This window comes from Benincasa hispida, chromosome 10 (assembly GCF_027475165.1).
Source record: "Benincasa hispida cultivar pf3 chromosome 10, pf3_genome.v1.1, whole genome shotgun sequence".
NCBI classification, from domain to species: Eukaryota; Viridiplantae; Streptophyta; class Magnoliopsida; order Cucurbitales; family Cucurbitaceae; genus Benincasa; species Benincasa hispida.
This window is the reverse complement of record NC_143487.1, coordinates 52,427,232-52,499,320: the sequence shown is the minus strand read 5'-3', so window position 1 is coordinate 52,499,320 and position 72,089 is coordinate 52,427,232. Positions and strand designations below refer to the sequence as shown.

The 72,089-nt window shown below is 33.9% G+C and overlaps 1 protein-coding gene across 3 annotated transcripts; it reads left to right on the top strand.

Moving 5' to 3' along the window:
- Window positions 1-19,850: 19,850 nt before the first annotated feature.
- LOC120088524 (uncharacterized) lies at window positions 19,851-39,383 on the top strand. Of its 3 annotated transcripts, XR_016523937.1 has the most exons (16): window positions 19,851-20,509; window positions 20,951-25,916; window positions 26,006-26,194; window positions 27,158-27,272; window positions 28,451-29,507; window positions 30,646-31,093; window positions 31,885-31,938; window positions 32,024-34,720; window positions 34,797-34,895; window positions 35,279-35,392; window positions 35,583-35,713; window positions 36,404-36,496; window positions 36,691-36,960; window positions 37,061-37,706; window positions 38,410-38,485; window positions 38,556-39,383. XR_016523937.1 is itself a non-coding variant. In XM_039045901.2 (15 exons), exons 1-15 carry the CDS (start codon window positions 20,259-20,261, stop codon window positions 38,653-38,655), a joined length of 11,382 nt encoding a protein of 3,793 aa, XP_038901829.1. In that variant the 5' UTR covers window positions 19,851-20,258; the 3' UTR covers window positions 38,656-39,383. The 3 variants fall into 3 exon arrangements, 1 of the variants encoding a protein (XP_038901829.1); XM_039045901.2 differs by having other exon boundaries at window positions 32,024-34,895; XR_016523936.1 differs by lacking the exons at window positions 38,410-38,485; window positions 38,556-39,383 and adding an exon at window positions 35,793-35,877 and having other exon boundaries at window positions 32,024-34,895; window positions 37,061-37,373.
- Window positions 39,384-72,089: the final 32,706 nt, after the last annotated feature.

Below are 72,089 nucleotides of genomic sequence, written 5' to 3'. Positions count from 1 at the left end.
TGGTGTTTCTGGAACTTGAACAAAGAGCCTTATCCTTTCATTGGCTCGAATGGGGTTTCTATTTAATGGTTGGACTATAAACAGGTTGTTCATTAGAGGAGTACTAGTAAAGATACAGAGGTAACCTATGGGTAAATTGGTAATTTGATCCAGCTGGTGTATAAACACTTGTAAAGGGCTAACTTATTGTTATTGGTCTATATCTATGGATACAAAAATATATCTGTAGTGAGAAGAGTGCAGTTGTGGTTCTTTAGTGGAGTGTACCCACAGTTAACGAATATTGATTAATGTGGTTAATGAATTTAACCAATTAATCTCACATCGTTGGAACTTCTGATTTGTAGGTCCACGAGGCCTCTTTCCTAGCTCGTAAAGAGAATTAAGACAATTGTTCAAATTCACTTAAGGAGATATTATAATGTATAATTATACATTATAATATAAAGTTTATATTTTAATTAAACTTTATAATATAAATTTAATTTTGGATATGATTCAAAATTAATTTAGGGACAACTAAATATTTGAAAGGATTCAAATATTAATTTAATATGAATTAGATTCATATTAAACTATAGATTAAAATTAATGTATATTTGATGCACATTAATGTTGGATTGTATGTCCTAAAACTCACAGTTTGTAAACATTAAACATATTCTATTTTGCAATAAAGATGTTATTGAGGTATATTAAGTAAAGTTGTTATTGAATATGTAAATTATAGTTGTTAAAGCCTAAATCTAATAAACTGACGAGCCCTTGGCTATATCATGAATACTTGAACTTTATGTGGAGACATAAAAATGGATCAAGTTCGAGTATATAGCTAAAACAGTCTATAAGTATAGGGATAGGGTTGGGTACCTTGTCCTGGAAATACTATGTATGTGACCCACTTTGTATTTAAGACAATTGATGTGATCCTGAATCACTCATGTAGAGACATGCAAGTGGAGGCATCCTATGTAAAAGATGCATGAGATCGGACGATGAAATAGTCACATTTATTTACAATGTCGTTTACGGTTAAAATTGACTGTTTCATTTCGGTGACCTAAGGTAACTCGATCTTAATCCTAAGCTAACTATGAACTCCTAGTTATTCGGGATTATCCTTTAATCTGCATGGGTGAGAGTGGCTCAACATCATCGCTCAATAAGTCTCCCATTTTAGGGGTAAGACCAGATAGATAGCTAGGGACATAGTCCTACAAGTTGGAACAACATGATGAAGAAGCCACAAAGAAAGGTGTTCCATTAAGTACTGACTCCTAGTCTTGAACAAGGGGCCCCACCCTCTCTATGACTGAGACGGATTTGGTTTATTAGTAAGACCATAAACCAATTGTTTATTAGTGGATCAGTGGAGACTTAAGGAGAAAAATGTATTATAAAGATAAAATGGTAATTTTGACCCAACTATAAATACGAACAACCTGTGAAGTATCAACTTACTGATCATGGTTAAATCAATGGACAGAAATATATCTCTAGTGAATAGAGTGCAACTATTAGGCTTTAGTGGAGTGTCCTAGTAGTTAACAAATGTTGGTTAATTCAGTTAAAAGAGTTTAGCCAATTAATCTCGGATCATTGGAGCTCATGACTTGTAGGTCCATTTGGTCCCCCTGCTAGCTCATATCGAAATAAACCTTAGAACAGTATGACGAGTGAGTTTAAAGTATTTATATTTGAATTAGGGAATAAACATTAAATATATGCGATATATTTAACGGCATATCATTCAATTGGGAATTGAATGATAAAGAGAGAGTTGAAGATATTTAAATAAGATTTAAATATCAAAACTATGAATAAGGATTCATCGAGATTAGTGTTAAATCTAATAATTGAATAATAAATTAAATTACTTAAATTGTTTAATGAATTATTTAATATAAATTTAATTTAAAATTAATTATTTGAATTAACTGGAATTAATCAAAGTTGGTCAAAGTCAAATGTTGATTTCACCAAGTTTTAAAGGTCAAAGTTCCAAGTTGACTTCACTAAGTAGGAAATTCCAAAATTAGTTTTAAATTAATTTTGAATTAAGATTGTATTTAATTAAAATTTGTCTAAAGTCAAATGTTGACTTTAAAATAATCAAAAGTCAAAATATTGACTTCACTTAGTGGAAAGATCCAACTTTTAGTGAATTAGTGAGTAATTCATTTTGTAAAGTGTTGATTCCACAAAATGCCACTTATCCCACTAAATTGAGTGCATTTTAAAGTGTAAAAATTTGGTTAACTCATGTAATTGCTCTATAAATAGGATACTTTGATAATGATTAAACTTCGGCCATTTAGTGATTTTCAAGTTAGTTGAAAAATAAATCCTTCTTGGCAACCTAGAGATTCTAAAAGAGTTTTAGAATTTAAGACCTCAACTTTCTCTCAATTTCAATTATAAATTCATCCCTAATTTAGTCACTCACCAGATCCCACTATCCTGTTCTAAGGCCAGAGAATAGTCAGGAAGACCTTCATGGTGGTTCACAGTCGGTTCATGAGAAGATTGAAGCAGAGTTGGTGGTCAATTTGGAGCTACAAAGATTGTAACTCAAACCCTAATTTCAAAGTTAATTGCATGCATGTTTTATCTTTCAAATTAATATAATTTAGAGTGCTTAAGATCCAAATTGTTTTCGCATGCACGTTGTTTATTCTTACAATTAAAACTATAGGTTATGAGAGAAACACAGTTGAATATAATTAGGTTACATTAAATATTTGATATTTAATTTGGTAATTAATTAATTGGAGAATTAATTAATTATTAATTTAATTTAATTTAATTAAGTGTATTAAAACTAAAGGTTATGTGAGAGATGTTTCATTTAAATATGATTTAAATGAAATAATTAATTAAATAAGATTTAATTAATTACTAAATTAAGTAAATTAGATTATTTGATATTAAAATAAAATTTAACTCCCATGTTAGGAGTTAACAGAAATATGGGATGGTTCCCATGTTTCTCTCTCTCCTTTGATCAAATACCTATAAAACGTCTGCAGGAGAGGATGTTGTTGCAAGTGTGATCTTCATAGAAGGGTTCTGCACACAATTCTCTCTAAAAAATTCTCTCATCCTTTCCCCAATTTTGAATTTTTGGTTCCCACAAAACACATACCTCAATTCTTAGAGAATAAAGAGGTATTCTATTGGTGGTATTCGTGAAATCCCAATTGGAGAATTGAATCATCATTCGGTTCTACAAAAGTAAGATTTCTTTCCCTTTTCTTTGTAAATTTTAAACCATGCTTAACCTAGGAATAATACAGTAGGCTGTATTTATTTTTGGGTCTCTGTAATTTTCTGAATTTCCCAGTGTACTAGTATTTCAGAATATCTAAATTAATTTCGGGTAATGGTCCTATTTTTTCTTCCATTGCATTAGGGTTTTCATCCTTACAATTGATATCAGAGTTATCTCGTAGAATTATTTTAGATTTCTGAAATTTACACTAGTTTTTTATGGGATTAATTGCATTGTGAATGTAATTTTGCGAACGAATATTTATGGTAGTTCATGACCATAGAATTTCATGCTTTTGATTCGATTAAATTGTAAAGGCCCTTGCATTTTTGGACATTTAATCGTGTAATTTGAGTCTCTATAAGTCCGTGTCTAGAATTAGGACTATAATCAATGAAGATCGAGACCATTTTTAGCCAAAAACAAAAAAACAATCAAAGAAACTGCCCAGAATCGTATTCTGGTGTCTCAACATTGCAACACTGCTCATGGCGTTGCAACACTACGACAACGCGATGCTAAGGTTGTGTTGTGCGCGATTCAGCTGTAATCCAGGGTAGTTCGGTCTGGTTCTGTTGGTTTGAAATAGTTTGGTTTGATTTTGCACCGGGTTGGCTCGATTCGTGGTTTTGGGGGTACGATTCGAGTTGGTCTGGTCCGATTATGGAGCAACAGAGGCATTTTTAGGAAAAAAAATTAGCATAGAGCGGAAATACCACTTGATCAGGGAGATTATGCATCGCGGTGATGTGATAGTCACGAAGATCGTGTCAGAGCACAATATTGCCAATCCCTTTACAAAGGCTCTCACGGCTAAAGTGTTTGAAGATCATCTAGAGAGTTTGGTCTGCGAGACATGCGACATCTTGTCTAGGACAACTGGGTGATGATACTGGGGTATGCCCTAGTTTATTGTATATTGTACATGTTTTATATTGTATTGTACATTAGTCTCTCGAGGCATTAGGACAAGTGGGAGATTTTTGGGATTGATATCCTAATTCTCCCAGAGTCTTGTTGTTCGTCATTATACACATTGTTTTATGAATAAAATAACTGTTATTTCATTATGGCATTTACTCATATCCAATAAACAAAGCTCTATGGTTATCTTATGTAAACTAAGCATGTATATGTGATATACAAGTGAATCATGCCTTAAGTGATAACCTAAATAGGTATGTAGTATAAGGATTAAGGTGAGATACCTAATCCTTGTGACACTACGGTTACGGCCTGCTTTGTAGAGGTTTGCAAGTGTTGTAAACTACTACAAATGGTAGATCTTAACCATTCATGTGGAGACATGCGAGAAGGGGTGTCCCATACAAAGAGTTTGTATAAGATCGGATCACAAGATGACTAGATTATGTATATAACGTTGTTGATACTGAAGACTTACATCTCACCTAAACGACCATAGGTGACACGACTTCAATCCTGAATGTTTTAGGAACTCCTGCTTTTGAGGGCGGTCCTTTGATTAGTATGAGTGAGAGTGGCCAGATTGCCAACTCAACATGCCTACCTTTTTGGAGACTTGTCTAATTTGGGAGCTGGGAACTCAATTACACAAGTTGGAATTCACTTATTCCCTAAAGTAGGGGTAAGTAGATAGATTGCTCCCTTAAGGGCTGATTCCGAGCTTGAACATAGTGGCCACAGCTTCTTTTTGGAAGAGAAGACTCAGTCATAGTAGAACTATGACTTATGTTCATTAGAGGGATCAATGGTACTTAAGGAGTTAGATGTAACTACAGGGGTATAACGGTTATTGGCCAAGCTGTACTTACGAGCGATCTGTGAGGGTTGTCACATTGTTGATTGGTTAAGATAGACACATAATATATTTGTAGTAAGAAGAGTTCAGCTGTCAGTCTTTAGTGGAGTGTTTGACAGTTAACAGATGGTGGATCCCGTGACTAAAGAGTTTAGTCAGTTATGCACGTACCGTTGGAGCTTCAAGCTACAAGTCCATAATGTCCCCTTGGTAGCTCAATGAATTCAAGTTAAGGATCAGTTATTAGTGTTGATTTAAAATGTTCAAATTGACAAAAGGTATTTCGATTATATATGATATGATCGGTGTGGTATATGAGATACATCAAGTGGAGGATTAATGTAAATGAGATTTACATTACGAGTCATGGAATAGAAAAGGAGCTATGGTTTGTATGTTTCATGAGATGAAATTTTAAAACTATAGGTTATAAATATATTATATATGGTAAGTTAGTTATTATTTATATTTATAATAATATTAATTATTGGATAAATATATCTTTTTCTCTAATAACCAATTGAGTGGGAGGTTATCGGTGGTTTCATGGTAATCGTGAAATAAAAAGAAAAATGTTTTCCTAATTTTAGTAAGAAAAAGAAAAAAGGTTGATTTGAGATTTTCAATCTCGGAAATTAATCACGAAGAAGTTGTCAAGTAAATCAGATTTACTAAGCGACAACTTGGAGTTAGCTAAACGATCGTGGAGTGTTCTTACACGATAGACACCCAGTTAGACGATGAGCTAAATAATCGCATAGATTTTGCTAGACGATCGCATAGTTTTTCCTAAACGATTGGGCATCGACCTATACGATAGGTTATTCCATCTCCCACTTGCTCAATCGTTTACACTATTGTGGTTCCTCCGATTTACTGCCTCAAACCATGTCCACACAGATCCCACCCTCTGGATTCTCACACCGAGAATACCAAGGTAACCTTTTTGGTGGTGTCATACTCAACTCGACACTGTTTAGGTTCTGTGGAGGCTATTCGCAGTGTTTGGGGTGTTTATGACCTTGGCAATTGCTTAGTTCGAGTGTGTGGTGTTCGTGCAGTGTAACGATCGTGTTGGACGAACGTTCGTGTGTTGTTGTGTTGCTGTGGTCGAGCGTTCGTGATCAAGGAACTAGAAGATGAGTCTATAAAGGTTTGTTGATTCTTCCCTTGATCTGTAATAAAGCATGCTGTAATTTCTATTTTATTCATAACTGCATGTTTCCATTTGTGATTATAATTGTAAAGTTTATATACGATTGAAATTTGGAAAGATCCTTTCGCTGCTCATGGAAATCCTCGTGTTCGATTTCCTTCAATATAAATATCTTATATTTATATATATACATCTCTCTATGAATCCAATTCATAAAGATCTAATATTTGAACCTTATCCAAATATATTTCTCTTACATAATTTGTATTATAGATCATATCTTTAATTAACTATTATATATTAATCTCATTAATACGAAATTCTCTCATTTGATTTGAACAATTTAAATCATTCCTCATTACTACAAGGGACCTTATAGACCTACAAAAGCTCTAGTAATATGAGATTAATTGATTACAAAAATGCTCATAAGTACAATTAGGTTAAAATACAATTTCACCCAAGTTCCATCTAACTCCTAAAGTATCACGAATAAACAATCCAATGAGGCCTCATTGTTCAAGACCCATCTATTAATTGAGCAATTTATCTACTTTCCCAAGGAACGAGAATGAGTGAATTGTGTTCTCAATTCCTAATCAAGAATTGTGTTCTCAATTCCTAATCAAATAAATCCTCGTAGGCTTATTGAATTGACTATCATGGCTACTATTATCCATACGGATCAAAGGACTGTCATCATCCTATGGTCATCCTAGTGAAAAATTAGTTTGTTATAAAAGAGAAATTAATTATTTGTGATATGGTCTATGTATAAACTCCTTTGTACATGATATCCTCACTCACATGTTTTTACCGTTCATATTGTTATTGTATATGTAATGTTACTAAGGCACGAAACTTCATCCATTTACAACCCAAATTCCAAAGTTGACTCGAAAGTTGATTCGAAAACTGCTGGACAACAGCTCCAAATGTCCCATAATACCAACCTAACATACAAAATAATGTGGGTATCAACGGAGTGGAACTAATATTTAGTGGATATTCAGAAATCCTCAAGAAACTCAACTAAATCAATTAGATCTTATCCCAAAACCAAGATCCAGTGAGATCGACGATGGTAACGAGTCTGAAGAGACATCGACGATGGCGGCTGGGCATGACATTTGGAACGCAGGTTGGGTTGCAACGGCGGTGCGACTGAAGAGAACCTCGTGGACGAGTGGTAGCTGGGAGTTTTTTGAGCTTTGGAGAGGCAACGTAGCTGGAAGTCGATCTGAAGGGTTCTCTAGTGCAGCGTCGACGAGGGTTTCACGCGAAGAAGAAGACCCTTCTTCTTTCCTCTTTTTTCTTTCAATCACGCTTTACGAGGTTTCTTTATATATATATATCCTAATTCCTTTTATAAATATATATACATGTATAATTCTTTTTTTTTTCTTTTCCTAAATATGCATTTTCCCATTTCCTTCTCAAAATAGAAAATCCCATCATTTCAAAATCCTCCCTATACCTTAATTCTTTTCGCTTTAAATCTTCAAAATTCTCAACAAATCTTTTACTATTTACTTTTATACTTCCAGATCTTCTTCAATACCTGAAATCCATATCAAACTACCTTAACACCACAACTCAAATATTTCCTTAAAATCCAAAATACAACTTGAACAATTCAAGATAATAAATTATAAATTACCTGAAAATTTAGGGTGTTACATGCTCAATTCTAGTGGGATTCCTATGGTTCAAAGCAAAAATCTCATTGGATGAAGTGGAAGAATCTTTGTTTTAGCAAAGATAAGAGAAGTTTGGGCTACTGCTGAAGGAAATCGTGCACGAGGATTTCCACAAGCAACAGAAAGATCATTCCAAATTACAATCATATATGAACTTTATAATTACAGTCATAAACAAAAACATACGGTTATGCATTTATTACAGAAATTACAGCATGAAACTACAAATGATCAAAGAGAAATGCTACACACATTTGTAGACTCATTGCTAAGCTCCTTGATCACGAACGCTCGAACACAACAACCTCGAACGCTCATCCAATGCAACCGCTACACAGCACGAACACTGTGCATTCGAATTCAGCGATCGCCTCAGTCACGAACACCCCAACAACACGAACGACCTCCAAAGAACCTCGATGGTGTCAAGTTGAGTATGACACCACCAACAAGGCTACCTTGGTATTCTCGATGTGAGAATCCAGAGGGTGGGCTTTGTGTGAACTTGGTTTGAGGAAGAAGAACTGAGGAAACAACAATCGTATAAACAATTAAGCAAGTGGGCGATGGCTGAACCTATCGTATAGGTCGATGCTCAATCGTTTAGAAAAAGCTAAACGATCGTCTAGCAAAAGGTATGCGATCATTTAGCTCATCGCTTAGCTAAGTGTTTGTCACCTACAAACACTACACGATCATTTACCTTAGTCCAAGTTTTCGCTTAGTACATCCTATTTACTTGACAACTTTCGTGAGATTTCGAGGGAGAAAAAACTCAAATTCACAAAAGTTTAACCCTACTAAAATTAGGAAAACAATTTTTCTTTTATCTCACAGTTACCATGAAACCACCAATAATCTCCTACTCAATTAGTTATTAAAGAAAAATAATTAATTATCCAATAATTAATATAAATATAAATGATAACCAACTTATCATACTATATTCATAACCTATAGTTTTAATATTTTGTCTAATGAAACATATAAACCATAGCTCTTTTTCTATTCCATGGTACTTAATGTAAGTCTCATTTACATTAATCATCCACTAGATGTATCTCATATATCATACCGATCATATCATATATAATCAAATTACCTTTTGTCAATATGAACATTTCAAATTAACACCAAGAACTGATCCTCAACTGAATCCATTGAGATATTAAGGGGACCTTATGGACCTGTAGCTCAAAGCTCCAACAATACGTGAATAACCGACTAAATTCTTTAGTCACAGAATCCACCATCGTTAATTGCTAGGCACTCCACTAAAGACCGACAACTGAACTCTCATTATCACAGATATATTATATGTCCATCTTAACCAATCAATAGTGCGACAATCCTTCACAGATCGCTCGTAAGTATAGCTCAGCAATAACTGTTATGCCTCTGTAGTTACATCTAACTCTTTAAGTACCACTGATTCCTCTAATGAAAATAAGTCATAGTCTTACTATGACTGAGTCCTCTCTTCCAAAGAAAAGCTGTGGCCACTATGTTCAAGCCCTGAAATCAACCCTTAAGGGAGCAATCTCTCTACTTATCCCTGTTTCGGGAAAGGAGTGAATTTCATCTTGTGGATTGAGTTCCCAACTCTTAGATCAGACAAGTCCCCAAAAAGGTAGGCATATTGAGTTGACAATCTGGCCACTCTCACCCATACTAATCAAAGTATCGTCCTCAAAAGTAGGAGTTCCCAAAACACTTAGGATTGAGGTCGTGTCACCTATGGTCGTTTAGGTGAGATGTAAGTCTCTAGTATCAACTGCGTTATATACAGAGTCTAATCACCTCGTGGTCCGATCTTATACAAACTCTTTATCTAGGACACCAACGCTCGCACTTCTCTACATGAATAGTCAGGATCTACCATCTGTAGTAGTTTACAACACTTGAAAACCTCTATAAGTGGGTCGTATCCGTAGTGTCACAAGGATCAAGTATCCCACTTTAATCCTTATACTACAGACCTATTTAGGTTATCACTTAAGGTATGATCCACTTGTATATCACATATACGTGCTTAAGTTTACATAAGATAACTAAAGATCTTTGTTTATTAGATATGAGTAAATGCCATAATGAAATAACAATTATTTTATTTATCAAACAATGTGTATTATTACAAACAATGAGACTCCGGGAGAATTAGGACACTAATTCCAAAAACCTTCCACTTGTTCTAAAGCCTCGGAAGACTAATGTACAATACAATATAAAATATGTACAATGTATAATAAACTAGGGCATACCCTAGTATCATCTCCCACTTGCCCTAGACAAGATGTCGCATGTCTCGCATACCCAGACTCTCTAGGTGACACTCGAACACTGTAGCCGTGAGAGCCTTTGTAAAGGAATCAACAACGTTGTGCTCCGATGCGATCTTCATGACTATTACATCACCGCGATGCACAATCTCCCTGATCAGGTGATATTTTCGTTCTATGTACTTACCCCGATGATGACTCTAAGACTCCTTCGAATTTACCACAACCCCGCTGTTATCACAATATAAAGTGAGAGGCAAATCCATATTTGGACACAACTTCTAAATCTGAAAGGAATTTTCTCAGCCAAACAGCTTGCTTAGCTGCTTCACAAGCAGCTACGTATTCGGCTTTCATAGTGGAATCCGCAATGCATCCTTGCTTGATGCTTCGCCAGACTACAACCCCTCCATTCAGAGTGAAAACTGACCCCGATGTCGATTTACGAGAATCTTTATCGGTCTGAAAGTCAGAGTCCGTGTATCCTGTAAGGATCAAATCCTTATCTCCATATACGAGCATATAGTCCCTCGTTCTCCGAAGATACTTGAGGATCGTCTTGACCACCGTCTAGTGATCAAATCCTGGATTTGATTGATACCGACTGGCAATCTCTACTGCATAGCAAATTTCGGGTCTGGTACACAACATTACATACATCAAGCTTCCTACAACAAAAGCATAGGGAATCTGTCTCATCTCCTCAACCTCTTGAGGTGTCTTAGGACATTGATCCTTAGACAAAACGATTCCATGTCTAAAGGGTAATAACCCCCTATTGGAATCCTGCATCCTGTACCTGATTAACATTTGATCGATGTATGATGCCTGAGACAGGGCTAGCCATTTGTCCTTACGATCCCGAATGATCTGGATCCCTAGAACATACTGTGTCTCACCCAAATCTTTCATTTGGAAATGGGCAGCTAGCCATTCCTTAATGTCAGTCAGATACCCTACATCATTCCTAATGAGTAGGATATCATCCACATACAATACCAGGAAAGCTACTGAGTTATTGATGATCTTCTTGTAAACACAAGGCTCATCAACATTCTGATCAAAGCCAAACGACTTGACTTCAGTGTCAAATCTAATGTTCCATGATCTAAATGTTTGTTTCAGCCCATAGATAGACCTATTAAGCTTGCAAGCTTTTTGCTCTTGATCTGGAACTATGAACCCCTCTAGTTGAGTCATATAGATGGTCTCCTCAAGATTATCATTAAGAAATACAGTCTTGACGTCCATTTTCCATATTTCATAATCATAAAATGTGGCTATGGACTGAAGAATCCTGATAGACTTGAGCATGACAACAGGTGAGAAAGTTTTCTCATAGTCATCTCCCTCGATTTAGGTATAACCCTTTTCCACGAATCTAGCCTTAAAGGTTTACACCTTTCCATCTACACCTCTCTTTCACTTATAGATCCACTTACACCCAATAGGTCTTATCCCATCAGGTGGATCAACAAGTTCCCAGACGTTATTGAAGTACATAGACTTCATTTCCTGATTCATGGCTTTAACTCATTCATCTTTGTCAACATCCTCCATTGCTTTCTTAAAAGACAACGGGATCCTCGACCCCATCATTCGAATGATGTTTTTGGCTTCATCAAACTCATGTAACGATCCGGTGGGTTCATAACCCTCCTACTACGTCGAGGCAGTCTCAACTCTTGAGCTGGTTGACTAGACGTACCAATCTCAACAACTCTTGTTGATCTGTCGGCCTGTTCAACAACTTTTGTTCAAACTTTAGCAGTCTCAGTCTCAATAGAGATCTCACGCAAAACGAGCTTACTCCATGGCTTATGATCCCTCATGTGGTCTTCTTATAAAAAGATAGCATTTGTAGAAACAAACACTTTGTTCTCACTCGGATCATAGAAGTATCCACTTCTCGTTTCTTTGGGGTAGCCTACAAAGAGGCAAACCTTCGAACGTGGTTCCAACTTCTTTGGGTTAGTCACTAGCACATGTGCATGATAGTCTTTCCATAACTCAAAAGGTGTTTTAGAAACACTTTTCGAGGGAACATTGTTCAAGATATAGCATGCAGTTTCCACTGCAAAACCCCAAAATGAGTCTAGAAAATGAGCATAAATCATCATAGACCGAACCATGTCCAACAAGGTTCTATTTCTCCTTTCAGATACACTATTTTGCTGAGGTATACCAAGGGTCGAGAGTTAGGACGCAATCCCATATTCTATCATATAGTTCTAGAATTGGAGGTCTATATACTCTCCACCACGATCAGATCGTAGTGTTTTTATCTTCTTACATAACAAGTTTTCAATTTCAGCCTTATACTCCTTGAACTTGTCAAGAGCTTCAGAATTATGTTGCATTAGGTAGAGATACCCGTACCTTGAATAGTCATTTATGAAAGAAATGAAATATTCATACCCATCTCGAGCTCTAACATTCATCGGACCACAGATGTTTGAATGTACAAGCTCCAAGGCTTCCTTGGCTCTGTAACCTTTTCTTCTAAACTCTTTAGAAGTCCACTTTAAACCAACTTCTCAATCATATTGAGTTTGATGTGACCTAATCTAAGATGCCAAAGATGAGCGTTTTTCTTAGGAGAAACCTTTGGTCTTTTAGCTGTTGTTGCCGTACTGAACATTTCAGCGTTAAATAAGGCTTTTATGACTAACCTTAGTACATATCAGTTACTCTCCATTGAACCATAACCAATCTCCATTCCATTCTTGAAAATAAACACTTTATTCTAAGAAAAAAAGACGGTATACCATAGTTCAATGAGACAAGAAACTGAGACTAAGTTCCTCTTAATATAAGGAACTACAAAAACATTATTCTAATAACAAATAATGTTTCTTGTCAACAAATAACTTCATCCTTCCTGCAGCAATAGCCGAAACAACCTCACCAATACCAACTCGTAGAGTCATCTCTCCTTGTGGCAATGTTTACCAGGAATTGAATCCTTGGTAAGAGAAACTGACATGATTGGAAGCACCCAAAACAAGGATTCAGGTAGAATCACCATTTTCTACCAAACACGTCTCCAAGACTAATAAATCAAATTTACTGTCTTTCCTCCTCTTTCAAAGAGTAGTTGGATCAGTGTCAGAACAATTGACACTAATGGTTTTATCATCTGTCCCTGTGTGCTCGAAAAGTAAAAACTATAGTTCAAATAAATCTTGCAGTGAGTCCATGATCTCGCGTGCAATGACCATGTTTTCAACCCTTTTGGCCAGAACATCAGGTATGTTAGCCAAAATGTGAAGTCGAGCCAATGAATTAGCCTTCATTCACACCTCATATGCATTGCGAACACTTCACGATGCATCAAGGGTCGGGACTTGAGGACACTCCTCAACCATGACAAATCCGAGATTGTTTGCCACGAAATACGTTTCACACGATTCTTTATACTGTAAGTAGTCGGTCATATTAAAAACACTAAATAGAAATACTAACGAGTTGCTGAAAAGAAAAACACATTGACCTACGTTATGTTTTAAGCAAATACCCATTGTAAAACAAAACAACATCCAATAAGGTTTTAACAAAACTAATATGAACCCCGTGTGACATTTGGTTTCGCAATGGCGCTTCAAAGGTTTAAGACAAAATTCGCCGAAGGGAGGTTCGTTATCCCTTCTCTAAATTAAGAAGTTCTCAACCAGCCATTAATACCAGAACAACTCTTGCTTCTATAATGACTAGCCATCATTGATTTGGCCAAGAAATCATTAACTTACTTAACAATCTCCCGTAAGTGTGACCCGCTATTTTAGGCCCTAGAGATCCGCCCCAAAAAACCAATCCGAAGGGAAAAAATCCGATTGGGGAAAAACCTAAAGCGACCCTATCCATTTATGGAGTTCACCTTGATCTTGACCAACTGTACAAAACCCATCCGAAGGGGGACGCTCCCAGGGTGCCACGAGGGAGTACAGAATGATCTCACGTTGTGAACCAATGACAGAGACCATAGGACGTGTTGACACACACCCTTCACCTACTTACTATAAACACTCTCTCTGTCCACCTTGATATTGACTCATGCAAATACCATCCGAAGGGGGATGCTCCCAGGGCACCAGAGGCCAAGCATGAATCTCACGGTGTAAACATACAGGAGAAATGTGAGTGGAAACATAGATATATCAAATACATCTCTTCCTCCCACTAAGTATTTTATAACCTAAGGTTTGACTTACTTAGAAAAAACACGGCTATGGATTTTAACTAAGTGACTTTTAGGTTTGCCCAAGAATAACTTTTACCTTGGATAGTTAAACAACTTTTGATCATCATCCATTAAACTCTTTAACGGAATCTTTGACCAAATTGTCGCATGCTTGTTGAAAATCTATCCAATTCACCTTTCCAGGTAGGTTCCTAGGTAGGGGTGTTACGTTTCCATCAACTTAAGAACCCCAGCCTAGCCAGAACCCGCCTTAGACAAAAGGTCCCTTATAGATAGTTTTAAAACAAATTTAATCTTTTTTCCCAAACAATTTAATCATACTAAACCGATTTTCAAAGATTAAACTAGATTATTAAACTCTTTAGAACCATTTGAACTTAGGTCTATCTTAATCAAATTTTAAAACCCTTTTTAAAAACTTGAGTTCACCCTAAGTCTGCATGCAACTCTGAATTATTGATTTTAGGTCTAATTTCCTTTATAATACTTATAAACGGAAACCAACACCACAATGCTAAGTGAACACATGCAAGGCATTCATAACGCTTATAAACAGCCTAAGTGCCATGCTCAATGCATTGCCCATTCATTGCTACTACTTTTATATAACATTTATACAAAACAACAATGAAACAAAAAAAAACATGCTTCCATTCACCCTTAGACTATAACATTTATAATAAAAGGATGATGCATGATAATGCTCACTGGATGCAAAATATAGCTCTTATATTTAATGATGCATGCACATGTTTTCAAGTAATTTCTTCATGGTAGATTATAACATTTATAATACATGATGCATGAATAATTGCACAATCTAAGGTGGGTTTTTAAACTATATGTCAAACACTTTTCCATATAAGCACCACACATCACATGTATAATAAATAAATATTGATGAATCGGGTAAAATTGCCTTAAAAACACAAAATTAAAGCTAACTATTACAAAACCAAGGAATCTCCGGTTCAAATAGGCGAACCAGGTTTTGAACCGCTCGGGCGAAGTAACGCGTCTCCAACCATCATGTACTAAAATCCCCACGATCGTCTAGACGATAAAACAAACGCTTCCTTTTATCGCTTACCAACGCTCCCAGAACTAAACGATCGTTTAACAAATACTACACGATCGTGTACCTTTTACTAAGTGATGAAGCTTGAGGTACGCGATCGCATAGCGCGCTCCGCACAATGCCTACCTTACACGATTGTCTAAACGACTACGATGCGGCAAAGCACCATCGCCTAAACGATCACTTAGCTAACGCCTTCGTATCGTATACGCGCAATCGTCTAGGTAGTAACTAATCGATGAGGCCTGCTAACTACACGATCATTTAACACGCGCCTTTTACTAAACGATGAACATCACATGCTCCCACTACGATCGTCTACCTCCAGTGCCTACGTGATCGGCAACCAACGCTACGTGATAGAATAAACGATTTACCTCATCGCTTAGTATTAGCTAAACGATCATTTAATAAATACTACACGATCGTATAGAAAAATCTACATGATCGCTTAGATAAATCCCAATGATCGTTTACCTTAGACTACACGATACGACCAACGCTTGGTCTTGTTCCTCATTGAGAATCGCATCTCCATACTTCGAAACTTCATCACGAACAACTCGACTAACTCAAACTTTGAATTACAGCCTCGATTGCAAGTTAATTACGCCCAAAAAACACAGGGGTCCTTACAAATTAACACTTTATAGTTAAAGAAAGCTTTAACTAAAGGCAATTAACAATTAAATACAAATGCAGAAACCCACCGAGACTGTGTAAGAAGTTCAAAACAGACTTGTAATTTGGAATATAAAACAACCTGGCTCTGATACCAATTAAAGGAAATCATGCACGAGGATTTCCATGAGCAACAGAAAAATCATTCCAAATTACAATCATATATGAACTTTACAATTACAGTCATAAACAAAAATATATGGTTATGCATTCATTACAGAAATTACAGCACGAAACTATAAATGATCAAAGAGAAATGCTACACACATTTGTAGACTTATCACCAAGCTCTTTGATCATGAACGCTCGAACAGAGAAACCTTGAATGCTCGTCCAACGCGACTGTTACACAACATGAACACCACGACTCGAACTCAGTGATCGCCTCGGTCACGAACACCCGAATAGCACGAACAACCTCCATAGAACCTCGATGGTGTTGAGTTGAGTATGACACCACCAACAAAGCTACCTTGGTATTTTGGTGTGAGAATCCAGAGGGTAGGCTCTGTGTGAACTTGGTTTAAGGAAAAAGAACGGAGGAAACAATAATCGTGTAAACGATTGAACAAATGAGAGATGGGTAAACCTATCGTATAAGTCGATGCCTAATCGTTTAGGAAAAGCTAAGCGACCCTTTAGCAAAAGCTATGTGATCATTTAGCTCATTGCTTAGCTAAGTGTCTGTCGCCTACAAACACTACACGATCGTTTACTTTAGTCCAAGTTGTCGCTTAGTAAATCCTATTTATTTGACAACTTCCGTGAGATTCTGAGAGAAAAAAAACTCAAATTCACAAAATTTTAACCCTACTAAAAGTAGGAAAACAATTTTCCTTTTATCTCATGGTTACCATGAAACCATTAATAACCTCCCACTCAATTGGTTATTAGAGAAAAATAATTAATTATCCAATAATTAATGATAACCAACTTATCATACTATATTCATAACCTATAGTTTTAATATTTCATCTCATGAAACATATAAACCATAGTTTTTTTTCTATTCCATGGTACTTAATGTAAATCTCATTTACATTAATCCTCCACTAGATGTATCTCATACATCATACCGATCATATCATATATAATTGAATTACCTCTTGTCAATTTGAACATTTTAAATCAACACTAAGAACTGATCCTCAACTGAATCCATTAAGCTACCAAGGGGACCTTATGGACCTGTAGCTCGAAGCTCCAACGATACGTGAATAGCTGACTAAACTCTTTAGTCATAGGATCCACCATCCGTTAACTGCCAGGCACTCCACTAAAGACCGATAACTGAACTCTCCTTGCCACAGATATATTATGTGTCCATCTTAACCAATTAGCAATGCGACAACCCTTCACAGATCGCTCGTAAGTGCAACTCAGCCAATAACCGTTATACCCTTGTAGTTACATCTAACTCCTTAAGTACCACTTATTCCTCTAATGAACATAACTCATAGTCCTACTATGACTGAGTCCTCTCTTCTAAAGAGAAGCTGTGACCACTATATTCAAGCCCTGGAATCAGCTCTTAAGGGAGCAATCTCTCTACTTATCCCTGCTTCGGGGAAGAAGTGAATTCCATTTTGTGGATTGAGTTCCCAGCTTCTAGATCAGATAAGTCCCCAAAAAGGTAGGCATGTTGAGTTGACAATCTGGCCACTCTCACCCATACTAATCAAAGTACCGTCCTCAAAAGTAGGAGTTCCCAAAATACTCAGGATTGAGGTCGTGTCATCTATGGTCGTTTAGGTGAGATGTAAGTCTCTAGTATCAACTGTGTTATATACAAAGTCTAGTCATCTCGTGGTCCGATCTTATACAAACTCTTTTTCTAGGACACCCTCACTCGCACGTCTCCACATGAATGGTCAGGATTTACCATCTGTAGTAGTTTACAACACTTGAAAACCTCTACAAAACGGGTCGTATCCATAGTGTCACAGGATCAAGTATCCCACCTTAATTCTTATAGTACAGATCTATTTAGGTTATCACTTAAGGCATGATCCACTTGTATATCACATATACATGCTTAAGTTTACATAAGATAACCAAGGAGCTTTGTATATTGGATATGAGTAAATGCCATAATGAAATAACAATTATTTTATTCATCAAACAATGTGTATTATTACAAACAACGAGATTTCAAGGAGAATTAGGACACCAATCTCAATATATGCGATATTCAGATGTTCAACCAAGCCATGTTGGCTAAACATTGTTGGAGAATTGTGACAAACCCCAACAATCTCCTTACTCAAGTCCTAAAAGTAAAATATTTCAAAGGTGGGGATTTGATTCACGCTTCTTTGAGGATTAATCCACCCCTTTCTTGGAGGAGCATAGCATAGGGAAGAGATCTCTTCTAGAAAAGGTATAGATGGAAGGTGGGTAATAGTGCGAGTGTTTACATCCTCAAAGATCTTGGCTGGCTGAAGAAGGTTAAAAAAATGCCAATGTGCTTGAATATTAGTTTGGAATCGAAAAGAGTTAGGGATCTCATTGACGTGGATGAGTCATGAAATGTTAGGTTAATTAATGGTAACTTCCACCCTAAAGACACTGATTTATTCTAAATATACCTCTAAGAAGATATAGGGGAATGCTGAAAGGGTGCTTTTCGGTAAAGATTATTTATAAGCTTGCGGTTAATCTGGACATAGCATTAAAGCTTCAGTTTTTGATCTCCTTAGACTCAATCCTAAATGGAATTTAGTATGAAAACTCAATGTGATTCCGAGGGGAAACTACTCAATGCGATTTTGAGGGTGAATTTGACTCTTTAGGAAATCATCAATGACATTCTGTTCACTTTGAGCAACATTATCAAAAGAGGAATTGTTACTAATCCCCTTTGTTTTTTCTATAGAAAATACTGTGATACAGTCGAACATGTTTTTTGGGATTGCAAGTTCACTAAAGGTATTTGGTTTTCCCTCTTCCATAACTTATTGGACTTTTTGGATTTGTGCAGCAGATTTTGGAGTTTGATCGATTATTGGGATGGTTTGATGGATCACCTCAAGGATTCAGATTGGGAGATCGTGATCATCCTTTTGTGGGATGTTTGGAATTATAGAAATCATATTAAATCGTGCAGCTTTACTCTTGAGGAAGGCGCCATTATCCACAAAATTTGTTTGCATGTTGAGGATTTTGGTATTGTTGTTGGTCCACCGACTTCCTCGTGTGGGAGGGAGAGTCAACTGATGTAGGTTTCGTGGGCTGTGCCAGTGGATGGCTTCTGGAAGTTTAATGCTGATACGTCCTGGAGTAACAAGGAAGGTGTTGGTATATTAGGTGGGATTGTCCAGACTTTGCTGGGTCTCTTATCCTTGTGTGTTGTGAGAAGGTGATGGTGAAATGGGCTATCAAGAACCTAGGGGCCCTCGTGGTGAATAAGGGCCTATTTGATTTTTTGGTACGAGTTGGTGTTTGATCTTCTCATCCCTTGGTTGTTGAGCCTGACTATGCTGACATTGTTAATGTTGTGAATCACGTGGGTTGTGATCTTTCTTAGCGTTTGGTGGATGGATTGTCTACTTATTCAAGGTTGACCGAATTGTCTTTCGCATGGTGTTCGAGAGGAGTGAATGGGTGACACATTAATATATATATATATATATATATATATATATTTATTTATTTATTTATTTATTTATAACATCAAAAGTTTAGATTAAATTGATAAGGAATGATTTTATTCAAAATTTAGAAATCCTCGGTTTGATAAATCAATAATTGAAAAAAGAAAAAGGATGCAATCAATTTGATTGACATTAGAGTTTCCTCCAAATTCCAACACAATATGAGAATTTGGAGCGCTTACGAAGTTGTTCATCTTCTTCTTCTTCTTCACCAGTGACCAATTTGCGTCTTGATTATGTTTGAACTTTTCACTGTAACCAAGAAACTGCAGCCAGAAATTTTCTCTGGGAATTTGATTTTCAGGAATCCCGCTTGTCGTTTACACAACCTCAAGAACGCGAAAGAATTGCAATGAATTTTCCGTAGCAGAAAGAAATTGAATGATTCTGAATCGTTCCGAGTCTTTTGAGTTTTGAAGGATTTGAAATGAATTCTTTTAGGAAATTCCCTGGAGAAGGATGATGCAGGGACTTCACCACCAACAGCAGCAACTAGCGGCACTTCTCAACGTAGCTTTGCGGAAGGATGATCCTAATGCCACTACCTCAAGTTCCATTACCGCCGGTGCTACTTCCGATGAGGACGACTCTGCTAGAATTGCAGCTATCAATTCAATCCATCGTGCCATTGTTTATCCTCCCAATTTGCTTCTTGTAACTCACTCCGCCACTTTCCTCTCCCAGGGCTTCTCTCAGCTTCTATCTGATAAGTAAGACCTTCTCTTCTGGTTATATCTTGCCGGAGGTTCCTCTCTTGATTTTCCTACCATTTTTCAACAGATATTGTTGTTACTGTTTTTCACTTCGTGGTACGCCGAAAGATTATTTGTTATTTTTGGCTTCGAGCTTAGAGTTCATATACATTTTTTCATTGTTGCCCTTTTCCCATCTGTGTGCATTGCTCATGCTCTCTCTAGGAATGTGCTTAGCGACCAATTGGAATTTTGAGCAAGTTGGGTACTCAATTGAAATTTTTGGTTTGTCTAAGGATAATATTCAATCTCATTTTCCCCAAAATTTCAATACTTTTTCTTAGTATTATAATGGGGGAAGTAGGTTTTTGCTTATTGTTTCTAGTTCTTCTTTTGATCCATCATGTTCTTCACTGAATGTTATTATTGATGCAACTATTACTTGATTCCATATATTAGGTCATATCCAGTGAGACAGGCAGCAGCCATTGCATATGGAGCTCTCTGTGCTGTCTCATGTTCTATTACTGCATCACCAAATGGAAGGCAGAATAGCGTACTACTTGGGACTTTGGTTGATCGATTCATTGGTTGGGCATTGCCATTGCTTAGCCATGTCACTGCAGGTGATGCAACCACCAAGTTGGCATTGGAGGGATTACAAGAGTTCATTAACATTGGAGAAGCTGGTGCTGTGGAGAGATATGCTTTACCAATCCTTAAAGCATGCCAAGTACTTCTTGAGGATGAGAGAACCCCCTTGTCTTTATTACATGGACTCTTAGGAGTTTTAACTTTGATTTCTTTGAAGTTTTCTAGATGCTTCCAACCTCATTTCCTTGATATTGTTGATCTGCTTCTAGGTTGTGCATTAGTTCCAGATCTAACTGATTCAGATAGGCACATCATTATGGACAGTTTCTTACAGTTTCAGAAGCACTGGGTGGGTAATTTGCAGTTTTCTCTGGGGTTATTGTCAAAGTTCTTGGGTGACATGGATGTATTACTTCAAGATGGGAGTCCTGGGACGCCACAACAATTCCGTAGGTTACTTGCATTACTTTCTTGTTTTTCAACAATTCTTCGGTCTACCGCTTCTGGTTTGTTGGAATTGAACCTTCTTGAGCAAATAAGTGAACCTCTTTCGAGAATGCTTCCTCAGTTGTTGGGGTGCTTATCTATGGTTGGACGTAAATTTGGATGGTTGGAGTGGATTGAGAATTTGTGGAAGTGCTTGACTCTTCTGGCAGAAATATTACGTGAACATTTTTCCACCTTTTATCCACTTGCAATCGATATCCTATTCCAAAGTTTGGAAATGACCAGAGCTAACCATGTAGTGAAAGGTCAGAAGATTACATTTCTTCAAGTTCATGGTGTTTTGAAAACTAATCTTCAGTTATTGTCCCTTCAAAAATTTGGGCTGCTGCCATCATCTGTGCACAGAATATTGCAATTTGATGCACCAATATCTCAGCTTAGAATGCATCCAAATCATTTGGTAACAGGTAGTTCTGCTGCAACTTATATATTCTTGCTCCAACATGGGAATAATGAAGTTGTTGAACAAACAGTGACACTATTAATTGAAGAGCTAGAAATGTTTAAGGGCGTGTTAGAAAAAGGTTTAGATCAAAGAGGTATCAATGGTATTCTCAATTCTCAATTTTGTTCGAATATGGATTTGTTTGCCCTAATTAAATTTGATTTGAGAGCCTTATTGACATGTACTATCTCTAGTGGAGCTATTGGTTTGATAGGCCAAGAAAATGTTGCTTTCACATGTCTAACAAGGTCAGAAAGATTGATTTCCTTCATTATGAAAAAACTGAATCCTTTTGACTTTCCACTTCAGGCTTATGTGGAATTGCAAGCTGCTATCCTTGATACATTGGAAAGGTTGACCACAACTGAATTCTTTAGCAAGTGTTCTTTGAAGAATTTGAGGAGTGAGACCCATTTTCTGGATACTGGTGAAAAGATAGATGAAGCCTTTCTAAAGAATGATCATTCAGCTATTATTATTGAGCAACTAACAAAGTACAATGTGCTCTTCTCCAAAGGCCTTCATAAAGCTTCTCCACTAACAGTTAAAATAACAACCCTGGGTTGGATTCAGAGATTCTGTGAGAATATTGTTACTATTTTTAAGAACGATAAGACGTATGCTAACTTTTTTGAAGCATTTGGATATTTTGGTGTCATAGGAAACTTGGTTTTCATGGTAATTGATGCTGCATCTGACAGGGAACCTAAGGTGAGATCTAATGCAGCTTCAGTATTGGAGCTGCTTCTGCAAGCAAAAATTGTTCCATCCATATACTTTTATCCCATCGCTGACATAGTCCTGGAAAAACTTGGTGATCCAGATAATGATATCAAAAACTCATTCGTAAGATTGCTTTCTCATATCTTGCCCACGGCACTATATGCATGTGGTCAATATGACCTTGGATCACATCCTGCTTGTAGGCTCCATCTTTTGAGGTCTGATCATAAATCTAGCCTGCATTGGAAACAAGTGTTTTCCTTGAAGCAGCTTCCTCAACAAATTCATTTTCAACAACTTATTTCCATTTTGAGCTACATATCACAAAGATGGAAAGTTCCTGTTGCATCATGGACCCAGCGGCTCATCCATAGATGTGGGAGATTGAAGGCGATTGATTTGAGTCAAAGTGAAGAGACAAGGAACGTAGGTGCAAATGGTTTATGGTTGGACCTCAGGCTGGATGATGATTTTCTTAATGGGAATTGCTCGGTTAATTGTGTAGCTGGAGTCTGGTGGGCCATCCATGAAGCAGCTAGATATTGTATTACTCTGCGTCTACGGACGAACCTTGGTGGGCCTACACAGACTTTCGCAGCACTAGAACGAATGCTTTTGGACATAGCACACTTGCTACAGCTTGATAATGAACATAGTGATGGGAATTTAACAATGGTTGGGGCTTCTGGAGCCCGTTTATTGCCAATGAGGTTACTATTGGATTTCGTTGAGGCCTTAAAGAAAAATGTTTATAATGCATATGAGGGGTCTGCAGTCTTATCACCTGCTACTCGCCAAAGTTCTTTGTTTTTTCGAGCAAACAAGAAAGTCTGTGAGGAGTGGTTTTCACGTATGTGTGAGCCAATGATGAATGCTGGATTGGCCCTTCAAAGCCAATATGCTGCAATCCAATATTGTACGCTGCGTTTGCAGGAGTTCAAGAATCTTGTTATGTCACATATGAAGGAAAAGTCTAATTCACAGGTCGGTGAAAACATCCACAACACAAATAAACTTACCAGAGATATCTCAAGGGTTTTGAGGCACATGACTTTGGCCCTTTGTAAAAGTCGCGAAGCAGAAGCTTTGATTGGTCTCCAGAAATGGGTTGAAATGACATTCTCTTCCCTGTTTCTGGAGGAAAACCAGAGTCTTGGTAACTTTGCTATACTAGGACCCTTTTCCTGGATTACAGGGCTAGTCTATCAGGCAAGAGGTCAATATGAAAAAGCAGCTGCTCACTTTATCCACTTGTTGCAGACTGAAGAGTCGCTTGCTTTTATGGGTTCTGATGGTGTACAGTTCACCATTGCTCGTATTATTGAGGGATATACAGCTATGGCTGATTGGAAATCTCTGGAATCATGGTTATTGGAGTTGCAATCTCTTCGTTCTAGACATGCTGGGAAGAGCTACTCTGGTGCTCTAACTACAGCTGGCAATGAAATAAATGCAATCCATGCATTGGCACACTTTGACGAAGGAGATTATCAGGCATCATGGGCATGTCTTGGTTTGACACCTAAGAGTAGCAGTGAGCTAACTCTAGATCCCAAGCTGGCTTTGCAAAGGAGTGAGCAGATGCTTTTAGAGGCACTACTTTTTCATAGTGAGGGAAGGATGGAAAATGTGTCCCAAGAAATCCAGAAGGCAAGGGCAATGCTGGAGGAAACATTGTCAGTCTTGCCTCTGGATGGCTTGGAAGAAGCAGCTGCATTTGCTACACAATTGCATAGCATTTCTGCATTTGAAGAAGGTTACAAGCTTACAGGCAGTGCAGACAAACACAAACAGTTAAATTCAATATTGAGTGTTTATGTCCAGTCGGTGCAATCTTCTTTTTGTAGAATTAATCAAGATTGCAACCCATGGTTAAAAATTCTTCGGGTTTATCGAGTGATCTCACCAACTTCTCCGGTCACACTTAAACTCTGTATTAATATGTTGAGTTTGGCTCGTAAACAGGAAAACCTGATGTTGGCGAATAATTTAAACAATTATATTCATGATCATATATCAAATTGTTCTGATGAAAGGCAGTATCAATTTCTCCTCTCAAGTTTGCAGTATGAGAGAATTTTGTTAATGCAAGCTGACAAAAAGTTTGAAGATGCTTTCACAAATATTTGGTCCTTTGTGCATCCTCACATCATTTCTTTCAGCTCAATTGAGTCAAACTTTGATGATGGTATTCTGAAAGCAAAAGCATGCTTAAAACTTTCTCGTTGGTTAAAACAGGATTTAGGAGCTTTGAACTTGGATAATATTATACCTAAGCTGATTGCTGAGTTTAATGTCACTGATAAATCCTCTGGCAGAGGTGAGTTCTCCATCTGTAATGAGAACTTAAACTCTGGACCAAGTATAGAACTTATCATTGAGGAGATTGTGGGTACGATGACTAAATTGTCCACTCGTCTTTGTCCTACACTTGGTAAGGCATGGATTTCTTATGCATCTTGGTGTTTTACTCAAGCTGAAAGTTCTCTCCATGCTTCATGTGGAACTGCTCTCCACTCATGCTTGTTTTCTTCTATACTAGAGCCTGAAGTTCATTATGAGAAATATAGATTAACTAAAGATGAAATTATAAGAGTGGAACGCTTGATTTATGTTCTTGTCCGGAAAGGTCATGAAGCAAAATGTATTAATGATGAGAAAAGAGAATGGAGTTCTGAGACCTCAGAGGATTTGAAACTTGATGGTACTGTCAAGGCCTTGTTGCAGCAAGTAATAAATATCATTGAGGCTGCAGCTGGGTTGTCAAATACTGAAAACTCTGGGAATGAATGCCTAACTGATGTCTTTACTTCCCAGTTAAAGTTATTGTTTCAGCATGCTATTATTGACCTAGATGACACTAGCGCAGTATCCATTATTCAGGACTTGGTAGATGTTTGGAGGTCCTTGAGGAGTAGAAGAGTCTCTCTCTTTGGTCATGCAGCCCATGGCTTTATACAATATCTTTTGCATTCATCTATAAAAGCTTGTGATGGTCAGCTGGCAGGCTATGACTGTCAATCAATGAAACAAAAGACTGGAAAATACACACTGAGGGCCACATTGTATGTCCTACATATTCTTCTAAATTATGGAGCTGAGTTAAAGGATTCTCTTGAACCTGCTCTATCAACAGTCCCACTCTCGCCATGGCAGGTTTGATTTCTGTTTCTGTATTACATCATTTTTGTTCTTCCTTTTAATCCTGTTGTAGTTTAGAACTTATTTTTATTTTATGATTCTAGGAAGTGACACCACAGTTATTTGCTCGCCTGAGTTCTCATCCTGAGAAAATTGTGAGGAAGCAGTTGGAAGGATTGGTGATGATGCTGGCTAAGCAGTCTCCGTGGTCTGTAGTATACCCAACACTTGTTGATGCAAATTCTTATGAAGAGAAGCCTTCGGAGGAGCTTCAGCATATACTTGGTTCTCTGGTAGCATGCCTTCTTTCATTAATTTCTTCAAGCCTTTTCATATTTAGCACATTTTATTTTTATGAGGAGTTTTCCCCTCTTTTTGGATGTCTTTGTTTAAAGCTTCTTTTAGCAATTGGGTGGGAAACTGCTCCTGGCCTTGAAAAAGTTCTTTAACCTATTCTATCTGTTGTCCGATTAACCGTTGAGTGATTCAGTCTTTGAAACTGACAACTATTCAATTTGGGGGTTCTTTAGTCTTAATTCTCTGACCCTCTCTAGTCTGGCGCTCAATTATTCCGTTCACATATTTCCTCCAAAATCATATCACAATTAGTTAAGTCTTTCATATTTGACTTCTTGATGGAGTCTGCTCACTGACTTGTGTTATCTTCATAGGTTTGTTCTTTTTAGCCTTGCTCAATATACCATTGTATGGTTCTCTTCTAGAAAATGAAATTGTCTGTTATAGCTTGAAAAAGAGGGACCATCTCTAAAGAAGTGATAAATTAATTTTGTTGTTACAGCATTTGAATTGATTGTCTGTTGAGGAGTTTTCGTGCTTAAAAGGAGGAATAAGGGAAAAACACACATTTCGCTTCCTTTTATTATGGTATTTATTGGAAAGAAAGAGAAACATAAGGATTTTCAAAGATAAGTTGATGTGATTAATTCATGATCTCGAGTGTCATTTTGGCTTCTTTGAGTTTTAGTGACTTGGCCTTTAAAAAAGTAAAATTACTTCTAGAGTTTTTTTAATAATTTGGTGAATCATGTAGAAAAATATCTCCTTTTAATATTTTTCTGATGATACTGCCTAGCAAAAGGCAAATGTGGGTGCTCGTTTCCATTTTAAATATGAGAAACACTCTACTGCATGATGCTTGATGGTTGGAAATGTTTTTGGTTTGAATCATTAAATTCATGGTAACAGTTGAAAAGCAAGAATGCAAGATTATTGATACATGCTTATGATACCTGCAGAAAGAGCATTATCCAAGATTGATTGAAGATGTTCAGTTGATGATAAAAGAGCTGGAAAATGTAACTGTACTTTGGGAAGAGCTATGGCTCAGCACACTTCAAGATCTTCAGACAGGTGAGAAACATGATTTTAAATGCACATAATGGCACTTTTACCTGACAAATTATTTTATAATGCAGAAAATTGTTCTTGGTTGCCAATTCACCATAATAAATATAACTTCAAGTTTGACCATAATTGTCCTTTCACGTGAAATAGGTGCCAAATTTGACCTGTAGGTGCCGAGACTCAGGGATATCAAACCTGCTCTTGACTTACTAAAGTTTCTGTTATAACCGAATTTCCTGAGCCAAGAAGTTGCCGTGACATATTGTAACTAGCATCTTCACACTGGCATGTTGTAACGTTCAAGAACAATACCAATCTATAAATTACAACATTACTTCTGCCATTTTTTTTTTTTTTTTTTTTTTTTTTTTGGATAAGAAACAACAAAGATATATTCAGAAAAGTGCAACAGCCTAGGGTTGTGGTTGAGACAACCCCCAAAGGGAGCTATACAAGGAGGGTCTTCCAATCACTAATAATCATCAAAAGGCTGTAATTACAGAAGAAATTCTTGTGTAAAGATATCCACCAAGAGGCCTTATTTTGTATGCTATCACAAAAAATTTGAAAGCTAAAAGGTGTAGAAGACTTATCTTCAAAGGTTCTAAGCTAGAGTTTCTTTCCTTCCAAATAAGCCACAAACCACACTAAAGGCGCCACTACCCACCACTTTGGCTTTTTTTTCTTAAGATTCCAAGCAGCAAAGCCTTCCAACATCCAATCGTCAATGTTTTTAGGGAGACAAAACTGTTAACCCAGCTTCCCGGTAAGGTAGTTCCAATCTTAATTAGCGAAATCACAATGCAAAAAGAGGTGCTCAAGGTCTTCTGCCTCTTTCAAACACATTCTGCATCCCGAAGGGGACAAAGATCACCTTCTAAACTTCCTTTGCAGTCTCATTAGTATTCAAATTTCTATAGGGTAAAGACCAAAGGAAAACTTTATTTTCCTTATGGCTGTCATGTTTCCATATAAGCCTAATCAGAGCAGAGTTTATGTTATTGGGCTTTCAAGCAAGGCTCTTAAAGGCAGACTTACAAGAGTTAATGTTACTTGAACACTATATGTTGTACAACTGTCTCCTTGTATTATAAAAAATGCCAATTTGTAAATTATTGAAAATTTTGTTGATTTTTTTTTTCTTATACAAAGTAAAACATTGAGAAATCTGGTCTTATTTGCAGATGTCATGAGACGCATAAATGTACTCAAGGAAGAAGCTGCTCGAATTGCTGCAAATGTCACTCTTAGCCAGAGTGAGAAAGACAAGATAAATGCTGCCAAGTACTCAGCCATGATGGCCCCTATTGTAGTCGCTTTGGAGCGTCGTTTGGCTTCTACATCTCGAAAACCTGAAACACCCCATGAAACCTGGTTTCATGAAGAGTATAAAGAACGGCTGAAATCAGCTATTTTTACCTTCAAGAATCCTCCAGCCTCTGCTGCTGCACTTGTTGATGTATGGCGGCCATTTGAAGATATTGCAGCATCTTTGTCATCTTATCAGAGGAAGTCATCAATTTCTTTAAAAGAAGTTGCACCTAAGTTAACTTTGTTATCATCATCTGACGTACCAATGCCTGGTTTTGAGAAGCATGTTATATATTCAGAAGCTGATAGAAGCATTGGCTCTAATCTTTCAGGAATCGTTACAATTGGTTCTTTCTCAGAGCAAGTTACTATCTTGTCCACAAAGACAAAACCTAAAAAGCTTGTTATACTGGGTTCTGATGGTGAAACCTACACATATCTCTTAAAAGGTAGAGAGGATCTGCGTCTTGATGCTAGAATCATGCAAATGCTGCAAGCTATAAATAGTTTTCTGTATTCATCTCATTCAACTTATGGTCAATCTCTCTCCATTCGCTATTATTCTGTAACTCCAATTAGTGGTAGAGCTGGTCTCATCCAATGGGTGAACAATGTGATGAGTGTATATACTGTATTCAAGTCATGGCAACACCGGGTCCAGGTGGCACAACTCTCAGCAGTTGGTGCTAGCAATTTGAAAAGTTCTGTTCCTCCACAGCTTCCACGTCCGAGCGATATGTTTTATGGTAAAATCATACCGGCACTCAAAGAGAAAGGCATAAGGAGAGTGATTTCACGTAGAGATTGGCCCCATGAAGTCAAACGTAAAGTTCTTTTGGATCTTATGAAGGAGGTCCCGAGACAACTTCTTTATCAGGAACTCTGGTGTGCTAGTGAAGGATTCAAAGCATTCAATTTGAAATTGAAAAGGTATAATTATTTTGCTTTATATTGCCGTTGATTAACTCTCCGTTTGTCACATACAAACAAAGGGCTAATTGGCAAACAGTAGTGTTGCTTATGCCTGCATGAGATATTTTTAGGTTATCAAAGGTATAATTGTCCTTTTCACTTTTCTGCTTCTTTCTTCTCCTTGTTCTTCTATCTTTTCTTTCAGAGGGTCCTTGTCTATCCTATATACTTCTTTTTTTGAACTATTTTTGCATATACCATGGTATGTATTTTTGGCATGATTTTATTTAAGGACGATTGTTAGCCTTGCATGCAGAAATTTTTAGGTTATCAAAGGTATAATTGTCTTTTTTGGCCCTGCTCCTTTCTTCTCATTGCTCTTCTATTTTTTTTTTCCTCGAAGGGTTATTATCTATCTATTTTTCTATAATACTTCTTTTTTGAACTACTTTTCTATATACTACTGTTTGTATTTTCGACATGATTGTTATTTAAGAAAGATTGTTTGCCTTGCAAGTTGTATTATAAAATATATATTCTTCTTTCTTATTCTTCTTTTTACTTGTATTTGCTTAACTTTCTAAAAAAAGTTTCAATTAAAATTTCTTTACAAAAATGATAAAATTGGAGGGCAGGTATGAAAATCAGGTTTAATAACAGACAACCTTAAAATTTTCTGTATAATGAATTCCATTAGTGTTTTCTTGTTTGGTAGAGATATTTTAAAAACATTTCTCTGAATAAAAATCTGTAAAAGTAGTATTTGTTGCAGAAATACGTACAAGGTATTAGGTATGTTTCCTAAGGGGAAAAAAAGAACATGAGAGTAAACACAGAGAATAAGTACAAGGCCTGAAAAAGAGAGAGACAATTTTATTTCGTGATAAAGGTAGATGGTGAAATATGTTTTGGATTAATGAGAGCTGATTCCTGGCTAGGAAAATCCAAAAATAACATTCAGAACTTGTTAATTTAAAATTGGATTTGGTCAAGTTCAGTTTATAATTGGCTGCCAGCCAACTTTTTCGTGAGAAGCTAAATTGATGTTGAGCCATCCTGTGACAGTTTTCCCTCCTTTCTTTCATTTCTTTTTATACGCAATAATCTAGAATCAGATTTCTAGTCTTGCAAGATGTAATTTTTTTTCTCTACTCAGGTATGCTGGAAGTGTTGCAGCAATGAGTATGGTGGGACACATCTTGGGCTTAGGCGATAGACATCTGGATAATATTCTTATGGATTTCTCTACTGGCGACGTTGTACATATTGACTATAATGTTTGTTTTGATAAGGGGCAGAAACTGAAAGTTCCAGAGATTGTTCCCTTTCGTCTGACCCAGACTATGGAAGCAGCTTTAGGACTGACAGGAATAGAAGGGACCTTCAGAGCAAACTGTGAGGCTGTGCTGGAAGTTCTGAGAAAGAACAAAGACATACTCCTAATGCTGCTAGAAGTTTTTGTGTGGGATCCACTTGTGGAATGGACACGTGGTGATTTCCATGATGATGCTGCTATAGGTGGTGAAGAAAGAAGAGGCATGGAGTTGGCTGTTAGCTTGAGTTTATTTGCATCTCGAGTGCAGGAAATTCGTGTCCCTTTGCAGGTTCTAATATTTTCCATTGAATGATAATTGTTTTATTTCTGTTTTCCTCTCTTTGATTATTTTGTCTTTTCTTCTAGTATTTCTGGTTCATTTATGCTTATAAGCCACCAATCAAGTTTACCTATAAAATGTGTGGGAAGAAGAGGATCAATCAGCCAGATGCTGTTGAGCCAATCATTTGATTGGGGGATAATGTTGGCTAGTTTCAATGGAGATAAAAGGGTCCTTGGAAGCAGTAGTTTGTTATTGCTGTTAGTATTAAGTTGACATGGAGAGAGGTATTAGTATGGGGAGAAAAAGAGAGAGAGAGAATGAGAAGGGGAAGACCGCAAGAATATTGATTATGCTGGGAGGGATTCAGGACCATCTCACTTTCTTAAGAACTAATAATATTGATTTGTAAGCCATGTCTATGACATATTGACATGCTTCAAGTAAATTAAGTTATTTGATGTGTGCTATAATATATGTATACCCGTTTCCTGACTTCAAAGATGGAATTATCTCAATCACACCTTGAAAGTTCTTACTTTTTCAAACTCATTTCTAATTGTTCAGAAAATTTTCATTCCATGTTGGTAAATTCTCTACTCACTTGGAAATCAGTGATCACAAAACTTAATTTGGATTCACTACTGTACAATAGATGAGTTATTGAATTGTGGAATCTAATACTAACCTAGGTTCCATTATAACTCTCTTTAAATTTAGAAGAATTAAAATATTTTGAGTTTATGCTTAATAGATTTTGCGTGTGCAAACTCATTAAAACTCTGTCTAACATTTTGCAGGAGCATCATGATCTTTTATTGGCTGCCCTACCTGCTGCTGAGTCTTCTCTTGAGGTATCACTTGACACTTGTATCTTGTTTATAACTTCCTGAGCTTCTACCTTCTATGAATTTCTCTCAACCAAAAAATCCATACCAGGGGTTTGCAAATATCCTCAATCACTATGAGCTTGCCTCTACGCTCTTTTATCAAGCTGAACAAGAAAGATCAAACATAGTTTTGCGTGAAACATCAGCTAAGTCAGTTGTTGCCGATGCAACATCTAATGCAGAGAAAGTTCGTACACTATTTGAAATGCAGGCTCGAGAGCTTGCTCAAGGTAAGGCTATTGTTTCTGAGAAAGCTCAAGAGGCATCAACCTGGATTGAGCAACATGGAAGAATCCTTGATAATTTGAGGAGCAATATGATTCCCGAAGTAGACACTTGTTTGAATCTGAGAGCAATTGGGGAAGCTTTGTCACTTATATCTGCTGTTACGGTGGCTGGAGTTCCAGTGACAGTTGTTCCTGAGCCCACACAAGTGCAATGCCATGATATAGATAGGGAGATTTCTCAGCTTATAGCTGCATTAAACGATGGACTTTCTTCTGCTATAACTACTATTCAAGTTTATTCTGTTTCTTTGCAGAGATTTCTTCCCCTAAACTATGTAACAACTAGTGTAGTTCATGACTGGGCTCAGGCTTTACAATTATCTAAAAATGCCCTCTCCTCCGATATTATTTCACTGGCTAGAAGACAGGCTACTGAACTTATGATGAAAGTAAACGATAATAATAATGATTCTGTACAAGTCAGTCATGACAATATGTGTGTTCAAGTGGAGAAGTACGCAAAGGAAATTGCAAAAGTTGAAGAAGAGTGTACTGAGTTCGTGACCTCTATTGGTCCAGAAACTGAATTGAAAGCTAAGGATCGCCTTCTATCAACTTTTATGAAATATATGGCGTCTGCTGGCCTCGTAAGGAGAGAAGCTAGTCCATCTCTCCAGATGAGACGACTTACACATGATGGGAAAAAGGACATCAACATGCAGGTGGAGCTTGTGGCAGAAAAGGAGAAAAGGGAAAAGCTATTATCTAGTATTAATGTTGCTCTGGATATTCTATATTGCGAGGCAAGGGGAAAATTACTGGACATTTTTAATGATATGAGTGATGGGAGACTAGTGAATAAAACTTCGTCTCATGATTTTAATGTTCTTTTCTCCAATCTAGAAGAGCAAGTGGAGAAATGTGTGCTTTTGTCAGAGTTTCATACTGAATTACTGGACTCGATTGATGATAAGGTGCTGAGCATTGAAAATAAAAATAAAAATTGGCATAGGAATCATTCTCATAGAAATTGGACTTCCACTTTTACTGTCATGTTGTCTTCTTTCAAAGACCTGATAGAGAAAATGACTGAGGCTGTTTTGCCTGATATAATTAGATCTGCGATTTCGGTGAATTCAGAAGTTATGGATGCATTTGGACTAGTCTCACAGATTCGGGGATCAATTGATACAGCACTAGAACAGTTTCTGGAGGTTCAATTAGAGAAGGCTTCGTTAATTGAATTGGAAAAAAATTATTTTGTCAATGTTGGGCTCATTACAGAGCAGCAGTTGGCTCTTGAGGAAGCTGCTGTTAAGGGCAGGGATCATCTCTCTTGGGAAGAGGCCGAGGAGCTTGCTTCAGAGGAGGAAGCTTGCAGGGCAGAATTGCATCAACTCCATCAAACATGGAACCAGAGGGATGTACGTAGCTCGTCTCTTGCAAAGAGGGAGGCTAATTTAGTGCATGCATTGGCTTCGTCAGAATGCCAATTTCAATCTCTTATCAGTGCTGCAGTCGAGAAGGAGGCTTTTACGAAAGGCAACACATTATTGGCCAAATTAGTTAAACCATTCTCTGAACTGGAATCTATTGATGAACTCTGGTCTTCCTCTGGAATTTCCTTTGCATCTATCTCAAATGGGATTCCTACATTGTCAGATGTGGTGAGTTCTGGGTACCCAATATCTGAATATATTTGGAGGTTTGGTGGCCAGTTGAGCAGTCATTCTTTCTTTATTTGGAAAATTTGTGTTGTGGATTCTTTCTTTGACTCATGCATACATGAAATTGCTTCAGCCGTGGATCAAAATTTTGGATTTGATCAGCTCTTTAATGTTATGAAGAAAAAACTCGAGCTTCAGCTTCAAGAATATATTTTTAGGTACCTTAAAGAACGAGGTGTTCCTGCATTGTTGGCTTGGCTAGATAAAGAAAGGGAACATTTAAAACCACTGGAGGCAAGAAAAGACGATTTCCATGAAGACCATGATGAACAAATTAAAAATTTTGAATTTATTGAGAGAATCCGATGCATGCTTCAGGAACATTGTAATGTGCATGAAACTGCCAGAGCAGCAAGGTCTAGAGCTTCACTTATGAGAAGGCAGGTGAATGAGCTCAAAGAAACTCTTCAGAAGACTAGTCTGGAAATTATTCAAATGGAGTGGTTACATGACATCAGTTTGACTCCATCACAATTTAATAGGGCCACCTTGCAAAAATTTCTCTCTGTCGAGGATAGGTTATACCCTATTATTCTAGACCTTAGCCGATCTGAGTTGCTGGGAAATTTGCGATCGGCTACTTCAAAGATAGCCAAGTCAATTGAAGGCCTAGAAGCTTGTGAACGAGGCTCTCTTACAGCTGAAGCACAGCTGGAGAGAGCAATGGGGTGGGCTTGTGGTGGCCCAAATACTGGTCCGATGATAAATAATTCTAAAGCTTCAGGGATTCCTCCTCAATTCCATGACCATATCTTGAGGCGGAGGCAGTTGTTATGGGAAACTAGAGAAAAGGTATCAGATATTATTAAAATTTGCATGTCTATATTGGAATTTGAAGCATCAAGAGATGGCATACTTCAATTTCCAGGAGATCATGCTTTTAGTACAGACAGTGATAGCAGGGCATGGCAGCAAGCTTACTTGAATGCAATAACAAGACTGGATGTTTCTTATCACTCCTTCGCCCGTGAGCAAGCTTTTCTCTTTTATGTTGATGTTGTCTCATTGCACTGTTTAAGTCCTTTTGGTTCTAGAGAAAAATTGTTTATATATTTTAAAATTTCCTGAAATCCAGAATAGTATAATGATTATCGTTAAAATATTGAGGTTCTGAAGGTATTTGTGGTTCATTATAAAGCTTTAGATAGTTACAATGTGAAAGTTTGTTACTTAGACGAAAGATATATTTTTGTTTTTAGGATTGTCCACCAACGTTTTATTTTTAGATTTAATGCTGCATTTTTTTTGGGGTAGAATTTGTTTCTTTAAACAATGATACTTGTGCCACGATAAGGAAATCCATATCTTTCATGTTAAATAATGTTCCTTATTCTTTGCATCCTGTATCAGGTACTGAACAAGAATGGAAGCTTGCAGAAAGAAGCATGGAGGCTGCCTCAAACGAATTATATTCTGCAACCAATAATCTTCGCATTGCCTCTCTTAAAGTGAAATCCGCTTCAGGTCATGCATCTTTCTGTTATTTAAGCTGAGCAAGCATATCAGTATATACACAAGCATTACGCATTTTCCTCATTTGAAATTTGACAAGCACAAGTTTTTATCTGTATGGTTCATGTACTAAGAATAACCTTGTATACATTATTTTCAATACCTTTTACTAATTGCTTGAACATATTGGTCGTCTTTGTAGGTGACTTACAAAGCACTCTTCTCAGTATGAGAGATTGCGCATATGAAACAAGTGTTTCACTCTCAGCATTTGGTAGTGTCTCAAGGAACCACACAGCTTTGACCTCTGAGTGTGGTTCCATGCTTGAAGAGGTAACTCAATATATCTATGAAGCTTTGGATTTGATTTGATGTGATTGTGTCGCAGAAATATTTCTGGATTTGTTGTCAGGATGTCCTTCAAAAGGGAATCAGCAAGTCCTAAAAGGCACCTGCAGGCTTCAATTTCACTAATCTGTTTTACAGAAGATGATAAAGTATGGTTAACATGGGGGCATGGGGCCAACCTGAACATAGCTCAGTTGATTTGAATAAACTTTGATCATATCTCTGATTTCCATCAATTCATCTAATATTAAATCGAGACATTATTCTTTGCATAATGCATCAAAAAAATATCTTTGTAGGCTTAAATTTCGATAATCTCTGTATGGAAGATGATAACTATGATTAACATGAAACCAATGTGAACATAACTCAATTGGTTTAAGCATATACTTTCGATTCGAGAGGTCAAAGTTTGAATCAGTCAACTAACATGTTGTTAAACTGGAAAAAAAAGTATGGTCAATATAGGAAGCAAAAAGAAATAGTTAAAGATGCTCTATGCTTCATAGACCATTTTTAGATTTCCTCTCATAGGCATCTTTTCCTTTCTTCAAATACCTGTTTATATGGTTTTTGATTTGTTTGCACGTAAGGTTGTTTGATCTCTTTTGATCAAGCAGATGACAAACTGCTTTTTGTATTCAAATGCAGCTAATATTTCTACATTTCCTGTAGGTACTAGCAATAACTGAAGATCTGCATGATGTTCATAATTTGGGAAAGGAGGCTGCTGTAATTCACCATCAACTTATTGAAGACATTGCAAAGGTATTTTGATCTCTCATTTTACGTCATTAAATCCCAGTCTATTTAATTTAGACAATCATGATGCAAGAGCATGATAGAGTATTCTGCTCCCAAATGTAGTCACCTGATAGCATTCCCCATGAATTGATACTGGTCAAGGTATTTCCCATACCATGCCACCTATATGTATGCTTATTGTTTCACTTCTTAAGCAGGCAAATTCAGTCCTCCTTCCCCTCGAGGCAATGTTGTCGAAGGATGTTGCTGCCATGATTGATGCTATGGCAAGAGAAAGAGAGATCAAGATGGAAATATCACCTATACATGGACAAGCTATATATCAGTCCTATTGTTTGAGAATTAGGGAGGCCTGTCAGATGTTCAAGCCTTTGGTTCCTTCTCTTACATTGTCTGTGAAGGGTCTGTATTCCATGTTTACCAAGCTTGCACGAACCGCAAGTCTCCATGCTGGAAATCTTCATAAAGTATGAATGAATCTATAGTTCAGCTTGTTGATTTCATGAATTATCTTACAATACTCTGACGTCACTGAATTTCCACCAAATGTGAAATCTATTTTTTCAGGCTCTTGAAGGACTAGGAGAAAACCAGGAAATAAAGTCAGAGGGGATTCACATAACTAGGTCTCAGTTCAATAGTGAAGTAGATGCGGTTGACTTTGAAAAGGAGAGAGAAAGCCTCTCCTTGTCTGATAGTGGGAGTAGCAGAGATATACCTGATATTACCAGACTTTCTTTGCAAGATAAAGAATGGTTATCTCCACCTGATAGCTTCTGCAGCAGCAACTCTGAGTCTGACTTCACCACTGGTAGCTTTCCAGATAGCTCCAACGACCTAACAGAGGATATGGGTCAACATTATAATGGGTGTAGTGACAGAGAAGCTAGAGTTTATCCAAAAATTACCTCATTTTCTCAGACCGACGTCGGAAAATTTTTACGGTTAGAGGAGTCAGAATCAAAGTCCACAGATGGCAGCGAAACCTGTTTTAGAAAGTTATCAACCAATGAGTTGAATGGAGGAACAAAAATTGTGTCAACACCACCTGATGAATCTATTGAAGTTCCTGCTATTGCATCACATTCATTGACTGAGACTGTTGAAAGGCTGGGGGAGGAAAGTGGTGTAACCTCATCAGATAAGAGATTAGAAGATGAAAATCAAGATGCTCCCCCAGCTCAGAAGGCTGCTTGGAGTCGTGCAAGCAGGGGTAAGTAATGTACCTTCACTCAGGTCTACATATCTAGTATCCCTAATTCCCAACTTTGAGTTTCCACTGCTGCATTAGGTCATATTTATGATGAACTGTTTTATTTATTGATCGATGTTCTTAATGTTTTTATTATTTTAAATTATATATATTTGGATAGGGGAATTAGCTATTTTAGAAAGGAAAACTATCACAAAGAATACAAGTGTAAGGAATCTCCACAAGAGTCGCAATATATTATCACGATCTCGAAATTCAAAGTTCACACCAGTTCGAGAGGGTGGATATCTCCTTGCTGTATCATCTAATACAAAAGATAACACCCCAATTACAATGACTAACGCAAATATAAGCAGCCAACAACACTAACTACGAGGGGGAGAATTACCACTTCTACTCCTAGCATAAGTATTAATAATTGGGCCTAACAAAAAACTAAACCCACTAAAAATATTATGTTGTTTTGTTTCTATTGTAAGGCTAGTAGTGTGGCTATTCTATTTCTAATGCATATTAAATCATTCATAACTAGTGTTCTTTATTGCATACAGTAAATTTTGCTTTTGATTATTGGAAAGTCGGCATAATTTTCTTGTATATGAGCTTCTTCGCATTTGGAGGGAAAACTGAATCGTCCCATTTGATGTGGCATTGCATTTTTCATTCCAAAAGTTGTTAAAAACTTGTGTTATGGTCTTCTCAGGTAGAAATGCATACGCAATGTCTGTTTTACAGCGTGTAGAGATGAAACTCAATGGACGAGACAATGTCGATAACAGGTACCTACTCTTAACTTGGAACTATTGACAATCCCTATGTTGGATTTCTAACTATCTTTCTAACTGACAGAGAACTTAGCATTACTGAGCAAGTGGATTATCTACTTAAGCAAGCAACGAGTGTAGACAACCTGTGCAACATGTATGAAGGTTGGACTCCATGGATTTGAAATTTAAAGACCAAGAAATCTTGGATACCTGTACTGATGGATGGTTAAGAGATGTTCTTCAAGATTGACTGGCACCAGATTCATTAAGTCATAACTTGGAAGGACATCCTGGGGTGCGTTTAAAATCACCAACATGCGGGACCTCTCGTTTGCTGCATTGGTACGCCCTACAGCTGGATCATTTCATCATATGGATTCTTCAGTCACAGTGCGAAAGAAACCGATAGCGACTGCTCAAAAAGCTGGTTGAAGATCCTTCTTGCCTTTTCCATCTTTGAGCTGTGCACGTGGACTATCAAGGAAGTTTCCGAGAGTGTTCAATATTCTTCATGTTCCAGTATGCTGCCCTACGCAAGGCCGAGGGCAGGTAATATGGGAGACGAAGTTATATTTAAAAATGGAACCAAGCTTTACTCCATCTGGCATCTGAGACTTATTTGGGAATATTGCAACGTCGATGCTGAGGAGCTCTGGGTTCTTGGTACTGAGCTATTTACAAGGTTGATATTCCGAAGGAGGTAAGAATGTTACTTCCTCAGATGAGAAAATTGAATAATGTAATGAATTATTGTATCATTTAGAAAAATGATTATTTTGCCATTCAAATAGGTTGTATACTCTTATCACTTCCTGTGCAAATTGGAATGTAAATGTGGACTGCTACCTGTTATGTAAATGTCATATGATAGTTCATTACACTTTGTGAGAATCGATTTGGTTCAGTTTGATTTTTCGGTTTTTTGGTTTTCTGTGTACCCCTACGATTTGTGTTCTATTATATTAGTTACTTACAAGATTAGTTTGACTTCGTGTCGAGGTATGGTAATATTCATTTTGGTTCAAATTGTGCTTCAAATTTCATTCCTCATCGTGATACTTATGTTGGATGTTATGTGATATTATTAAAGCCTGAAGGCAAATTCTTGATTATTTTCAAAGAAATACCCATTCGAATGATTGTTTCTACTATTGTTAAGCAAACTAACATAGAACCAAACAGCTATATAGCCGAGGAGTTATCGCTTTTCCCCTACATCCTAATATCTCTAAAAATATCCTCTCCTGTCCTTTTTTTGTTCGACTTCTATGTAGGTCAAGTGTCACAGGGCGAACTGCCCTGTGACATCGACTTACTTGTAAATTAAGCCATAAGACACTTGTAAATTAAGCCATATTATAGGTTAAAATATTATTTTGATATGATTCTATCTTTCAATTATTTAAATTTAGTAATCGGACTTTAGAAAAATCTTAAATTTAGCCTTTGTCTCTCAGCAAATATTTAGTTCAACCATTCGAAGTCAATTGTTTAGTCAAATTTGGTTAAATAATAACAATATTTTTCATGCAAGAAAAAACACCATTAAATATATTTTCAAAATTTATAATGCCATTGCACTAATGCAATTTTTTAAAAAATAAATCAATAATAGACTAATATCAAGAACCTAATATATATATATAACCATCATCCATCAAAATCAAACAGGTAAAGACGAAAAAATCCCTCAAACTTAAGGAATGTATTTTCAAATTATTTATTGTATTTAGAGTTGCACTTGTTCATCAATGAATTGTTCAATCACAATTTGTTATATTTTTAAAATAATACTTCAAATCTTTTTTATTATATATTTATAATGTAGAACATAAAGTTAGATACAAACTTAGAATGTCATCGAGCATTGATCACGTCTCATCTGAAACATCACAATTCATAACAATAGTGGAAGTTTTGAAGTAATTCACAAGCAAGTGGTTTGTTCTCTTCCTGTGGGTGAATTGAAAAATCCCACTTCCCATAGAATAGAATTAAAAAAATATAAAAACCAACCAATTAAATAAAACCCAAAACCAACAAAAATCCAACCGTTTATGAAGCACATAGATCCAGATTTTTGAAGGCTCACTCTTAAGTCTTATATATTGAAAATCTCATTGTTCCTGTTTTTTCCATAATTGCTAAAATATTTTCCTTTTCTTCTTACTCTAAACTCTATTACTCTCTGCTATGTCGGGGCACGTAGACCTCTGGACTTCCGAGCAGGACAAACTCCTCCGCGAAGGTGGCTCCTCCCCCACCGCTGCCACCGCCGTTGACGGCCCGGTTCGAGCTGCTGTGGCTGAAGAAAGAAGATGGAACTTCACTGAGTTAACTCGGGCTTGGGACCAAGTCAAGCGACTCCGTCCCTATGGGAAGATGTGTTCTGAAGCTTCTGTTTCTATGTTGGTTGAATATATGAGCCCATAGAGATACAAAACATCCCACTGTACATATTGTTTTGTTTTTTTTTTGTTTTTTGTTTTTGTTTTTGTTTTGAGAAGACCCACTGGACCTATTGTTAACTTCAATAAAATCTTCCTTTTTCAAATATATGTCCATAAATTTTCCTTTAATTACTTGAGACTTCAATCATACATGTTTGAATGGGAGTTTTTTTTAGTAATAATCCAATAGATTATGGGATAAAATATTGCAAAATCAGCCATCCTTAAAACTAGTTGCAAATATTACAAAATTTTATGTACAACCCATAACAAATGTCTTATCTTGGAGGTAGGAAATTGAGATAGTTGCAAATATAGAAATTAAATCCAAAATATTAGCAGATATAACATAATATAAAAAAAAAATATATAACATAATATAAAAAAAATTGCAAATATGGTCAAATTTAAATAGTATATCAATGATAGACCATATTATTGGTAGAAGTCTATCCGTGATAGACTATATCACTGGTAAGAGTCTATCAACGATAGAAGTCTATAGACTTGTCTATATTTGTAATTTTTTAAATGATGTTATATACTTTGTTATTATTCCTAAAAATGTTACCAATTGAATTACCCTAGAAATTTTTTATTTTCAAAGTTTATAATAATAGTTGTATTGGTGATAAAAGTCTATAAGTGATAGTTGTCATTGGTAATATAAATCTATCAGTACTCATTGTAAATTATAAGTCTATCATTCATAAACTCCTTTTATAAATTTTATGATATCATCAATATCTATTGGTGATATCACTCATACACGTGATATCTACTAAATTTAAATAATTGATTATATTCTAATGAGTGATATTTAAGTCAACTTAAATAATTAACTTAAAAACCATGGACTACATTTTAATTACAATAATTTAAATCACTATTCTACAACCATTTTTATTTACTCGAGAGAAATGTTACCAAACAAGCATTTATTAATAAATTATAAAATTTTAGTTGATATAGGTCATGAGACTTCTATAACTTATTAAAGTTACTTTGTACTTTATCGATGATAGAAGCTCATTACTGATAGACTATAATAGACTTCGTTTATCAATATCACAAATTATCAGTTATATAAGTTTATTACTCATATACTTCATACTTTTAAAGTCTTACAAATAAAATAAAAAATTATGAGCATTTTTTATAATGTTTCAGTTTCTCATTTTTTTTTTTTGAGAAACATACTTTATTTGATAATCATTCATGTTTTTTATTTCTAAATTTTAAGAAATGTTTTTATGAAAGGTGTCAAATTTGAGAAACTAATAAAAGTAGTTTCTTTTCACTTGTATCTATTCAATATTTATATTTAATGTTACATTTTAGTAACCAAATCTGATAATTGACTCGCTGGTGTTGAGGCACATGTAATAATTGAGCACAATTTAAATCTTGGATTCAAAATCTAGTCTCGTGAGCCTGAGTAATACTAATGGTTGTCTTATCTAGTATGGACTTTCTCTACATGTACTTTGGGTATTGAATTTTCATATGAATATTTTTACGCATTTTGTATTGTGATTGTTGGGAGAGTTCTGCTCAAGTTCAAAGATCAACTGAATGAGAAATCTTCTATTTATAAAATTTTCATGTAGGCTTGAGTTTGGTTGAATCATGACCCTGACCCTTAGGTTAAGCCCCCCAATGGGGAATTGGAACATATGGCAAAATTTAAGATTTCTTTCTGAAAAATGGCAAAATCGTCCTAGAATAAGATTTATGGCAACTTGCACATGGCCATGAATTCTTAAATCTCTGATTTGCCCTTGTTTAGTTCGTAATAGTTGTTGATGAAACTACAAATACTAGATAATTGTAGAATAAAAAACAGAGTCGAGTTATGTATACAGAGTAATTGCTGATATTCTTTAATAACAACCGTCCTCCTAATTCTGTTCATGTAATTAACATAATCTCCATATCTTATTATTATTTTAGATTCTGTTTAACCATTTTTCAAATTACTCTCATCTTAATTAAATATATAGATTTTTCTACAAAATTTATATTTTAAATATCTATATATTATTAAATTTTATTTTATCCATATATTTTATTCAAATTTTTGAATGGTTTTTCATGACTCTATACGCATTCAATTTTATTCAAATCTTTGAATTGTTTTTCATAATTTTATATATATATTCTTAATAAATTAGCTGTACATTCTCATATTCTTAATAAATTAGTTTTATATATTGTTTTTGCTATTATTTTAACAATTTGGAAAAAAGAAATATCGCTTTGTAAAAAAATGGCCATAACTTTTGTTACTCACACAAAATGTTTATCGATTTAGGTTTTATTATGGTTTCTTTAACAAGCTACTGTTTTTGCTATGGCTTTACAACGGATTAGATTCCTCTTTGATGGTGAAATGAGAATTCTCACTACCATGATTTTCAAAATTTTGAGGTGCAAATTCCATCAAATTCATGGTTCCAACAAATTTTGGAATATATCCAAGGTAAACTTTTTCCCTCCGATGAGTTAATTATATCTCGTTTGACAATGTATTTCTGCCAATTCGTGATGTTAGTTTTATTAGAGTCCCCCAAATTGATTTATGTATAGTTGTTGACCATGTCTCATCTATTGCTCCAAACACTAGAAATACACTGTATTTGAATAATGAATTTGACTATGATCATTATTCCCAATCTCCTAAGGGTAACACTGAAATCGTTGATTTCCAAGATTTCGATTCCTTTCAATTTTATATTCCCACTAGAGTAGGTTTACTTTTTAAGAGCAAGTATGTATTGAAGAATATATTTTATTAATTGTACACGTGGATTAGACACTTTGTCAAAATGCATTGTTTAGTGTGTGATAGTTGTCTTGATAGAGTGTATTTATTGTTTTCAAACAGTTTTGAAACTCTCACACCTTTAGAATTCCATGTGGGTATAGTTTTGACAATTGTTAATCATTATTTTCTAATTTTATAATCGTTTTGCTATTCTTACGATTTTAAAAAGTTTTTGCTATTTATCCAATTGAAAACTTAAATTTTGCTATTTATCTAGTTAGCCCCTTGGATTCTGGGTTTGATTGCCCCTTCGGCCGAACTAAATATCAATACATAATTAGATTAAATTGGACCAAATTACTTTATTCGATCCAACATTCACCACGAGAACATGTGACATCATCGAGATTTGCCAACTTGTGTCTTTAATTTCAAATTGGGACGCATATCAACTTTTAATTAGTCAAAATTTGATTATTTGTAATTTCAACATTAATTTGAGACATGACTTGACAATTTGTGATTTATCCAAAATTTCTTATTCAAATAAAATGTCTTTGTAATTACTTGAAATATTTATTTATTAATTACGATAATTTTTTTAAAACAAAATTTATTTTTGATTTAAAAATATTCATCATCAACATTTTTTTTTGTAGGATTAATAACTCATTTTTGCTTATATTTATATTAAAATCTTGCTTAATCGATATAAGGAGAAATGGAACCGATCTAGGATATTTTATACATCATGAATCTTTTCTACTTTATCCTAATATATAAAAGTGATACTCAAATCACAAGTTCATCTATAAATTTCTGTGCCGTCTATTTGGAGGCACATGTTTTGATTAACTTTCTGATTGAATAAAATAATAATAATAATAATAATAATAATAATAATAATAATAATAATAATAATAATAATAATAAGAGTTTCAAGCAGTTATAAAACTCTTTTTTCTTTTCTTTATGTAAATAGAAAAGTACTCATTTTCCCTTATTTTCTTTATACTTACTTCTAAATCTCAATATACTTACTTTAACATAGTTCATAAGAAAAAAAAAATTCCCTCATTATTATTATTTTTTTCTTTGAGTTCAATAATAAGTGGAGTGTGAAATTTGAACCTCTAATCTCTTAGTTGATCATATATATTTTAATCAATTGAACTATGCTCACATCGACATATTATCTCATTATTATGGATATTCATAAATCATACTAATCAAATTATAGAACTTTTAAAACTACAAAAATCTAATTAAAACTATGTTCAAATCTAAATTTTGTTATTTTTATCCTTTTGTTCTAGGATTACTTTATATTCAATATTTTGAAACGGATTGAATTGAAGATGGATGATGAAGCAATCTGCATCATTACAGGAGGCAAATGGGTAAAGTAGGGCCACTCTTGAATGTTCAATTTGGACACTGGATTGGGTGTTGGGGGCAAGGATGGATGGAAATATTAGTCCGACATATAGATATATCGATTGAAGATTCGACATCAATATTAATTATATTTTTGAATATCTCCAATATTTTTTATAGATGTTCTAAAATATTAAAAGAATGTCATCTATTTAGTTCAATATGAATAGAGATACTAATAATAATATCCATAATTTAGTTTGGAAGTAAAAACAATTTAATTTTTAATTTAAATAAATTTTAATTTTTAAATTTCGTGATTTACAAAAATATCCATTGATATATCTCTAAAATTGATTTTTTGATATCGATATTGACATCAATATTTTAATCCTTCGAGGGCCAATAATTGTTAGAGTGCAAACGAAGTTCTCATATTGGTTAGGAAAGAGAATGATTATGAGTATATAAGTGTGAATAATTATTTTCATTGGTATGTGACCTTTTGGGTGGTTCCAAAAGCAAAGCCACGAGAGTGTATGCCTAAAGTGGACAATATCATACCATTGTGGAGATAGGTGGATGTTTTATTGTCCTTATCAATTGTTATCTGAGCCATGGTTAAACCTAACTATGCTCATGTACAAAGTTTTTTGGATGTTCACTCGAGATGAATGGGATGTGTCTCAGGAAAGAAGAGCAAGTTGACTCGAAATGAACTAGAGGTGTTTCAAGATTTAGAGCAAGCTCTAATCGCCGGGAGTGTACGAGTTATTTGTTCAATGGAAGGATTGTTAGAGAGTGCAAACAAAAAGTCCCTCATTGGTTAGGGAAAAGAGAATGATCATTGGTATAAAAATGTGAACAATATCTTCATTGATATGATGCCTTTTGAGTGAAATCAAGAAGATGTATCCTCAAAATGACAATATCATATTGTTGTGGAGATAGATAGAGATTTCGTTGTCTATATCAATAATAATATATATCTATAGTATGATTTGTCCTCTATCATAAAGTTTTACAAGTAAATTGGATAAGGCTTGACTTTTCCTTTGTATTGTGTTTCTCTATTATTGTGTTCTTTGGTTTCTATCTACCAAAAAAAGGAACTCCTTTTAGTGTGAAAAAGTGCAATCCTCAAATCAGCTCTAAATATTTTATAGATATTTTATTTATCCTATTATACTCCAATCATATAACCAAAATAAGGTAAATCACTAATAATTATGTGAATGTCAAAAATATTAACTACTCCAAGAAAAGCTCATATTTTATTGTACATTATAGCCTTACTTTTTAAGCAACATTTATGAAGGAGAGATTTCTAGGTTTTATGAGAGTTTTTGTCAAAACATATATGTATGTATATATTTCTAAATCAACTATTGTTTTTGTTCATAATACTAGGGTTAACCTAAAAAATGACCACCAGATGTATTTGAGTTTTTTTCCTTTAAAAATATTGTTCATATGATTTAGTCACATTTTATCCTTCTTAAAGATATTTTGATCTAACTTTGTGACAATACTCACATGTGTTGAAGTTTTATTTAAAGGGTTTAATGTTTGGTGGAAGAAGAATTGAAGAGATTGATCGTTCATAATTTAAATCTAAATAAAATTGTTTTCTCCCAAAATCCTATCAAATGACAAGAAAAATAATCACATAATTGACCTTTGCTACATTTCCATTGCTATACAACCAAGTGGTGGGATATAGGATTGAGACAATGGTCGTGAGAAAGGGCAAGTCGACGAGTTGGTTAAATTGTTTGATAATTATAGTGTTCGGCGGCTACTACTTTATACAATAATGTCATTGTTATCACCAACGGAGCCACCAAGAGGCTGGGTACAAATGAATTGTGCAGGTTGTGGGTTCAAGTCTTTTCTATCCACTTTTTAAAATTTAATTTATTTTTGGACAAAATGTACTTTCGGTCTCTGAAGTTTGAAGTTCATGTCTATTTGGTGCTTGTGCACGTCGTGGCCAAGTTTTCATATTATGTCAGTCTTTTTTATATATTATATAAAAAACCTAAAGTTGGAGGGGTTTAAACTTCTTGGGTCCATGCTAAATCTATCCCTGGTTTCAATCTATTGAACTATGACCTAATAATTTCTTCTCCCATGATCCAAAACCACAGTCAAATTTAATCTTGATATACAAACCTTCATCAAGCCCTCTTTCTCCTTCCTTTTTGATTTGATTGGATCCAATTACTTTAGACAACCAACTTAAAATTTTGCAATCTTTTTTTTTTTTTTTTTTTTTTTTTTTTTTTTTTTTTTGCCATTTTTCAGTACTAACATGTTTTTCTCTCACCAATTGCCACCATAAGGTCCACCAGATTTGGGAGAAATTAGCTTGAGCTTCCCAGTTTTATCACTTCACTCTACTTTGCCACACATCTTCATGTTGTTGCCCCCTGTTTAACTGAAATCAATGAGATTAAAAAGAAAAGAAAAGAAAAATTAACGTGTCAATCAAATACAATAAGCATCCACATAAACATTTAACGGTTCAATAGGCCATCCGTTAACTTAAAGTTAAAGTTAGAGACCATTTAGAATGATTTTGTAGATGTGAGAGATTAAGGTATGAGGATCAAATAGACATGACCACCAAATCTCAGGGACCAAAAATGTATTTTGTCCTTTATTTTAAGATAGAATTTTATGTAGGGTCGAATTTTGTGACACTGTAAGTAGAGATGCTCCCTTAAAAAAGAAATTTAGTTAATAATAATAAAAAAAAGTTTTCTTGAAAAAAAAAAGACCTTAACTTAAATTTGACGAATTTAAGACAATAATTAAAAAAGAAATTTAGGTTTTCTAAGAAAACAAAAAATTTAAAAGAAGAAAAAATCACAATAATTTCTTTTGATCATTGATATTTTTTAACCTAAATTCACTCTCAGTCTCAACAACATCTATTGAAAAGATATCGTTCACATTTTTTTACATAAACTTTAGATTTGTATTACTTAGTATATATTTATTTTAATTAATTTTAGAGTTAAAACTACAAAATAATTTTTAAACTACAAAATATATTTTTTTTATTTCTCATTAGATATACATATCATACTATTCACAAGTATGTTTCAGATTCTTCTAAATCTTTTTCATTTTCATACTTTTAAATCTATGTAATAAATCATGATACTTTTATTGTTAATACTTTTGTAGAATTAACTCTATATCAATATGGAGAGATATTTTAAAATAAAAATAACAATAGAGACAGTAGAGTCATCATGGAAACATATCTCTCATTCTGATAGATCTTATATTGAAATTAATTTAAGAGAATTACTTACAAATCCATGCCTAAGAACTAAAATTTTTGAATATGATGATAATATTCAAGATCAAGTTCGTAGAACATATTTACAACAAAGTCCTTGTTAACCTCATAATCATATTTTTCCATTCAAGAATTTTGGATCGATTTGAAAATATGAAAACTCGTAGAGGACAATTGTAATATATATTAAATTAGTTAATCTATGGAGTTATGAATAGTTTTTTGAACCATTTTTTTTTCCAGTTTTTTTATTACATAGTGCCTATAACAAAATTCCTGACTCCGCCACTAATTGTTAGGTGTATTTTGTCCACTTATATGAGACAAAAAATATTTTGAATAATTCAATCAAATATTGAAATTGTAATATAATTTCTAGAATCTTGAGGATGAAATTGATACCACATTAAATTAAATTAAACTATATAAACTAATCGAGTTCACATATAAGTGGAAGGATTCTTGAAAATTTCTGTTTTACTACAAAGATATATTTTTTCAACTATATAGCATATATTATAATCACCTTCTTATAAGAAATATTTATCTAAAATTAGTTCTCTTAAAAAATGATCTCATCTAATTTACAATTGTTTTAGAATAAAAGTTCTTAAATTATTATAAATCTTAAAATAAATATAGTTAACAAATATTCGTTTTAATTCTCAAGTGTGATTATTAGATAAAATTTTCTATCACAAATTATAGTTTTTTTTTAAGATAAAATTTCCGCTCTATTTTGGGTCCTTTTCAAAATGCCAGGCGAGGAGGATCCTTTAAAACAAAATATAATATCTAAATGAACTCTAGAGAGACATTAATGTATTACAAACTTTAATTTACTAAAAATACTCCTAACAAAATACAAAACCTCTAGGCAATGACCTTGACTTAGATATACTGGTATGACTTTTATTTTTAGAAGTCGGAGGTTCAATCTTTCATCATACAATTTTTGTACTAAAAATGTAAAGACATTAAAACAAAAACAAATTAGACTACCTTTATCGTAACAAGAAAAACATATTTTGGAATGATAATTTTAAAAGGTTAAAATTACTTTTGCCATTTTCAATATTTTAAAAGGAAAATCATGTTTTGGGATTGATTTTAAAATGTTAAAATTACTTTTTCCATTTTTAAAATTATTATAAGATTATATAAGAATAGTATCAAATATAGTAGTTAAGCTCATAATAATAGCAAATATAACATAATACATTTTTTTTTTTTTGCTAACAACTTTGTGAGACTATCAGTGATCGACTATATATTTGATAGAAGTTTATTAGTGACTTATCATGCCACTTGTTAGGAGTCTATCAGCGATACAATATATCACTGATAGCCTTTGATATTTTTTCAATTTTTAAAAAATGTTTCTATACACTTAATTAGTATCCTTAAAAGTGTTACTCATTGCATTTATCCTAACACATGTATTTTTAATCCTTCAAAATTCATTTTGGTGATATAAAAATTGTATTTAAATGTGTGAAATTTAATATTAAATTAATTTGAGTGATTAAAAATGTGTTTTAGAGTGATTTTTAAAATGAGTACATAAATGATTTTGACAATTTTAAAATCACGTACTCCTAAATACGCACTAACACAAATACTAGCTAATTCAAATTTTGCGCTAACTAAAATTGTAAGATTTTGATATATGAAAAATTCTTAGGTGATATTGCATCAAGAAGCTAAGCATATTATTGGCATGCAATTCTACTTAACTTTAAAGTTCATTAAGTTATAAATTTACAGAATTTAGAAAATTTATAAACCAATTCTGTAATTTGATCAAATAATAATTTAAATGCATTAATCATATTTAACAAACTTTTATGGAATTATTTAATTGAGGATGAAATATATATAAAATGCTAAAATAGTTAAGATGAATGGTAAATTACGCATGAACCGTTTCGTGTTTTGTATTGTATGTTTATTCTTAATAAAACCTTTTATATATAATTTTTGGAGAGAGATTTAAATCTTTAATTACGAAGTTGATAGTATAATTATTATGTCAACGTAAATATTTTTTTATATAAAAAAGTATAAAAGAAAAATCAATATAATTTGAATAATGGTTGTGTTAGAAGGAAAATATCCTTTTCAACTGTCTCACTTCTAAAGATTTCTCTAGCTTTAATGTCGAAATTGATATATAAATATCAAATTATATCTCTCACACATTAATTCTTTTAGAAATCTCCCGTGTTTTCTTGAAAAGGGATATAATATGTGAGTTTCTTCGGGAAAAAATTGAGTTATCTAATTATATTAACAAGGTGAAGATATTGAAAAACATTTTTAAAATTTTTGTTCCTTCTTTGTCCTACTTATAAATGTCAATAATTATAATTAGTAAATTAATTCATTAATATTTAATTATCAATAATAAATTAGAGAGACTTAAATCTTGTAATGTAAAATGTCTTTACAACTTAAAAGTTTTTTTTCCCTTAAATAGAATTCATAATATAATTTATAAATATGTAAATTTAATTAGTTTTGTAACTCTCACCTTCTATTATAAAGAAGGATATGTCTTCACTATTTTTTCATCAGCACTTGGATCTTCACTCTCCTCCTCCATTTTTTTTTAAATCAATGCTGGGAGCTTCAATCTTTTTTTAATTTTTGTTCTCTCAATTCTCCGGTTGGAACTTAAGCTTCCGACTTCTTCTCCATTTTATAGCTGTCCATTTTTTACTTTGGTATCAAAGTCTTTTTCTCTATTTTGGAGGCTGGAAAATTAGATATATCTAACATAGAATATAATGTCAAGCACAATATCACAAACAATATATATGATAAGTTGACAACATGAAAGCAAACAGAAAAATAACGACACAGAGTTTGGTCATCCAGTTTGGTGTAAAAAAAACCTATGTTTGGGGGACAATGTGCCCGATGGAATGAAACTGCACTATAAAGAGTTTAGCAATTACAATGAAAGTATATATCTGATAGACTCCCTCTTTAGTGACTCACGTATAACTTCTTCTTCGGTTTCAACTTAGGCTCCCCCTAAGTTTGAGCTTCCCTCACTTTCACAACAATGCTTCTCAAGCTTTGTATGAGATCTCCTCAATACAACATACTTAAGCTTCCCCTAAGAGTGAGATTCCTTCACATTCATCATATTTAGGCTCCCATAAATATCAGTTTTCATCATCTTCAACGTACTTATGCTCCCCCTAAATATAATATCAAATCAAACTCCTTCCGAGTTCTATAATGGCTGTCGAACCAAAAAGGTATCAATGTTAATTACAAAGATTTTTAATAACAATACATGGAGGTTAAGACTTAGACAAACCCTAAGCTCAAAACTCTCAATACACATTTTTCTAATAAAGCGGCTAACCTAAAATTGAATCAGAGTAAAATGAGAGTAAAATATGAATAAGGCTGGCTTTGAGAATATCTTTTAGGAGTGAATATATATTCTCTATAGGAAAATAAGGAAGGCAGATACGGAAATCTGCAAATCACGCGACAAATATGGAAAATATATTCTGTAGAATTTGTTGTCAGACATGTAATAATGTTTATAACAATGTCTTTGACATGTTGCAAATTATGTTGCTCGAATTTGCCTATAATAACAATGTCTTTGACATGTAATAATGATAATATCAGCCAATTACACTGTAGTAAAAGAGGCGAATTACACACTGCAAGAATTTGGACATTTTCCGATGATGAAAACCGTTAGTTAAAGTTTACAAAATTGTGGGAAAAAGCTTTCCCGATGGTAAACCAATCGTTGGCAGCATCATTGAAAAAGCGTTGTTGGGAAAACTTGTCCCGACCCAAAAAAGCCTTGTCGTAGGGCAAAAAAAGATATCTCGATGGATCAATGATGGGGCTTTCTACCGACCCTAAATGATGCCGTTGGGATAAGTCATTTTTCTCGATAGTAAGAATAAATTAATACTGTCGGGCAAAGTTAGCATATGCCGACGGTTATCTTGGGCATCGAGATATAGTTAATTAGCTCGACGCTCCCTCTACGATACTACCTTCGATACAAGTTATCGTGAGAACAATTTTATCGTGCAATTGCACTTTTCCTGACCCCTATACTGTCGAGAGTTCGTTACTTATGCCGACGGTGACCAATTTTAGCGTCGAAAAAAGATAAAAAAAAAAAAAAAATCGCATGAAATTACACATTTTCCCAACCCCACTTAACATCGGGATTACATATTTAAGCGTAAATATCGTTTTCTTTATTTACTAAATTTTATATATGTTTTTTTTTTCTTTTTACAAATGTCATACTTATTTGAATCTTACATAAATATTAAATAAACTAAAATAAAAATTTCCAAAATTAATTAGATGTTTACAATAGTAAATAATATCTAGAAAACATGTTTAAATCTTAAGAATTTGTCAAGTAAACAACTACTAATACTATTCGTCTTAAATATAAGATAACATCCACAAATCCTTAACTCCGAAATAACATTACATAATAACAAACTACCTATAAAGAAAAATTCTAGATCCTAACTAAGCTTGTTGGGAGATGCATATTCAACATAAATCTCGAGATACCAACAAAATACAAATTTAAATAAGTTTAATGCTCAATATACTATATACCAATCTCAAAATGAATACAAAACTTGAAACTTTATGCTCAATAATCGCTTCAATCTTGGTATTAAAGGAAAATGTCGTAAAATTTTATGTGGAATCTTTTTAATTTTTCCATCTTCAACTTTATATCGAGACTCACCACATATTGGATACTGTTGTAAATCAATAAATTCTTTTCAATATAGGATGCAATCGTATTTGTAAGCATGAATCTACTCATAACCTAGTCCTAAATCATGTAATTTTCTTTTATCTTCATAAAATGAACTAGGTATAGATGCTCCAATGGGAAATGCTTCTTTTAACAATTCAAGTAACAAATCAAACGACTTGTTAGTCCAACCATTAAGAACCTTAATATGGATAAACTTCACCAAGAACAACAATGAAGAGAATTTTGTACAACCAGGGTACAACTGGTTACGTGCTTCATTTATTAAGTTTTCAAATAAGCTTGAATTGTTTATCTCTTTCTTGGACATTGGTGTGCATCTCATTCTCGTTTTCTTCTTCATTTACATCGTCAATTGAACATTGTAGATCATTTATAATATTCAAAATTTCATTTTCTTCATCTATAACATTCATCTTTGTCGTACTTAATTCATCATCATGTGTCGATTGAGATATTTGACTCTCGTATCCCCTAGACAAGTCGACTAGGTCTCCATGATATACCCATTGATTATACGATGGAAAAATTTCATTAACGAATAAATGTCGTTCAACTCCTTCTATTGGCTCTCACATTGCATTCATACATTTTCTGCATAGACATCTTGTTTTTCCCGAGTTATTAACATGAAGTTTTGCAACTTCAAGGAATTGGTATACTCCTTCTTCATACTCAGTTGATAACTTGTTCCTAATCGTAATCCACTCTTTATCCATTCTTAATGATATATGTGATAAGTTGAACCTATATGATTTAGAAAATTAGTTAATTTCTAAATATTAATTTCTAACCTATAAGATCCCTAATGAAGGGCAAAATGCAAATATCAGGAAAATACTATAAACTCACAACCAAAAAAGTCTCACCAGTGCCTCATTTTTTGTTTTTTGTTTTTACCTTAAACTATCTCATTTCTGTTTATTATTTTTAAAATTTCTTTATAATTTTTCTTACAATTCTCAACTTTTAAAATAGAAGAATACTATATATATTAGAATGTAAGATTCTATCCTCATAATTGGATTTGAGAGGCTTGGTTTGTACCTCATTAATAATTGAACATACAAGACAAAAGGTGAGAGATAAAGATAAAAATTGTTAGGCCTACTTCTTCTTCGATGGGCTTGCTTCTGCAAAAAGAGAAAATATTTTAGCGCAAATGATAAAAAATAAAGAGGCCCTTTTACTTTGATCCAATTCTTAAAGCCCTGATTCTTTGCCACAAAAATTCTTGGTTGGTAGAGAACTAGGTTGAGAATTGACCACGTTTTTCCAGCTGATGGCTAGCACGTGGATGATCCCACTGAAATTTTGTTTGATGGAAAAAATGAAATAACTTTTTTTCTGATGGGTGCAAAAAAATGAAATTTCTTTCTCTCTCTATCTTTCAGATTCTCTCGAACTACCGCCTTTCTGTATTCTTTCTTTCTTCTAACCCTAATGAGTTTTCTTTGATCTGTGCGATTGTTTATGAGTAAACGATGAGGAAGCTTATAGTCGGGTAGACGAAAGCAGAAGAAAGGATGTAGACGATCATGCAATCGTGTAAACGATTGCTCTAAGAAAGATGTACGATCGCGCAGTCGTGTAGACGATTGCTTGAGGGAAGATAGACGATCGCACAGTCGTGTAGACGATTGCTTGTAAGAAGGTGAAAGTTTGCGCATTCGTGTAGACGATTGCTTTGAAGGAAATGTAGACGATCGTTCTGTTCTACTAGACAATACGAAGAGAAAAGGTAAACGATGGACGATCTTGTAGACGATGAAAAGAGAAGAAGAAAATACACTGCGATGTACGTGGTTCGCCTGTGAAAGCCTACATCCACGGGAAGGAGATAGTTTTATTATGAAGCTAAGTCACAGACCCTTTTTCTTTACAGATTGCTCAAGTTTTCTTGAAGCTTTGTAATTGTTGTTTCTAAAATTTGTAAATGATGAGTTTAAATACTATTTCTGATACAAGTAGTTACAATAACTAACTGTAAAGATTAAAGAAATGTGAAAACAGTTTCTTGATGTTGATGTACGAGCTTATATTCTTCAAATCTCCACCTTAAGCTCAACATGCAACCTCTTCTCCTTCATGATTTAACATGTCTTCACTCTTTTTCAGGAAGCAGAAACCTGATCTGACCAAGACAACTTGAAAGCTTGAGTTTACACATAGGTTTGGTAAGCATATCGGCTGTGTTCTCGGTGGTATGAACTTTTAGCACCTCGATTTCTCCTTTCTCTATTCTGTCTCTAACAAAGTGATACTTGATGTCTATATGTTTGGTCCTTGAATGATATTGAGAGTTTTTGGAAAGGTGAATGCAAACGCAACTCAGAATGGCTAGGAACGAAGAAAGCATAAAATGAAGACGCTTTGGTTATCACATTAGATTTTAACTACTGTTTGATCAATACCAAAGTCCTTCATCAGTCCTTTTAACCACAGAGCTTTCTTTATTGCTTCTGAAAATGCCATATACTCTGCTTCTATGGTTGACAATGCTGTAATTGACTGTAAATTAGCTTTCCAATATAACAAGTTAGGACCAAAGAAGAATAGATAACCTGTTAGAGATCTCCTTTTGTCTTGGTCACCTACAAAATCCGAATCAACATATCTATGTAGTTTTAAATTTGATTCATTAGTACTTTGATATGTTAATTTTGACTGTTTAGACTAAATAAGATATCTTAAAGTCCATTTTGTTGCTTCCCAATGTCTGTTTCCAGGGTTAGACATGTCTCTACTGACTAAATTAGTGCTGTATGATAAGTTTGGTCTAGTAGATATCATTAAGTACATTAGACTCCCTACTACTTGATTGTATGGAATTGATTGCATTTGAGTCAAATGTTCTATGTCTGTCTCTTTTGGTGAGTTCTCAGAGGACAGTCTAAAGTGTGTAGCAATAGGAATAGTAACAGGTTTTGCATTTGCCATATTGAATCTGTTTATAACCTTTTCACAGTAGCTTAGTTGACTTATGGTTAGGGTTGAGGTTGTTCTGTCTTTCTGAATTTCAATCCCAAGGATATTTCTAGATTGACCCAAGTCTTTCATGTCAAATTCTCTCTTTAGGAGATTTTTGACATGAGTTAAATCCTCTTTAGACTTTCCAGCTAGTAGCATATCATCAACATAGAGTAATAGGTAGGCTTTGTCCTTATAGGTAGTAGAGTTGATAAAAGTACAAATATCATAGGAACTCCTTTGAAAACCTATACTCTCTATGTAGTCATTAAACCTCCTGTACCAGCATCTAGGGGATTGTTTTAAACCATATATTAATTTGTTTAGGAGACAATATAGGTCTTCCTTGCCTTTTTCCTCAAACTCTTTAGGTTGAACCATATATATTATCTCATCTAGGTTTCCATGTAGGAAGGCAGTTTTAACATTTAGTTGATCTAGTTCTAAATTATACTGAGCAACTAGTGATAAAAGAAGCCTAATAGAGGTTTGTTTCACTACTGGTGAAAAGATTTCAGTATAGTCTATTCCTTCTCTTTGAGTAAATCCTTTAGCCACTAACCTTGCCTTGTATCTAGCCCTTTCATCTTTGATAGAACTTCCTTTAGTTTATATATCCATTTAGAAGCTATAGGTTTACAACCTTTAGAAAGAGAAGCTAGGGTCCAGATTTTATTGATAGTGAGTGACTCCATCTCTTCACACATAGCTTGAATCCAAGACCTAGCATTAGAGCAGTACACTGCCTCTTCAAAAGTAGTTGGTTCTTGGTCATTAGGAGCTATTGTGACATTTAGAACTAGGTTCATATAGCTATTTCCAGTATACCTAGCAGAAGAAACTATCACTCTTCTCTATCTATCTCTAGCTAAAGAATACAGACTTAGATCAAGGACAACTTCAGTATTCCCAGTGGTCTCATTTGAGACATCCTCTTCTTCTTCTAAATCTATAGGAGAGTTTTGGTTAGTGGAAAAAGCTTTAGGTGACTCTACCTCAATCCTAGTGGTGTTAGGGCTGTTAGGAACTTCATAGGATGTCCTTTCCTTTTGCATAAACATTTCTTTTTCTCGGAAGGTGACATCTCTACTTATAATAAACTTCTTTTCAGTATGGTTCCACATTTTAAAACCTTTTACTCCCTCAGAAAAACCTACAAACATACACTTTACTGCCCTAGATTTTAATTTCCATTGATTTTGATGTATGTAACCAACACATCCGAATACCCTTAGGTTATCTAGGTTAGGTGAATGTGAGGTCCATTTTTCTTCAGGAGTCAAAAAAATTTAGGGAGGAATGTGGACACCTATTTAAGGTGTACACTGTGTAGCTTGCAGCCTCTGCCCAGTAGTTTTCACTTAGAATTGCATCAGATAAAAGACATCTAATTCTTTCCATGACTGTCCTCTTGAGTCTTTCAGCAACTCCATTTTGTTGAGTAGTGTATCTAATTGTCCTATGCCTAGTAATTCCTGTTTCTTTATAGAATTTTTTGAACTCTTCACTACAAAATTCCATCCCATTATCAGTTTTTAAGTATTTAATTTCTTTAGAAGTTTGTTTTTCTATCATGAGTTTCCATTCCTTAAACCTATCAAACACTTGGTCTTTAGTTTTAAGGAAGTAGACCCAACTTTTCCTAGAGAAATCATCAATAAAAGAAAGTAAATACTTAGAGCCACTTAGGCTAGGTGTAGGAGCTGGACCCCATAGGTCAGAGTGTATGTAATCTAGGATAGCTTTTGTGGTATGTTGTGCTTTAGTAAAATTATGCCTTATGGCTTTCCCTAAAACACAATGCTCACAAAAGGTTAGTTCTTTTGAAAGACTTTTAGGGAGAATACCTTGATTAGATAGGAATTCTAGGCCTTTGGCACTTATGTGAGATAGTCTTTTGTGCCATAAATCAGCCTCGGTAATCTCATTTGTGGTGGCTATATAAGCTCCAGTCATCATCTCTACCTCTTTGACCACAAACAAGTCATTTACCTTTTCCCTAACTAAAATTACTTTAGAGTCCTTTAGCACCTTAAGAGTTCTTCTTTTACCCCTGTATTCACACCCTATAGCATCTAACATGCCTAAGGAGATTAGATTTCTCTTAAGTAGAGGAACATATCTCACATTCCTAAGAAGTTTGTTAGTTCCATCTTTGAGTTTCATGGAAATAAACCCAATGCCCTCAATTTTACAGGCTTGGTTGTTACCCATATAAACCACTTCTCCTTCTATTTCCTTAAAAGTGTTAAACTAGGGTTTCATTGATGTCATATGGTAGGTGCATCCAGAGTCTAAAACCTAATCATGTTTACCTAGAGGGTTTATATGATTAGATCTGTCTAGAGTTGAGGCTAAGGCATCTGAGTAAATGAATGAACCTTCTACAACAGATGCCTCGGGCTGTTTTCCTTTTGAATCCTTCTCTTTCTCTTGGTTTTTTCTCTTTAAAATAAAACAATCTTTTATTAGATGTCCTTTCTTCTTACAATAATTACATTTTATTTTCTTTTTAGATTTATTTTCGTTTGGGTTATGAGGTTTCTTGTCTTTAGAGTGGTTTTGTTTGAAGTTTCCTTCTACAAACAGTCTTTCACCACTAGGTTTATCTTTTTTATCAACCTGTAGCTCAACCTCTCTAGTTTTAAAGGCTGAGATTATGGTGTCTGTGCTTATGCTATTTCTTCCATACTTTAGTGCATTCTTAATTTCTCTATACTGTTCAGGCAAAGAGTTTAGGAGCACATAGGCTTCGTTTTCATCACCTAAAACTTCTCCTAGAGTTTTAAATTCAGTAACTATCTTCTTGAACTCATCTAAGTTGTCAGATAATGTTTTAGATGAATCTATTTTAAACGTGAAGAACTTCTCCCTAAGATACATTTTGCTAGGAAGGTCTTTAGTAGCATACAACTCTTCTAGCTTAGTCCAAATTCTATAAAAAAATGAAATTTCTTTCTCTCTCTATCTTTCAGATTCTCAACTACCGTCTTTTTATATTCTTTCTTTCTTCTAACCCTAATGAGTTTTCTTTGATCTGTGCGATTGTTTATGAGTAAACAATGAGGAAGCTTGCAGTCGGGTAGACGAAGGCAGAAGAAAGGATGTAGACAATCATGCAATCGTGTAGACGATTACTCTAAGAAAGATGTACGATCGCCTAGTCGTGTAGACGATTGCTTGAGGGAAGATAGACGATCGCTAGTCGTGTAGACGATTACTTGTAAGAAGATGAACGTTCATGAAATTGTGTAGACATTGCTTTGAAGGAAAGGTAGATGATCGTTCTGTTCTACTAGACGATATGAAGAGAAAAGGTAAACGATGGATGATCTTGTAAATGATGAGAAGAGAAGAAGAAAATACACTACGATGTACGTGGTTCGGTTATGAAAGCCTACGTCCACGAGAAGGAAATAGTTATGTTATGAAGCTAAGTCACAGACCCTTTTTCTTTACAGATTGCTCAAGTTTTCTTGAAGCTTTGTAATTGTTGTTGTTTCTAAAATTTGTAAATGATGAGTTTAAATACTCTTTCTGATACAAGTAGTTACAATAACTAACTCTAAAAATTAAAGAAATGTGAAAACAGCTTCTTGATGTTGATGTATGAATTTATATTCTTCAAAAATTATAAAGATGATTTGTGTAGAATAGAGCTAGTGGAAGGGTACTATTACTTTAATTTACAAACTTTAAATTGAAATAAATTACTTCTTATACTTTCAAATTTGTAATATCGTTGCTATTAAACTTTAGTATGTAAAAATTTAACCTCTACATGAGAAATATTTCATTAAAAATAAGTATCAATTTAATTTGTCACAATTAAGAAGCTATCCTTGAAATGTCTCTATCAAAATTAAGTATATTTGTTTTCTCATCAAAATACATATATTCTATGTTCCCATGTATATTGTGTTTGAGAAATAGAGATAATTATTCTTGTTTCTATTTTTATTTCTTATTTTTCATATAAATTATAAAATTATGTAAAAAGAATTATAAACTTCAAAATAATGCCCATTTCGTTTTTTATTTGCATTTTAAAAATCAATGCTTGTCTTCTCTCAATTTTTCAATTATAATTTTCACATATTTTAAGGAAGTAGTCAAATTCCTTAGTCAAATATTGAAAACATCGATAAAAATTGCGTACTATAACATAAATTTAAGAGTGGAAGTAGTTATAAGCTTAATTTTCAAAATCCAAAAACAAAAAATCAAGTTGATATCAAATGGATCTCGAGTACTTGTTCTTATTTCCATTTTATCTAAAATATAAAATAAATTATTGTTTTTTTTTTTTTCATTTTTTACATATAACGTGCAAAATAAATATACCCTGTGTTTTAGATATCTAATTTTGAAAACCTATTGTATGCAAATAATAATAATAATAATAAATAGTTATCAAAGAGGAGAAACTTTTCCCTAGAAAATAGAAAGAAAAAAAAATTACCAAACACAATTCAATTTTCCTCTATAAAAAAAAGAAGGAAACAAAAAAATGAATGGGACCAAAAACAAGGTAAAAGGAAAAAAATGTGAAAAGAAAGAAAAGAGAGAGACTTGCGGCGAACGGCAAACGACGAATTCACTGCACAAACGGTGGCGGATGGGGGCAACTTACAGTGAACGATGGCTAACGGCTGTAGTCGACGGTGTGAAGGGAGGAGAGAAAACGAGGGTTAGAGAGAAAGAGGGGCACAAACGGCGGGAAAATGAGGGGAAGTTCGAGGGTTTTAATTGAACTTCTCACGATGGTGTAAAAATCGTCGGGCTAAGTGAGTTATCCCGACGGTCATTTCGATAACCGTCAAAATAACTCTAATTAAAATTTCACGAATCTTCTTATCGTCAAATTTCTATCGACGGTGCTAATAATCTTCAGGCTAAGTAGGTATGCCCAACGATTATTTTGGACCACCGTCGAGAGAAATCTAATAAAAATCTCTCAAATTTTTTTCACCATCAAAGTTCTCCCGACGGTCAAGAAAACCGTCGGTCAAAGTAGGTATTTTCTACGGTCGTTTCGGCAACCGTCAGGATAACTCTAATAAAATTCTCTCCAATTCTTTTTTACAATTGAACTTCGCTTGACGATAAAGAAAACCGTCAGGCGAAGTAGGTACTCCCAACGGTTGTTTGGACAATTGTTGGGAGAAGTCTAATAAAAAATTTTCGAATTTTTTTTATGACTAAACTTAGCCCTACGGTCAAGTACACCGTCAGGTGAAGTAGGTACGTCCGATGGTATTTTTGACAACCATCGGGATAACTCTAATAAAAATTTCTCAATTTGTTTTTTCAATTGAGCCTAGCCCGACGGTGAAGAAAACCGTCAGACGAAGTAGGAACGTCGGACGGTCATTTGGACAACCGTTGAGATAACTCTACTAAAAAAATCTCGAATTTTTTTTACAATTGAACTTGGCCCGACGGTCTAGAAGACCGTCGAGATTAGTAGGCACGTCCGACGGTGGTCCAAAAAATTATCGAGAGTGCTAACTTATCCCGACCCTTGTCATATGCCTGTCGGGAGATGATTTTATCCCGACGTTGTACTAATGCTGTCGGGAAAAGTAGAAAAGCCCGACTCTTTTTTCTCTATTGGAAAAAGATTCGTCGAGAAAAACTAAAATTCTTGTAATGACAAATTTATCATTATTATCACGTGAAGGTCAGATGCATTTTATGTGTCTAATTTTGACATCAACGATAACAACATAGCAAAATTAGTACACAAAAACTTAATTATAATTTAAATTTAAACATTAAAACATTAGAACGAAAACTTGGCAAAATCATCTCAAGCTTATAAGCATGATAACTAATCCATAACTTTACTAACACAAAAAATTAAACTTAGGAAACATTTTAGATCTTAAAATAACCAAAATAATAAGAACTCAAAACTAATCAAGTTAATATTATCCCCTTACCCACCCTTCACTAATAAATGAATATAACATTCAACTAAAATCTAAACTAATTTACATCCATACACAAACTATTAGAATATATAGTCTATATTCTAAACATAGATTATTATAATTCATATATTATTTATACTCCACAACTATAATTATCCCTTACTATAATAATCAACTCAGTAACATAAATATCTTCTTAGAGTTTCAATCACATGAAAACATCCTTAAATACTATTATAATTAAAAGAGGTCAAATAGGTAAGAAATAAAAAAAAATTAAATAACATGACAATATAATATAAAACACTCTTAATCACTCTAAAGAGATTCATGTTTATTTTCTCTCTACAAATAACCATTATTTCTTCCCGTCTTAAAGTCAATATCTTCAAATAAAATTGACACGTTTGTGACATATACATGGTGTGATTTCTCTATTAATTTTGGTCAAATATTCAGTTTATAGGTGTTGTATTAATTAAAATCTTAAATTAATAGTTGTATTAATTTAAATCTTAAAAATGTATAAATATATCAATTTACATCCTCTCATCTAGATTTCATTGGATAAATATCGTGTGAACCTTATAATTTGAATCAATTAAACTCTTTGAAGTTTCATAAACCAATCCATTTAGATATTTCATTGCATTGCCTTTGAAAATCATCATTGCATTAATTCCATAACGTGTTTAGCCTTCTTCAAAAGTCGATTTAACAAAATGGACTATCGAAGTAAATGCATGGACAATTTTCTATGAAAATTCTGTCTTAGGATCCACGTTGATTCAAATTAAAGTTTAGCACCCATTTGTTAACCATTTCGTTTTTTTTAAAATTAAGTCTATTTCATCTATATTTCTTACCATGATTTGCACATTTCTTAAGCACAATAGTTGAATTCATAACCAAATTGCAAAAACAAAAACACAACTTTTTGAAAGTTACTTTTTTAGTTTTCAAAATTTGGCTTGATTTTTTAAACGATTAGTGAAAAATAGATAAACAAAGAAAAAAACTTGGAGGCGGAAGTAATGTCCATAGACTTAATCTTCAAAAACAAAAACAAAAAACAAAATGGTTACCAAACGAGAACTTAGTAATTTAGCTAATATAATTATAAGTTTTACACAAAAAGTTTTGAACGGTATAAATTGACACATTTATAAATGTTTAGGATTTAAATTTATACCGTTATTAATTTAAGATTTAAATAGATATAACTCGAGATTATAAATTAATATTTCCTATTTATAAATTTGCAATATATAATCAAAAAAATAATTTTCAAAAGGAGAACTATTTTTTTAGATCTTTACAAATATAATATCTAAATCAACTCAAAAACCTCCAAATGTAGAAGATATTTAAAACTCAAATTCCAAAAGAGCTCTACCCCTTTTTCTTTTGGGAGAATAAAAATATAATATCAATCAAAAAAGTCCAAACCAAAATCAATATCAAATCAACAGAATTTTTTGTTAAGAGAAAAAAAAATCTCAATTATTAAAAAAAAAAACCCTCAATTATTTATTTGCATCTCATAATTCAAATATTTAATGTGATGGGGATCCCACCACACACCCACATCACCACCCTTATCATCTTCTCTATCTTTCAAATTTCCAAATAATAATGTAAAAGTGAAGCCCCCACACGCAACTCCCTTTCCCATCACACCATCCCCTCTTTCTTTTCTTCTCTCTCCCCATAGAAAAATTATTCTATGTGCACCTATGAATTATGTGGTTTTTTTTTTTTTTTTTTTTTTTTTTTTTTTTTATACTGAGAAATTTTGGACTAATTACGTAATGACTAATTAAAAACTAATACGTGTTCAACTCAAATTAGAATTAAAGAAATAAGTTGACAGATCTCGTTGATGTCACATGTTTTCGGTGTGACCATTAGATCGAATAAAATATTTTGGTCTACTTTGATCTTAATATTTGGTCACAAGTCCAATTGAGCTCAACGATAGATTTAATTTGCCCCAAAGCTAAACTAAGTTCAAAATCCAATTAATTGGGCCTAAGGGCCAAGTCCATGAACCAATCAAACTCGAATTCACATGATAACATTTAGAAGTCTTCCAACAATTAGAAGCCTCCCTAACTTGTGAAGCTGGAGACTTTTTTGAAGATACAAAGTCTTTTGGACATACTTCCAAAGCTTTATCGTCAAGAACTTTCACATGTTTTCTACTTCTTCAAATCAAATATGTGCATCCAATCGAGAGAATCAAAGTATGAAATATTAAAGAGCGAACCACATTCATGTAAATAAACATATAATAAGAAACACGCTTTTTCAAAAACTTCATGCTACCATCAATTTTTTAATTAACTAAAGTATATAAATCTTTGATTAGAGGTTAAAAATGCGAATTTAGACTCACTAGTAACAATTAGGCTGTGAAGTATATTTTCAAGCCTGTGTTTTGGGTTGTTCATCATTAGATATATGTACACACAAATGGAGAAGAGGAAGACAAACTTTTTGCCTTTTGAAAAAGAGACCTATAAAAAAAATTAATGAAAGACAATAAAGTTGGAAAGTACATATATTATTCTTGATTTAAATATATCAAATGGTTTTCTTAGGAATAATATAGTTTATGAGTTTGGGTGGAGATGTTCTCAACTAAGTCCTATAAAAGAATCAAAATCTATTTGTAAAATTTGGTCATGTGTCATTGCATTAACCCATATAGACACATCCATATTATTTAAAAGTTGTCTTTGCAATAACCTTTTAAATCACATAATTTAACTTTTAAATCATATATTCAATTACTTTTGTATGGCTAGATCATGTTCAAATCTTGAAATAAATGGTAAAATAGAAAAATAAAAATTACATGTCTAATCTCAAAACTTTAAAAACGTTTAACAAGTCTTTTTACTTTAAAATAAATGTCTCAACACATTTTTAATTTTTAATTTTATGTTATATTTTCTTAAAATATTCTAAATTCTTAAAAATTAATTTATGCCTTGAATATAAATTCAAAACTTTGTCCAATTTTGAAATCTTATAATTTTTAAAATATCGAAAATTGAATTTAAAATTTAAGAATCTATTAGATAATTAATGCGTTTCTTGTAGATTTGACAAAATAAATTTTAAAAATTAAGAATAAATCTCAAATTTATTAGTGTAAAAGTTACAAAAAAAAAAAAATAAGTCCAACCCACGTGATATACTACTATACTCATATACTCGAAGTATTAATATATATTTGACAGATATACACTTAATACACTTGAATTATTAATATACATTTGTTGATACAGATTTGATAATAGATGTTTGATATACTATAGTTAATGCTATGTGACCGTCGGAATCCGCTGCCTGTTCAACTCCTAATCCTCTTTGTTCACCCTCATCATCAAAGAAACCACAAGAATTTCCCCAAATCAAATCTTCGATGCTGCCGAGATCTACCTGTCCACAAAAATCACCTCCGACACCGGCCGCCTCCGCATCTAAAAACCCCCAAAAGACAAAAACCGAACTCTCTGACTCGAAAAAGGCGAGGAATTAACCGATTACTTCGACGAAATTCTATTATTATGGACTATCAATTCTCAAAATCAAGACAAAAATCCCAACAATTCCAACAACGGCCATCCTCTGTTTCCATAATAAACAGAGCGTCGCTTCTTCGAGTTCAAATTCAACAAATCCCACCATAAACCACCCCCCCCCCCCCCCCCCCCCCAATTCCTACATCCCCTTTCTTCTCGATCGCGCTCTAGCCATAAGACCAAGAAAGGACCCTGAAAATGTACACAATGAACAGCTCCGGGTGCTACAGTGGGAAATGGGATTCGGCGAATTTGGAGCATCGGGCGCCGTTCAAAACGGTGGCGGTGGAGGCAGCGGGAAGGAAGGCGGTGATGGAAGATTTGGATTTGTACCAAGCGGTGCTTCATGTGAGACAAAGTATACTCGGATAAAGATAGTTTCATATATTTTTCTTGACACACGATTTCAAGTATATATTTTAAAGATATTTTTCTTTTTAAAAAATATAAACAACTCATCTAATCTTTTCCAATCTAAAACTAGGCAACCTATTTAAAAAAACTCACTATTCGAGTCCAAAACTAAAAAGAAAAAAAAAACAACGGATCAAATTCTAGACTAGAATCATCTAATCTTCATCTTGAGTTCACACAAAGTTCACCAAAATATAAACCATTTGGATATCTTCAACAATTCAATGAAGAAATTCTTCGTTTATCTTCATATTTCTCTCTCTAATCTTTTTCTTCTTTGTAATATGAAGCATTTTTCTATTGCATTTTATTAACTATTGTACTTCAACATCTTAGATATTGTTTTTTTAATTGTATTTCAGTGTTTGTATTCTATTTTATGCTATTATTATTAACTTGTATGCTAAATTTATCTATATCCTAGATTTTTTAAAAGAAAAAGAAAACGTATATCAGTATCCCCGTTTTTTAGAAATATATATATAAAAAAATGACGTATCCTTAGACGTATTCATATCTTAGTTTTTTAAAAATTGATGAATCGTCGTATCCGTATCGTGTAGCCGTATCTGTGTCTGTACTTCATAGGTGAGAGAGAAGACTGAGAAGACATCTATCTAGATGAAAAGTTGCCATATTTACAAAATAGAAAACTTGTGTGACATGCTTGTAGATTCTTAAACTCAATTAACACTCGGTAGAAGTTTTTATAATTAAAATTGAAGATTTAAAAATAATCTTGATCCCTAAAATTTTATTGAACAAATTAATCTCTAAACCTTTAACTTATAAGTTTAATCTCTATATTTTTAAATATTAACAATTTAATCCTTAAATTTTAGTAAGAAACCATCAATCTTGATATTTTAAAAGTTGTAATTATTTTAGTCTTAAATGACAAATTTTATCCAAAATTAAGCGTAAATTTTTATTACATAATAATTTTATCTTTGTATTTTATATATGCATTTGATTTCTAATCAATTTATCAATCTATAAGAAGTAATAAATCATTATATTGCCAACTAAAGATCATGGTTAAATTACTACTTATTTTTGGAACCAAATAAATAAAAACTGATAATTTAAAAAAATAAATAAAAATAAAAATAAACAAAGACATTAAAAACCATAAAAAATCTCTCTCCATTATGTAGAATATTCCTAACCAAAATTCCATGTGCCACCTCACCCTCAAATTCCATCCACCTTCGCTATATAAATCTTCCTCACAACCTTCCCCAAAATTCCATATTACAAAAACAAAAAAAGAAAAAGAGAGAAAAGATAGAAAATGTCGGCAATGGTAGAGTCATGGATGAGCGAGCTGGGGAAATGGAAAAACAGAGTTGAAGCTCAAAGTAAGAAGAAGAAGCCATTGATGCCCGAATCCAAGCAACTCCAAACAGATCACTTCAAACAACCGGCCAAAACCCACATGGTGGTTTCAGACGACACAGAAACCACCGTCCTCTCTGATTCCACCATTTGTTTGCTCATAGATCGCTTTGCTCCTTTGTGATGCTCTGTTTCAACAATTCGTCTTCCTCTGCTTTACTCTGTTTGTAATTCTATGTTGAATATATGTCTAATCTTAGGGTATATGAAGTGAATTAATAATCTGCCTTTTTCTCACCGCCGTTGCCAGAGAGGAGAGAGGAGGAGTACGGTGGGCGGCGGCGGCGGTGGTGGTTCTCCTCTCCAGCGGGTTGCGGTGGCCGGTTCGGGAAGTTCTGGCTTTCAGCTGTTCAATTAGGCCTTTAAAAGCCCAAAACTGTAGAATTATGTGTATATATCTCTTTAATAATTTTTTTAATGAATGAGATTTTGTTCTCCTTTTTGGTTCTTTAGTTTCTATTTTAAAAAATAAAATAAAATTAGGTGAAGTATTAATATAATAAAATTTACCATAATTCGAGTTATAATATTTAATGTTCAAATTGTGGTATATCACTATAAATCCATTTTTATAGTTGTAATTAATAGGTATGATTGGGAAGGGGAAAAAAAAAGGCAAAATATATTTTGGACCTCGAGGTTTTAAGTAGGTTTCTATTTGGTAGGTTTTATAAAGAGTTTTTTTAACCATATAGAAAGTAAATAATAATAGAAGAAATTTGAAAAAGAGATGTAGATAAAATTAGTATTATAAATTTAATTTTTAAAAATAAAAATAAAATAGTTATAAAATGAGGTCTTAATATAAAAATTTAACAGAAAACCAATTCTAGAAAAAAAAAAAAAAAATTAGAGAAAAGATGAATAGAAAACCAATCGTAAACAACACTTTAAAGAAAAGATGGACAGAAAATCCAATCTGAACAAAATGTTAAAGAAAAGATGCATAAAAACCTTGTTCTTGATTCTCCAAATCATGACTCTTTAGTCTTCGACGCAAGATAAAAAATAATAATAATAAGAGATTTGTTTCTTGTTTTTATGTTTTTTTAAAACAATCTAAAATTTTAACCAAATAATTTTCCAATTCATCTGATTTTAGATGAAAACCATGGAACCATACCATTCCAATTCATCTAATTTTAGAGTTCGTCCCAAACTCCTCCTCATCCGTCTGTTGAGATCTCAACTACGAAATTATCATATTGACACTACTTGGACAAATAAAAGAGGAAGAAATGGGTCAAAGCCCTATTTCAAGCACCACATTTTAGTCCTAGGCCTAGATCGAGGCCAAAGACACAATCCAAAAATTATCTCGCTCACTCTTCTTGATCTAAAAGCCCTAAAATGCCTCTTATATATAGATTCGAAAACCTAATCTTAGGAGGATTAGGACAAGAGAACTTATAAATAGACCATGAAAGTTTCTTGAAAGGCAAGTAAATTCTATGAGTTAAAAGCTCAATAATTTTTCCTTTGATATGTTTAGTAACCCAAGCATTGGAGTAGATGTGATATTTACCACAACGATGTACCATGTTACACTTTTATACAGGATTTTCGTTTTCTATATAAATAAATTTACCATTGCTGTTTAGTCCATAATTTGACATCAACCATTTATATTTACCATAGACATAATTATTACACAACTTTAAGTGATAAAAGTTGAAACAAAATAATATGAAAACTTTTGTTAAATGCCAAAACCGTGATTGTTATTGTTACACAACTTCAAGTGGTGGGATATTTGACTGAGGCAGTGGTCCATAAGGGCAAGTCCGCTGTGGCCACTTTTGAAGCTTAAATTGTTTGATAACTATTATTCATTGGGCGGCCAATATTTTATATAATAACATTTTTTTTGTAAGAAAACAAAAAAATAATATATAATTTAAATGAGTGTCATTTTTAAAGTTTATAGACAACAATAAAATAATTTTAAATTATTGGAACAAATATTAGAATTCTACAAAATTTTTAGAATTGTGAAGATGGTGTTAAAGGGTCACTATATTGGTTCAATTTTTAAAGATTATAATTAAGTATATAACAATATTTTTAATGAATTGTAAATATAGTAAAATCTATCAATGATAAAATTTATAGTCGAAGCCTAATAAACTTCCATTGATAATGAACTCTATAGTTGATAGACTCTTACTAGTAATATGATCTTATCACTTATAGATTTCGATGATCTAAATTTTACTATGTCTGCAAATTCTTTTACATTACTACTACTTTAGGCTTGATTGTTATATTTGTAGAGATGGTATGAATTGAGTTGCATTTTATCTCAACTCAACCTTTAGACTACTGAGATGCTAACTCTCTATGCCTGATATCCCAACATCAATACAATATACGGTTTTGGCCATTGATATCATAACACCTCATTACTCTCTCTTGAGTATTTCAGTTCTCTTCCCTCATTACTCTCTCATTGGATGTTTTAGTTCTCTCATCTCATTACTTCTTCTCAACATTACGTTTGAAATTCTAATATCAAATTTCATTGTGTTGGATATCTTTCTAGTTTTCATTTAATTCATCTTGCTATTTTCAAACATGTGCAATTTTGATGTACTTGATTCCTCCTTTTTCTTATCTATACTTTGTTGGATGAGATTCCTCTATTTTATTATTGTTATTATTACTATTATTATTATTATTTTTTATTTTTTATTTTTTACTTTTGACATTTTTTTTTTTGACAATGTTATTACGGATCATCCACAAATTTTTTTTTCATGAATTACACTCATGGATGTCTGAGACTTTTTATCCAATTTTCATATTTGTTATTTTGATGAATTTAAATCTCTCTTTTCGAAACTCACTATTGCTTAAAGTTAATGCATTCTGTTTGTTTTATTATTATAACAGTTGCACATGTTGAATGGATAAGTTTTGGAGACGCATTCAGTTTATTAGAAAAAAAAAACAAGAAATGTGGCGGCCTTTAATATTAATATTGTTGTTTTCAAAATTTATTAGAGAAATATTGTTGTTTTGAAACTTATTAGAGAAATATTGTTGTTTTGGGAATTCGAGGCTAGAGGTCGGAACGTTGAGAACTCGACGAACAAAGAAAAACTTGGGAAACAATACATAGGCCGAAACTTCAACCCTCAACAAGGGAAATCTCGCGAATCTTGCTTAAGTTGTCGATGGTTGAAGTTTCGACACACATCCACCCTCGAGATTGCAGGTTTATTACTTTTCTTTTTCCCTCATAGAGGAAATAAAGTAATGAGATGGTATACTATATGTATCTGTGTACTCGAGCTGCTTCTAATAACCTATGCATTTTGTTATCATTTCGAATTAGACGGAGGTTTGTGGGATTGACGTAAGGGGGTGGGGATGACTATATTTCTGGGAGTGAACTCCAGGAAAATATGAAGAGCATGGATACAAGTTATACTTTGGAATGAAAGACAATTCCGAATTAGCTTTGTCTACGAACAAAATTTTGTATATTAGGTTGTCGACACACATGTCGAAACTTCAAAGCAATTAAGGAGATAAGTGGGCTGAAGCAGATTAAGGAGAGAGCGAGATTCAAAGCAAGATGTAGGAGAGAGCAAGATGTTGAACGAGATTTTAAGAGAGAGCGAGATTTAAAGCGAGATTTTTGGAGAGAGCGAGATTCAAAGCGAGAATGTTGGAGAGAGCGAGATGTAGTTTATATTGACTAATCTGACTAACATTGAACTTGGTAAAATGAAATGATTGAATAATTGAAAAATGAGATTATTCAGGAATACACATTGAATGCTAAGATTACGCATTGAGTTTCTGGTAGTAGATCCATAATAAAAAAAAGTGTTTGTGATTGTTCCAGAAGAAATGAAGGCTAGTAATCATTAAAAGAAAAATAACAACAATAACAGAGAGAGCGAGTGTGAGAGAGCGAGATCTTAGGAGAGAGCGAGAGCGAGATCCTAGGAGAGAGCGAGAGTGAGAGAGCGAGATCTTAGGAGAGAGTGAGAGTGAAAGAAAGATCTTAGGAGAGAGTGAGAGTGAAAGAAAGATCTTAGGAGAGAGCGAGATTGAGAGAGCGAGATCTTAGAAGAGAGCGAGACTAAGAGAACGAGATCTTAGGAGAGAGCGAGATTGAGAGAACGAGATCTTAGGAGAGAGCAGGAGTCTTCACTTTATTTGTTCCATAGAAATATATATAAAAAAAGAGAAAAAAGAGCTAATAATCATTAGACAACAAATTGAATATATTAGATTATTATACTATAATTGAATAATCATTAGAAAACAATTTGAATGTATTAGATTATTATACTATAATTGAATAATCATTAGACAACAATTTGAATATATTAGATTATTATACTATAAATTGAATATATTAGATTATTATAATGTAAAACTTTATTGATTACAAAAAAAAAAAATTTGAATATACAGTAGATTATTATAAAAAAATTGAATATACAATAAATTATAATACAAAAATTGAATATACAATAAAATGAATATATAATAAAAAAAATTATTTATTATTCAATCCCTAACTATCTGGAGCCTGTCTTAGTAACGAAGGACACTTCCTTCGATTATGTCCTAACTGGTTACAAAA

Coding starts and splice junctions, on each gene's coding strand:
- LOC120088524 (XM_039045901.2), top strand. CDS start 20,259: ATGATGCAGGGACTTCACCACCAACAGCAGCAACTAGCGGCACTTCTC. Junction 34,896..35,278: donor TTCTTATCACTCCTTCGCCC/GTGAGCAAGCTT, acceptor ATCCTGTATCAG/GTACTGAACAAGAATGGAAG. Junction 36,497..36,690: donor TTATTGAAGACATTGCAAAG/GTATTTTGATCT, acceptor CTTCTTAAGCAG/GCAAATTCAGTCCTCCTTCC.